Consider the following 72,089-nt stretch of genomic DNA (forward strand, 5'->3'; position numbering starts at 1 on the left):
GAAACACTGGCACACAAAGTCTGTCTAGACTTTGTCTATTTATGAAGGACTGTGTTGCCCTGTATGAAGGACTCGTCCTCCCAATGCCCTTCTTCCTTTAATGATTCTAATTCCCCATGCAAATACCATTCATTTGCCTCACTCAAATAATTCTGGCCTCAGTTTAACCTTGGGGCAGTAGTAACTAGGAGAAGACCTGCCACTGGGACCCCATTTTGTAAGTGTGCAGTACCTGAACGTTTCTAAGGCTGTCATTGTGTGGCACTGTCCATGCGTTAGACATATTTGGACTGATTAATTATGTGCTCATTAATGATGTGGTATGTGACATGCACTCATGCAGAATATGTAGCTGCACCTCCGTCTGTGTGTGTGTGTGTGTGTGTGTGTGTGTGTGTGTGTGTGTGTGTAAGGCAAACGCAACAGGGGTTACAATAATCTGACATTACCTATAGTCCCCTGTTGGCCTGGTGCAGTATGGCATGGGACGCTCTGATGGTGCATTCTTCCCAGGGGCAGATGGAGTGGAGTCAGTCATTCGATATATTAGCTCCCTGCTACTAGTCCAGAGCACTAGGGCAAAGCGCATTCATCACTGCAAAGATGTGCCTACTAAATCAGTGCAATGAGACCCATATTCGCCGCTCCTTGTTTGCATTCATCTATAACTCTGTCTAGTTAAAAGCCATGTCTGTTACACTAACATTATGGCATTAAAAATGTTTTTGACAGTGTGTGTTGAAGCTGATTAATTTACCAATGGATAATTCATTGTGTTGGTATCCACACTACCTTAAAGTAACAGTTCACCCAAAAATAAAAATTATTCATTTCATCATTTACTGCATAATTCACTGTAAATGTAAATTTTAACCACCAGACTGATCTCACCGTAAAATCGGAAACAATAGGTTGACTTTTCTTTAGCTAAAATTGGTCAGTGCTTACCGAAATGTAGGTGTTTGTTTCCCCTGTTAAAAACAATGTGCATTTACTTTTAAATTGTAAAATATGTAGATATAAGTTTAGCATGTTTTGTAAGATGACCCCCTACCTAGTTCAAGAAGAAGGTAACTTGTCCCAGCTGTCATCTGATTTTTATGAAATGTATAAAATACAATAAAAAAAAATGTTGCGACATCACCCGATTTTAGGGTTCCCCCACCTCTGAAATCTCAATTTAACCCCTGGAAATGCATATTTTAAAAACTGTACCCCCAGCCCCCAAACCTAAACCTGACCATCAGTGGAGCAAAAAATAAATAAATAAATAAATGTTAGAGGGGAAAATGCAACCTCCGAATTACATTTGTCACTGATTATGCAACTGTGATTACTTCCAAGTTTCAATGCAGGATCTGAACCCATGTCTCTCACACTGCTGACACAACATGCTTCCAGTCACGCCACAAAGAAAGGTAAACACGCTGGAGCCGATGCAAACATGTCTGATAGGAAATGGCACTTGTAAGTGAGTCAGTATAATGTGGCTGATCCAAGGGTACTAGAAGTGTCGGAAATAACTTACCGACCTCCTGTGTGATCATGTTGAAGATTTTCAAGTTAAGGTTATCAGTGAATAAAGACTTAAATTTCAATCTTTTCCTTACACAAAGCTATCATACTCCTTCTGAAGACTTGAAATATGGTGTAGAGGTCTGCATTCCCTCGGAACTCCCGCAGGGCCAGCGGGACCCGATTAGATTTCTTGCGGCGCGGGACAAAATTTCTGAGTTGAATGCAGGAACGGACAGTACTTCCAATGAGTTGTGTGTGGGAGCGGGCCAGAAAAGTGCCTGAAAATCCAATGTGGATATCTTTTTTATGTTATTCATTAATGAATGTAAAAAATACATATATATTATTTTATTTTACAATAATATTAAAACCATTTTTTGATAACAATAAACAAATGCAATACAATGTACAAATATGCACACAGCATATGCATCAAATTATCCAATATTTATAGCAGGATATGCAGTTAGTCAAAGGGGCTTTAGAAGAATGGCAGAGTAGGCGTGGACACACTGTGTCATCAAAAAATTTGAAACTTGGACTAGAAAATGGTCAATTTAGTGTTAAGGGAAGTAAGATCGGCATCATGTCATGTGTCATCCAATAAAAGCATTAAAAGAAAAAGAAAATGTTCTTTGTGTACACTTGTTGTCTATTTGTATGGCCTTTGCCCTTTGTGGAAAACAAATGCGGGGTTGCAGGAACTGGAGTGGTCGGGAAGAAAATAATTGCAGGCAGAGAGCGGGTGAACATAGAGTAAAATTCAGCTGTAGCATTTGGGTGCAAGATAGAAACTTGTGGGTGCGGGCAGTGTGGGATGGAAAAAAACAGTCCAGTGCAGTCCTCTTATATGGTGCACCAGTCATATGAACTACTTTTATTATGTTTTATAGTACTGTATTATCCTTTTTTGGTGCTTAACAGCTCCTGGTCACCAACCACTTTCATTGTATGGAAGAAAGCAGCTTGGACATTGTGCTAAAGTCTCCTTTTCTGTTCCACAGAAGGGAAATAAAGTCATACTGGTATGGAACAACATGAGGGTGAGTACAGAATTGACAGAATTTTCATTTTGGGGTGAACTATCTTAGATAGTTAGTAGATAAATATTTATATTGATAACACATTGCACTGTACTTTAAAGTAAAATGATAAGCAGTGAATTCTGGAACAGTGCATCTCCTCTAAACATTAACACAATAACAGACACAGTATCTAATTACACCGATGAGATATCTTATTTTATATTACTGTCTGGAAACATAGTTAGCACGTTAACATTAAACGTCTGCTAGCCTCAGGCATCTCCACGAACAGAGCAAGATAGATAAATGTTGCGGCGAATTCTCTGCGGGACTTCTCAGAATGCGCCGCCCCGGAACAGATTCTCTCTTATATGAAATGGAAATTTTAATATACTTTAAAGACACCCTCTATAGCAAATCAAATTGTAGTTTTGTCTCATTATTGCATGCTAGAATTGTTCTGTGCTCATGGAACAAGATTGATCACCAGTGGGGTTATTACCATTAGCACATTTAGTGCTAGTCCCTGTAGCCAATCTTGCTGATTGTAGGAAAACATCTCTCTAATAACCTTAACGAGAATAATGCCCCAGGATGCGCTGTGTCCTCCTTAGAGAGAGGGTATAATGTGCTTTGGGCGACACATGCGCTATCCCTTCCAAAGTCACCCGCACTCGTTGGCTCAGTCTTCTTTGCTTTGGGGCAGTAATCTCCTGCCCTCACTGTGTGTGCCTGCTCCACTTTACCATATGATGAGCATTACACCCACAAGGAACCAACTGAGCTACAAATTGTTCAGATGGATGGAGCGTAAAATTGATAAAAATATTACATTTTACCATAGACAATGATATGGCATCTACCCTGCAGTAAAGTCCACTGGAGTGATGGATATAGGAAATAAAAAGGCTTTGTTTATTTTGCAAGATGACAACAATTTTAGTGCTTTGGTATCCAATAAATTTGAGGGGGGAGAGAAAAGGTAGGCTATATTATATAAAAAAAAAGTGAAACCAAACTGTAAAATATTGAAATACAGTCAATATGTGGGTAGTTGATGTATAACATGTCAGCTTAATTTAACATCATGATTTTAGTGCGTATAATTTATGTATAATGGTTCTTCACCCTTTTTAACCACCTTTTTGCTAGATATAATCAATAGATCATTTAAAATGTTCTTTCGTGTGACAAAATAATTTGTAGAAAATCTTTAAAAGCTATATGTGTTTGGGTGAGAAATGGATACATTTTTAATTCCTTTTTTTAAAATTTTTTTTTACTATATCTCCACTTTCACTCATTCTTCTTCTTTTGTTTTTGGCGATTCGCATTCTTTGTGCATGTCACCACCTACTGGTAGGTACTTGTCAAAGGTGGAGATTTATAGTAAAAAAAGGACTTATATATTGATCAGTTTCTCATCCACATCTATCATATCGCTTCTTAAGATATGAATTTAACCACTGGAGTGGTATGGATTACTTTTGTGCTGCCTTTATGTGATTTTTGGAGCTTCAAATATCTGATCACCTTTCACTTGCACTGTATGGACCTACAGAGCTGAAATATTCTTCTAAAAATCTTCGTTTGTGTTCTGCAGAAGAAAGAAAGTCATACACATCTGGGATGGCATGAGGGTGAGTAAATGATTAGAGAAATTTCATTTTTGGGTGAACTATCCCTCAAAGTTTGCCTTGTTCAGAACATCTGCATTTTTAGAAGACACTGCCCCCTATAGGACGCAAGGAGAACTGCATTATAAATTGTGACGTCACGGCCTGCAAGACTCAATGGGATCATGCGCTGAAAAGTCAGTTGTGCTTACAAACAAGGAAATCTGAACCTTGGAGTGGATCGATAGTCTCTAGGTTTCCTGACAGGGAGGTTAGGCAGCGCTCAAATAAGGTAGTTTGATATTGAATCATAGAGTAAAACCAAGTATAAGTCATCATGACATCTCTGTTTAAGAAGAAGACAGTCGACGGTAAGTCACTTTTAATTACAATTGTTTTTGTTACAATTTTTTTCACTGCCTAATCTCTAATGTACACATGTCTGTCTGCTGCATTTTTTGAAACTGTATCTGCCTCTTACACCAGTTTTGCCGTTGTTTAAACAGCGAAGTCACAGCAAGTCTGTTAGGAAAAGCTTAGCCTGAGGGTTTGAAGTTTTGAATTAACAGTTCATCCTAAACGTATTATTATTATTATTATTTTTTAATCACGTTTGCTTGTGATCAAGGTTGGTGTCGCCTAACATTATGCATCGAAAAAATAAAGTAATAGCACCTAAATTATGTTTGCCAAAAAAAAAAAAAACTGCATTTTAATTATTTGTAAAACTCAATATTGCATGCAACCAAGATTAGTTAGTGACCTCATTGTGTGCGCTTTATTATGCAAAATGAAGACAGTAGGCTAGTATTGTTTTAGCGCGCGCCTCTTCATTATTAATGTTTATTTCATCCACAAATGAATTCCAGCACGCACTCAATGGGCAACACTGGACCAAATGAAATCAGAACATTTGACTTGGTTAGCTGGTCAGATTCAGTTGATTACACACCTGTCCTGCCTTCAGGCTCAATTGATCACTGCATCATTTAAAGTAACACCCTTACAGGTATTTGAACCTGTGCATAAGACTAAACATATCTACAATAAAAGCACTCATTCATGCAATAATATCAAGCTGTTTTTTTACCATACTGATATTTTTGGTTAGACTTTTATTTTTTTAAATTTTGTTTATTGTAGTCATTTTAATATGAGATTAATTAATTTATTTATTTTTGCCACAATTAGCCATTATAGGTCAAATACTGTATATAGACTCTGATAAATAACTCATTCATGATAGACTATAAAAAATGACAAATGATTATCAGGAAAAGTAGGTGGTAAACTGTGATCATAATCTTTACTTACGTTGTAATGCTTTTGCCCTGATTAAGAAGTCCCATCATTTCTGAGCCTTTGCCATCCTGGTGTCAAACCTTGGTGCCAAGGTGAGCGGAGAGTCAACGTGCCAAAGTATCCTCTCAGATGGCAGAGTTGCTTTAGCTCGTTGAGTTTTGTGGACGATAACCCTCCCTCAATAAGACGTTTTCGAACACGTCATCTTTTACGTAAGACTTGGCGTACACAAGTGTACACACACCATCCCATGAAGTTTTAGGGATGGGCAAGTAACACAATTATAATGATAATTATGTTAAAATATTCAGAAAACTCATTGTGACATTTCTTGTGAATTTTATCCAACTTTCTTCCTCTTCCATTTTTTCCCCAACATTAATGAACTTGTTTTCTCTCATGATTGCTGTATATTTAGAATGCTTTCGCAACTTCATTTGTTACTATTTTAACTTTACATTTATATTTAACTAACTTGCACTGGCTTTTCTGTTTCTTTTTCTTTCATTTTTTGTTTTGTTTTTTGTTTATTGTCTTCTAATAAACTTAATTTAACACAGTTACCAATTCTTTTGGTTTTTATTCATCCTTTTTGACATTCCTTTTTTTCATTTTTTTTATTCATTCATTCTTATTCTTTTGAAATTAAATGTCAATCTTTTTTAAATTAAATCTTTCCATTAGCTTATTAGAATCATAATTCTGTTGAATTAATCAGCACTTTTTACTATGGAGGAGCTGTCAAAATGACACAGGATTACCTCAACAAATACACATGAAACTTTAATTTTCATCTGAATGTTTGAATTTTTAGAGCATCCATTTGTCTGCTTAACTTTGTTTTTGAAAACCAGTGTCCTCCTAATGCAACCTCTGTGGCATCTAATATTGACCATTTAACCGCATGGTCTGTTCTAATATGATTGGCATTCATGAGGGCACAGGTGGGCTGATTGCTGTGTAAGAGAGCGTAACTTCCCTGTAGGCGCTGTAGCTGCCGCGCTCTTGGGCATCCTTAGAGAGCCTGTCCCTTCAATGTGTGAAAATGTGAGGGGCATGATCTTTCAGGCCTTACCCCCAAACAAACATCAGTGTTTTGGTTTTATGTTTGCCCAGTCCTTTAAAAGTACAGTTATTTACTCGAGGCAATATTCAGATCCAAAAGTGACTGTATTTTTATTGAATGTCTAATGAATTCAGAATTCTTTATCCATTGTCCATTGAAGTGCCTGTCTGTTTTTGACACAATCAGTTTAGGTCACCAAATGGACTTTGTCCTTTGAGATTTTCTTGACCAAAAATTCTGACCATTTACTAAAAAAAAGAAGCTGAAATATGGATAAAAATTAAGCAACGATATTTATTGCAAGCTCGATGTTTAAGGACCATTGTTGTTGAAGGTTAAAACTCTGATGCAATGCAAATCACAAACATTTTCACTCAAAGCTCAAGTGATGTAGGGGAACAGGTGTTGGTGGTTTGCAGAGGTTTTGGAAGAATATTTTCATGTACTTGACATGCTGGAGGAGTGTAATATGGTTACGTTTTTCCACTTGAGCAGCTGGTCAGTTGTTTCCCAGGAAAATGTTACTGTGGTGGGACTTACAGAACTGGCGTTATGCCGTGTAAATCCCATCAGAACCAGATTCCCAGGCTCTATTCAGCATCAACTACATATTAAATGTTGTATGTTGAGCACTTTGAATGCATACAGTACATGGAAGAGTTTTGTCCTACAGACATGAACGATACCTATGGATTTTTGAGAAGAGCTGTGCCAATAAGAAAGTTCTTAGGATAAAAGTTCTTAAGAATATTCCTAAATTCAATTCTTGTAAAATTCTAAAGAAGTTCTCAAGTATTTTCTTAAAGGGATAGTTCACCCAAAAATGAAAATTCTCTCATCATTTACTGACCCTCATGATATCCCAAGTGTGTATGACTTTCTTTCTTCAGCAGAACACATTTGAAGAAAAATAGAAAACATCTCGGCTCAGTAGGTCCTTAAAATGCAAGTGGATGAAGATTTCTCTTTTGAAGTTCCAAAAATCACAGTCAGTCAGCATAAAGGTCATCGATACAACACCAGCTGTTAAATTAATGTCTTCTAAAGTGACACGATCACTTTTGGTGCATCGTTTTGGTAAATGATGAGAGAATTTTCATTTTTGGGTGAACTATCCCTTTAAGAATAAAATGACAGTCTTTGACATTGTCTGATAATACTAGCACGCTCATGAACTTACCAGGCCTTGTCTAATACAACAAATTCAATATTTCAACACTGATAAATCCTAACGATAAATGTACAGTATTTTTTTTTTTTTTTTTTTTTTTTTTTTTTTTAAGCAGCATGCACCTTGCAATCATTTTTATTTTATGTTAAGTGCGGGAAATGTGTAAGTTTAACAACATTAACTGTCATATTCTATATACACTGGCGGCCAAAAGTTTGGAATAATATACAGATTTTGCTCTTATGGAAAGAAATTGGTAGTTTTATTCACCAAAGTGGCATTCAGCTGATCACAATGTTTAGTCAGGACATTCATACAATTTGAAAATAAATTTCAGATCTTCTTAAACTACTTCAAAGAGTTCTCATAAAAAAAATCCTCCACGTGCAGCAATGACAGCTTTGCAGATCCTTGACATTCTAGCTGTCAGTTTGTCCAGATACTCAGGTGACATTTCACCCCACGCTTCCTGTAGCACTTGCCATAGATGTGGAAGAAGACTGTAGTGTACACCTTTGTACGAAATCTTCATTTCGAAATCTTCATTCCTCAAAACAATGATTGACTGATGAGTTTCTAGAGAAAGCTGTTTCTTTTTTGCCATTTTTGACCTAATATTGACCTTAAGACATGCTAGTCTATTGCATACTGTGGCAACTCAAAAACAAACACAAAGACAATGTTAATGCATAATTGAATGAGTCACAATTGAAACAATCCCCAGTTTTCAATTCATTAAACATCTTAGCTTTTGGGCTTTAAGATAACTGTGAGGTTATCCAAACTTTAAAATGTAATTTATGATGATTTTTAAGAAACCTTTTCTTTTTTGTTGTTTTTTGAGAATTTCAAATCTTAAACTTTTTCTAAGAATAAACAATCCGAAGAAATAATTTTTTTTTTCAGGAACACAAAATATTTGTAACTTTTTAAGAATTTCTTAAGTTCAAAGTTAAGAAAAAAATGGTAGTTAAGAAGAATTTAGAACGTTTCGTGAATCTGGCCCCTGAAAATCATGAGACTTAGAGATGGCTTCTTTTAAGTTGGACCACTAAGCAGCCACCTAGCAACCACCCTGAACACCTTAGCATCAGGGCAAAACACTCAGATGTTTTTTTTTTATTTTTTATTTTTTTTTTTTTTAGAAAATGTAAAGATATAGTTTTGCAAATTGTAAACCATCAATAAAATTTCTGTCAGACGCAGAACTAAAGATTTGCTTAAGGTTTGGGTGGGATATACTAAGTTGGCCAAACCCATTTAATTTATTTTGTGGGAGAATAGGAGGGAAAGACTGGAGGAGGGAGAGAGAAAGGAGGACAAACATTTTTTCATAGTTTTGGATCAATGAACAGTATGAGGATTTTCCAGACGGTGTTATTGCATGTTCCTCCTCACCCCATCCTGTCACAGATATCATTAAAGAGCAGTCCAAAGAGCTGAGAGGCACCCAGAGACAAATCACCAGAGACCGAGCTGCCCTGGAGAGACAGGAGAGGCAAATGGTAAGTGGAGCAAAGCACTTTCATATCTGTTGACATATCTGTTGTGACAACACCTCTTCCCTTCCAGCAGCTCAAGTTTCGCTGCTTATTCGAGGTCGTCCCTCTTTGATATCATCTCATTGCATCAAATTCTGAAAGAATGAAGTTGGTTAATTAATTTAACTTATTTGTGATCATCCTGTTAATTGCTCTTAGAAACAAGTAGATTAGGTGGCCTTCATGGCTTTAAGAGAGAATGTTCAATACTTGTGGGGATGAGTTGAGAGCGTTCATGCAGGCGCACTGCAAAGCTTTGATTAATTCAACATTCTTCTCAATCGCCCCATTTCAATTTATTGTTTCTTATGTTCATAATTGCCTCCCATGAGGGGGTCATTTTTGTTAATCTTTATTGTAATTAGGCAAGATATTGCTTTATTTCATATTTTTTATATGACCTATATTGAAATATAGCTGCTGCGTGGTAATGTTGGTGCTGCACCACACATTCCTATTTGTCTTTTTTCTAATGATTATCTGTAAGGTTTCATGTCAAGAATATTCTAAAAAAAGAATGTATTTTCTTTGACACTTATACACTCCATGTTTTAAGCCCCTATATAGCCTCTGTTGCAATGCTACCAAATCTGTCTTAAAGGAATAGTTCACCCAAAAAATGAAAATTTCGTGATTGTTTATCATTCCAAACCCGTATGATTTAAAAAAAAAAAAAATTCATGGAACACAAGGAGATGTTAGGCAGATTACCTGAGCAACGATTTTCCATGTACAACAAAAGTGGATGGTGATATTCCAAGTCTTCTGAAGCTATATGAAAGCTTTTTTGAGGGAAAAGACAGAAATTTAAGTAATTATTCGTGGAAAATCTTTCTCTCTGCCATAGCGTCTACACACACCACGTGTAAATATACTTATACACAAATGAGAGCTACAGCGGAGGGGATTTTCAGTAGTTTTTCAGCGAATAACTACTTCAATTCAAAAGACTCTGAAAATTAATAGCCCATAAGTCATATGGACTATACTGATACGCTATTACGATACTTATTTGTCCTTTTTGAAGCTTGGTGTTAAACATTTACCATCCACTTTTCTTGTATGGAAAAAGAGCGGATAGAACATTGAAACATCTTCCGTGTTTCACTGAAGAAAGAAATAGGCCAAATATGTAACATGAGGGTGAGTAAATGATTTAAATTTTCAGGTAAACTATTCTTTGAATCTAATTTTAACCAATAAACTACTTCAAAATAATAATATATATTAGTTGCTTGATAATTATTAATCAGTTAAAGTGGGTCATCGCTGCAGTGTTATGTAGAACTAAAACAAAGTCCACGCCGTCGCTCTGGACGACATTCTGCATTTTCTTGAGGATACACTATTCTCTGGAGCAGATTGTTTTTTGTCACTTTTATTCTAGTTTTGCAATCTAAAGTGCTGCCTAGTGGCTGACGTGACCATAAAATATCTTTAATAGGCCTGATTCTACAACTCCATCTTACACAGCTCTCTATCTATACATGAATATTTATAATCATGGCACATAATTTTTATCATGGTGTTACAGTAAAAAGTACCCTATTCCAGTCATATTTTGTTCATGACAGGCAAACATGTTCTCAGTGTTCTCAGTACTTGAAGCTGTCACAGTGAAATGCGGTTGTATGTTAAATTAGGACAGTGCTGTGCGAGTGTGTGTTTATGTCAGTGCAGCTAATGTGGCTGCTTGCATTTTGCTTAGCAGGCATCATGTGAGGTGGAGCGCAGCACCTGTTCTAATGTATGTCATGTATGTCATTAGAGTATGTTCTGGTTAATGTGCCTGTTTAGCTGCTCAGCACAAGTCTACCTGAGAGACTAACATTAGGAGCACACTGGAGGAAACAAGATCTGCTGAGTTAAATGTTAAAAAGAAAAAGTCTGGGATTTAGATTATAAATTTAATTATGACTGTCTTAAAGGGATAGTTCACCAAAAATGAAAGTTCTGTCATTTACTCACCCTCATGTTGTTACTGTATTACTTTCTTTCTTCTGCAGGAAACAAAAGGAGATAATTTAATGATAATGTAATCCAGTCTTGCTGGCTGAATTCAGTACAGTGGCAGTTTATTGGGACTTCATTAATAAAGCACTCCAAAGTATCATAAATATACTCCATGCAACTCATGCATCATATTCCAAGTCATATGATCACTTTTTATGATGATGTCATATGTCAGTCATGACAACTCTTGCAAATATTTAGCATGTTAATGTGGGTATGACATATTGATAGGATATTTGTCTTGGCGGACTAGATCTGCTAGGCTGCTTCTGCTGCAGGTCAAGTACGGAGACTTGCTATTGCTACAAAATACACAAATATACTGAGTTAGCAGGTGAACATGCTGCTCCTGCACAATCAGAAAAATGCAAGACATGCTACATTGAGCATGTGTGAACATGCTGCTGCACAAATAGACATTACAAACAATCCCCCAACAAAGCAGGGAAGCTGCTCGAAACTAACAACACATAAACACAAAACACAACCCCCAACCAAGCAGACCTATCGCCAAGACTTGTGTACTGCTGCTGCTCAGAAGAGCCATATGCACCAAGTGTATGTTAGCTAGGTGTGCCTTGGCCACTGGCAAAATGGCATTACGCTAATGAACTAAATTTCTATGTGTGCCACGGCTGTTTGGCCGTATAACTTAAACAACTTGTGACCTAACTCATAATGTGTACCTGAACCAGGAAAGCCCAGAGTTTATTTTACTAGTGACTTATACAAGTAATTTATGAATTTATTTAATCTAATGACCTTAGATAACAATATGTTCCAGACAGATTTGGCTAAGGCTTACCTTGTTAAAGATGCGCTTCTATGTGTCTTGGACAAAAACAGACCTTACCGTGCAAGCTGGTAGAAGAACAGCACCAGCAACCACCTGAGCAAATAGTATTTTCAGAGAAAAAACTCAAGCAGCGTGCTTCAGTGAAACCGGCTTGTCTGCAAAACTAAGCCATTTGAATGATAAAAAATAGAGAGATGCAAAATGATTGGCTACTCGATTACATGTCAAAGAACCAATCAGCTTACACCAAGCTAGTCAGTTGGCTTAACATGTCACATGTGAGTGAGCCGATTGGCTAACAGATAACAAGCTCAAAGAACGTATCAGTAATTTATTTATTTTTCACTTTAAAATCAAATAATTGGTAAACTATGTTAACAGCACTGAATCCAATATGGCAGCGACATCAATAACATATTGTGTTCCCCTTTTGTGTTACTGGGCCGCAATTAGGTGATCATCATGTTGATTTCTGTAAATGAGTTTGAGTCTCAAATAAGCTGACATTTTCAGTCACACCAGATGCTAAGAGTTAGAAAAGAATATTTATCTGACATATTTGTCTAGTCTTCCAATGTTTTTCAGTGACAAGAAACAACACACGGTGTACAGAGAGAGCTGTATCATAATTATATACCAGTTGAAACACACTGCACATGGAGTTTTATGAAAGGCTTTCTAAGTCCAGGGAGTGTTAGGCTTTAATGCTGATGGGCTGCCATGACTATATCACAGTCCCTGGAGAGAATTCTGCATACACAAACATACACTCACACACTGCATCAGAAAAACACTAATTGTTCCAAGTCCCTCAGGGCATAGAGCTGTTTTCAGACTTTTACTATTGTAAAGAAAGACAGACCTTTGGGTCTAAACACATGACAAAATATTCAGCTATTTTGGTACAGTGCTGACCATCTCTGCTATTGCACTGTTTTTTTCCAGTAGTGAAACAATCAATTTTGTTCCTATTAGCTAGCGATTCACCAATTTTTTGTAATTTTTTTTGTAATCAGATCACTGTTTTCCTTTTCAGTTATGTTTTTCAATGAACACAGTAACACCCCTACAAAGAGGTACAAAAATGGTTTTATTGTTGTAGAATCATTTTATCATTTCCACTGTATATTATTAGTTTTGATCTGTTAGTTGTCTAACAGGCCTGCATGGCAAGACTGGCACAATGAAAGAAAAAATTAATAATTAAAAACATTATTTATTTATTTGAAATATACTAATGCGACCATTATAATCAGTAAAAACAACTTCCTACCAATTGTTAGAACAGTACAAACTCAGAAACAACTCCAGTTACATTGTATGACAAGGTTTGCAGCTTTGCCAGACAAAAAACGGCAGAAAGAAACTTTTTTTGCTTTTTATATTTTTGTTAAAAAATTTTTTTTTTTTTGTCCCTTTTACAATGGAATTCAGCAGGGTTTTTTTTATTGTATATTTGTAGTGAGCTTCACGGATTGTTGCGTCTAGTATGGTTATATTACAAGCAGAAAGAAGCTGATTGTTGACCCTATACAACACAATAACTGTACCTAAATTAGTGTTAATAAACCATCTGTTTTTAAAAGAACTTACTTATTCACGCTAGTGCCATAATTTTTAATGGGAATGACAATGAGGCTGTGAAGGAAAGACCTAGTCTCTTCAATGGGCTGTACTGCAGTTTAAAGTGTTTTTGGATCGTGGACAAAACATTGATAAAATATCTGTCCAAGAACATTCAGTATACAAAGAACTCCAGACAACATGAGTTGTGTAAAATCAGATGTGATTTAGGAGCCTTAAACAGCTTTATACCTTTCGTGCCATTGAAGAGACTTTAAGTCTATCCCTCAAAGCCACATTGTCATTCCCATTTAAAATCAAAGGTGGCGCTAGCGTGAATAAGGTCTATAATGGTCTTTTTATGCTTCTGTCGATATGTGAATGGTATCAGTTTGATAAAAAATTGGCCAGTAAATACCAGTGTTGATACATCAGTGCATCCTGCACACATTGTTCATTGTAAACGGAGCGTGTTTGTTTATTCTTAACAGGAAATGGAAATCAAGAAAATGGCCAAGACTGGAAACAGCGAAGCCTGCAAGATATTAGCCAAACAACTTGTACAGCTTAGAAAACAGAAGAACCGAACCTACGCCGTAAGCTCTAAGGTCACCTCCATGTCCACACAGACCAAGGTCATGAATTCTCAGATGAAGATGGCTGGAGCCATGTCTACCACAGCGAAGGTAAGACCCCCATACCTCCTAATGGATCTGCCTGACTACCGCTTTCCATTATTTCCATTTAGTCTGATGTGTTGCCGGGAAGCACTGCAAAAGCAGAAACTCTTATGCAGCAAATTACATCAAAAGAATTCTTAAACAGCCATTAATTACCATGTTGAGAAGCTTCTTAGTTCAGTGGTATTATTTGACCCAGTTTTATAATTTCTGCTCTGCTCTGAGAAAGAGACCATAACATGGCATTTTCAATGTTTTAACTCACACTGTACTCATTATCACTCATTTAGAGTTTTTCCATGATAGCTTGAACTGAATTTGAAAAATGAGCCACTTTGACTTTTTTGGAGCTTGGAGCATTTGAATAAATTAGAATACAGTATTTATTTTTTTGCAGTGCTACAGTGTAATGCTAATCAATCAGCAAAGCATTTAAATGTAAAGTAAGTCATTTTCCTTTGTCTTAATTTTCCTTATTAGTGAAACCCGAGGCAGGATCTTTACCTGCACTCTTTTATTAACCATATTTTGTTGACTCTTGAGAATCTTCTTTTGCTGAAAATTGAGAAATGGGGTGTAGTTTTTCCTTACCCTTTTACATTCAAAGGCTATTCTGAAACTCACACAACAGATTTGGGGCAAATTTCAATTGCCGTTTTTGTGTCACTGAAGGGATACTATGGGAGGGGGTGCTTCTTATAAGGTAGTTTTAACCCTTGTGCGTCAATAAAAAAAGGTTACTCGGAGGTCCTTCGAGGACAAAAATGTCCACATCAAAAAAAAACTCCATAATAATATTATATATTAATATTATTTTCCACTTTCAATGAGTTATTTTTTTTAACCAACATCAGTCCTGATCATAACTACTAAATATTCATTTTCAGGATTTTAACCCTTTAAATGCCAGTTTGTTTACATAATGCCACTGTTGTTTTTTTACACACACACACACACACACACAAAACACACTCTGACATCCATATCAACACACTCACACAATTTTAGCTGCATAATTTATTTAATTGGCCTGCAGTGCTCTATAATACAGCAAACAGAAAATAGGAAAAAAGCATGTATTTGCTCCATAGGCTAAACATGAGGAAAAATGGCACCATCTGGTGTCATTTTTATTATTATTTTGAGGCCAGGGCTCCGGAATGAAAACATAATATCATAGAATTCATGATTTTATGCTTTACTGGCACTGGGATCAAATATTGCTGTTTTAAGGGGTTTCGATGGGAAAATTTTTGGAACTGAGATTGAAATATCAAAATTCCCCCAAAAATACACACCTTTGGAAAAATATATGCCATTGGCATTAACACAGCCAAAATGATTGAAAATACAAAAGTTAAAAAGACAAAAATGTCCTGAAGGTCGCACAAGGGTTAAAACAAAAGTGAGTGACCATATGCCTTCACATAGGCCCCTTCCACAAGGCTGTTAGCAAAGTTTACATACACTTTAAGAAAGTAATTTTTTCAGTGTAGGATCATGTGATCCTGGGTTGTGTATCCTTACGATTCAAACCTGAAGTAATTTATTTAAGATCTTACCTGGGATTTTAAAACCCTCAATTGCTCTCATGTACCAAAGGACTATAAGTAGAAAATATACCATACATATTTACTTATTTTCATGTTTGTTTTAACACAGGGGTTGGGAACCGTTTCCATTTTTATTTGGTTATTTTTTTAAATACTGAAACTGTATGATTTTCATGACTATCAGTTCCATTAACAGTTATTGAAAGTGCATTTTTTTGCCTATGTGGACGGAACACTGTACTAAAATACACTTCCTGCAGCGCAAATTAGCACTGTACTGAATCTACAGTGCAAAACACACAGTGCATCCATTGTAGAAGGATTCGCTAATGCAACTGTATAGGAATCGGTATCATTAAGAGGAATCAGCACTGTTTAGCACAACTTTGCGAGACAGTTCGCATTTGACCAAAACAATACAAGTTTTATTTGCCACAAAACAATTTAAATCTAAATTTAGAAACATGAATTTAAATGCTAGATTTCCAAGGAAACATTCAGATGAAAAATGAAGTGGCAGTAATGTATAGATTCATGTAGGATGTATCTGCTGTGCACATAGTAGACTGTAATCAATTCAAGTAATCTGCACTTCAGAGTGATTAGGGCATAGTAATGCTGACTTTCGAATGGAATTCGCCCTCATTCTGTCTGCACCCAATTTACACTGTATGAAGAATTAAACTATTAATATTCCCTCACCTGATTGTTAATGTATCCTGGGATTTGTAGTCAATCAAAGGGCGGTATCGAGTGTAATAGATATGGCATGGGTGATAATGAGGCTGTCATAGACCGTGTGCGTAAATAATTCTCTCTAATCAGATAAAACTCTTCCTGTTTTGTCTGCCCTGCCACATTGGTAGAAACCCAAAGGGACAATGAAACAACCTTCTCTCAACATGACCTATTTTTATGTTCTGTGTCATCTACTTATCGTAACCCCCTCCCGACCAAATGATGCGATGTCAAGATTTATGTTGAGCTGCATTCAAAATGTATTTGTCCATGGTGGATTTTTTGTCAGCGCTTGTATTTTTTGATCACCGTTTTGTGCACCATTTTGCTGCGCCATTTCTTCTTAATGTGATGGATGTCTTTAACTGTTTCTGTCTCTCAGACTATGCAGGCTGTCAATAAAAGGATGGACCCCAAGAAGACGCTAGAAACGATGCAGGACTTCCAAAAGGAAAACTTAAAAATGGGAATGACAGAAGACATGAGTGAGTTTGATTTTATTTTTCTTCTCAAAATGCCTGTGTCTAATTGGTGTTTAGCAGTGATTCTTACCTGGTGGATCTGTTCTGATAGGGTCACGGACAGGAAAAAAAAGTAGTTCATAGTAAGGATTGCAAAAATAAATAAACTAATCAGATTTTAACTGAAAGGGAAAAACACTTCCCTTATCTTTTGTTGTTAAGGCCCAAAGACTGTGCGTCCAATCAAACTGTACTTTGGAGCTATTTTTTTACAATTAAACAAAAAAAAAAAATATCTGTGTCCTGAAACAAAACCAGTTGCGACCACTGGTGTAGAGATTAGGTTATTTAATCAACTTTTACAAACTTGTACAACTGTTTGTGTGCCCACAGTCAACGATACACTGGATGAGATCTTCGATGAATCTGGTGATGAGGAGGAATGTCAGGACATTGTAAACCAGGTGCTGGATGAAATCAGCATTGAGATCTCAGGAAAGGTGAGATATTTTCTCACTCGCTCCCTTTTTGTTCTAATCACTTTCATAAGTGGTACATTTTCAAACCTCTTAGAACTGATCTCACAACAAGATCATCAAAAATAAAGTTTTTAATAAGAGCGAGAATTTTTAATACTAAATATATTGGTAACACTTTACAATAAGGTTCCATTTGTTAACATTAGTAAATGCATTAGATATCATGAACTAACAATGAACAATATATTTTTTACAGCATTTATTTATCTTTGTTAAAGGGATAGTTCACCCAGAAATGAAACTTCTCTCATCATTTACTCACCCTCATGCCATCCCAGATGTGTATAACTTTCTTTCTTCTTCAGAACACAAATGAAGATTTTTAGAAGAATATTTCAGCTCTGTAGGTCCATACAATGTAAGTGAATGGTGGCCAAAATTTTGAAGGTCCTAAAATCACATAAGTCAGCATAAAAGTAATCCACAAAACTCCAGTGGTTAAATCCATATTTTCAGAAGTGATATGCTAGGTGCTGGTGAGAAACAGATCAATATTTAATTGCATTTTTACTATAAATTCTCCTCCCTGCTCAGTCAATCTCTACTATAACTTTCATATTCTTCTTCTTTTGTTTTTGATTCACATTCCACATGCATATCGCCCCCTACTGGGCAGGGAGAAGAATTTCTAGCAAAAAATGACTTAAATATTGATCTGTTTCTCACCCACACCTATCATATCATTTCTGAAAATATGGATTAAAACACTGGAGTCAAAATTTTGTCACCTATTGTATGGACCTACAGAGCTGAAATATTCTTCTAAAAATCATAATTTGAGTTCTGCAGAAGAAAGTCACACATCTGGCATGAGGGTGTGTAAATGTTGAGAGAATTGTCCTATTTAGGTGAACTATACCTTTTATGTTAGCTAATTAAAATAAAATTGTTCATTGTTAGTTCATAGTGCATTTACTGTTGTTAAAATAGATTAGTTTATGTTGAAATTAACTTAGAGTAATAAATGCTGTAAATGTGTTATTCACTGTTAGTTTGTGTTAACTAATGTTGTTAACTAATGTTAACAAATGGAACCTTATTGTAAAGTGTTACCAATGTATTTATTATACTAAATGTTTTAGTTGTATATTTTAGAAATGTTGAACTCCCTTGCATTTGCATGCCAAACTACCTTTTCATTTAGCATAGTGATGAGTAAGAAAAATTAAAAAGGTGCTTCATGTCAAAAGAGTTGCCAACCCCAGATCTAGACCTACCTTTCAAGTAAACCTATTGCCTTTCGTGATGACATGACGTGACATAAACCTAAATAACATGAAACATTTCATCTGTTATTTCAAGTGACTGCCATTTAATCCAACTGATCTTAATCAGTACTCAACAGAGTACTTGGTATGCCTGTAGATTTTGAAGTTTGATTATTATATGTGTTTGTTAATTATAAACATCTAAATTATGAATTTAATGTCTGAAACAGGATAACCAAACATAATGATTTCTCATTACTCAATTGCCAATTTTCTCAATGTGCTGTATGTCAACCATGATTGTTTACATTTAAAGTGTGCGTGCGTGCGTGCGTGCGTGTGAGTGTGTGTGTGTGTGTGAGTCTTTGCAGTTTGTCAGTGTAGAGCAGAATAGACTTAAACGAATAGGAACCAGTCGATGACTTTGTGTGCAAGAGGCCCATCAGAGAGGTCAAAGATATGGCCACGAGAGCAAGGCAGAGAACTGTTGTGTCAAATGAAGTAGGGTGTCGATTTGATTTATACAGAGGCCTTACCATAGCTACAAAATTATATCTTCCTCAACTGAAATGATGAACGTTCAAACTGGTCATACTGTAAGAACTTTTTGTCAAGAAAACCTGCAGCTCTGCTGGATATGCAGAATATGCAGTATATTATATACTATGTTCAACTCTCAGAATGTATACTCTTACATTGGATAGATGGTACAGATATTATGGATTTTGTCAGTTTGGTTATGTAATGCACAAGTGTACATACAGGTACAGTACCTACTGAGGACAATTTTAAAATTGTACTGTATCTTACATTGATTGTTATTGAATCAAATGATCGTTAAATTGCTAAATTGAAACATGATCATTGTGTTGGTGTTTTGGTGATTAAACCAAATATCCTCATAACAGATAATGTGCAGGCAGACGGTCATTATCGCAAAACAAACCCCGACAGGGTGATCAGGACACCAATGAGAAGCGGAGGCATGTTGTATCATCCCGAAGAGGTTTATTTTGCGATAATGACTGTCTGACTGTACATTATCCCCATTACTTCATGGCTACTTACCAAATAATTGTGCATGAAATGTTCATTTTAGTTGTTTAGTTTTTATATAATCTTTGCTTCTGCAAAGAAAACAGTCTATTCGCTAACTTATATTTAGCTACAGCGTAACAAGTGTTCATATGTTTTATGGTGTCTCTAGCGTAACAAGTCTTCATATCTTTATGGTGTCTCTCTAATTTCAGCTCTTTGTGTCTCTGGTTCCTTGTTCTTCCGTGAACAGCTTTCATTTTCTTGCATTAACTGTGAACTCCTGAGCATTTAGCCATCTCTAAAAGGTTTTATAAAATGAATACAGAAGTTCTCCAAGGCCATTTTCAGTACAGTCAGTATCAAACCATTTGGAGATACAAAGAGGGCGCCAATGAGCTATTGTATTCTTACTTGAGTTGGTTAGAATACAGTAAGAGAGAGTCTGCCTGATACAAGAGACTTGAATGTAGTACCAGTATGTTGTCATTGGAAAATAGTCATATTAAATCGCAGCAGTGAGCGGTGAAATATTTCTGAATAAAGACCATTGTCCATGGCATCACTGTATGAGTGACTGCTATTCTGGGAAACCAATGTTTTCTACATAGCTGTGATATGTGTTCTGACTCTCCGTGGTCTCTACAGGTAAGCTAATAAAATAATATCAACTCAAATCAATATTTTATGTCCATGTATTTACTATTTATTTATGTAGCTGTGTAATAACAGACTGATCACACTGTGAACTTGGCAACAGTAGGTCGAAAGTTCTTCAGCTGAAATCGTTCTGTGCTTACTGAAATTCTAATCACTGCCCCCAGTGGCTGAAGCTGGAAGTGTTGTTCAATGGATGGGCACATACGAGCTCCAGTTTCTGGGTGAAATGTCCACTGAGTGGTGCCATGAATGAGTTGTACAATATTTTTATTTGTAAATTATGTAATACTGTCAACAGGAATGGATATTTGATTAACCATACACCCTAAATAATCTCAGAGGGAAAGTGCAACCTCCAAATCACGCTCACCATTGTACATGTAAATACTTCCTGGTTTCCACATGACCAGAACCAGAGGTGGAAAGTAATGAATTACAACTACTCTCATTACAGTACTTAAGTACATGTTTCTACTTTAAGTATAAATAAAAAAATAGTACTTTTACTTGAGTTTATTAAATATGAAGTATTCATCTTCGGTACAGTTATTTTTCACCACAATTACAAAAAATACATAATATTTCTGAATTTTTGGAAAGAAGAACGTTATAAGTGCTAAATCTGTTTATAAACTAAAATGTGCTGTGCACGGCACGGTGGAAGCCCGCAAGGCACAGCATCATGAGCACAGCAGCTTACATTGGGATACATTTTCTCCTCTATGAAATTACATTATATTAGTTTTGTACAGTATGTTCACTTAATAGCCAGAATACTTGGACATATGTGAATGAGAATAAACCTGAAATAGGAATGTGTTTCAGTCACAATGCACATTAAGTAGTTTAGAGATGATTTAGAGACATTAAGAATGTTGTGGAATATCAGCTTTATACCGTTCGTGTCATTAAAGAGACTGGAAGTCTACCCCTCACAGCCTTGTTGTCATTTCCATTAAAAATCAAAGATGGCGCTAGCGTGAATAAGGTCTATAATGGTCTTTGGCATTTAGAAGCTGCTAGTTTAGGACCTGTGAGGATTCTGTTTCTCAAACTAGAGACTGTGATTTACTTGTCTTTTTGTTGTGCATCTGGCCATCCACTTCCCTCTATCCTGGTTAGAGATTATTTTTTCAAAACAGTAATGCATGGAATAACCTTCATCTCTCTAAAACAAAAGACTTTAGGAGAAAATAGAATTTCAGGAGAAATGTGTTTCTTTTTGCCTAGTTTTAAAACCACAATTTGACTTGCAAGTGTAAAGCAACTTGTAAGAACTCAATACCTCAGAAAATGGGGAAAAACCCCACTTTATTGTGATTTCAACCAATTATTAATTGTTCTAATAATAAGAACATTTTCTTGAGTACCAAATTAGCACTTTAGAATGCTTTTGTAAGGAATAGGTGACACAGTATATGTTTGCCATCATGGGTAAAGAAAAAAATGGAATAAATATCACTTAAAACAAATATTTCAAACCGTAATAATAATTTACACTTAATGATTTTGGAAGTATTTTTGATCAATTAAATGCATCCTTGGTGAAAGGAAGCATCAGTTTCCTTCAAGAACAAAAATATCTTTGTGTTCTAAAAATGGAAGCATATATACTATATATATATACACACTGTAAAAAAATTTTTTTTTAAAAATCCTGTTAAATTTACAGTAAAAAACTGGAAGCTGTGGTTGCCAGAAATTCACCGTAAAAAATATGGTAACCACGTTTCAGGCTTTATGGGATGTAATTTTGATGCCTGTATATTTTATGGTGCATTACCATCGTTTATATTATTAAATAATAAACTTGATATATTAACCTTCTGAAACTGTAAAAATCTGCTTTTCACTTTATAATGTATTGCTAATCACCGTAGTAATTACAGAAGGGCACATGATGACATGAAGTTCATCAGTAGTGGCTCTTCCAGGAGCAATGACCAATAAACATGTAGAGACAGTGCTCAGTGTCACTCACACAAACACTAAACACCATCAGGGTAACACGTGAAATTTAAATAATGCAATAAACATTAACTTAACTACATCAGATATAATACAAAACTACCCAAAGTACATAACTGATATTAAAAATAAGAAGAAACATAACTATTCCCATAAAATATAATGAAATGTAATGGGTCACTCAGGGAATTCTGGGAATGCCCGAGTATTGTTTTTTACCATAATTTTAACAAAAATCTACTGTAAAAAGTACATGTACTCTCTTGTTAAACATAATTTTTCAAAAAAAACTTTACTGTTAATTGCTTACAGAAAATAATACTTTTTACATGAAAAAAATCTATATTTTTACGAAATTTTGCCGTAAAACTACATGTATTGTCTTTTTAAATATATATATAAAAAAATCTAATGTATAAGGTAACTACCCATTAAAAAAATTAATGTTTTTGTTACTGTAGCATTTTTACAGTCTTTTACTGTTAAAATTATTAAACATTTTTAAAGTGTAATATAATTTTCATAAAGTAACTTGTAACATAATTTTTAACTTGGCATGTTACATGTAAAGTAACTTGTAACATAGTTTTTCGGTAAACTACTTATTTAGTCTTACTTGAGTCATAATATTTCTTAATACCTCTACTTGTACTCAAGTGAATAATTTCTTTAGTAGCAGTACTTTTACTTGAGTAAAAAAAAAACCTCAGTACTCTTTCCACCACTGACTAGAATCCATGTCTCAGTAGCGCCACAGGAAAAAATGTGAATTGATGCAAAAATGTCTAATGGTTGATGACACTTGTCAGTAACTCGGCAGAATTGGATGGATTTTAGGGTACATTAACTTTCGTTAAGTTAATTTCCTGTGTGATTATGTTGGTAATAAGTGGGATAATGGACAATCAGATGGTTTTTATCACGATTCACAAAATAAAGTTCAGTGTCCCTGGACACTCCAGTTCACTTTGTTCTCACAAAATAAAATATTTCTCAAATTAACATTGCATGTTCACTTATTTGGTAAGTAGCCATGTAATAAGTGTGTAATAAACTAGATTATGCAGTATGTTTTTGACCTCTCAATGCTGCAGTTGACCAATCAGAATCAAGTATTCCAGAGATCACTGTGTAGTGTCAGAGTAATCTTAGGTTTTGAGACAGTTCTGTGAAAGGAAACATGTGCAACCCTTATAAAGGCACAATAGCTGCTTTTGAATGAAAGACTAGCTGCGTGAGTTTAGAGTTTTAAATGAAAAGTTTTTAAAATAGAACCAAAGCTATTTAAAATCTCTGTAATGCGTCTCATACAGACAGCCCCAGCGGCTACTGTTAGCAGATGGCTGGAATCTGGCTGTGCCTGTTATTACTGTAGGCATTTCTTTAGATTCATGAGATGCACAATCATTGTTTCCGATTCCACCAGATGTGTATTCCCCTAGGCCAAAATGTAATACTCGTATTACTATGTACCGCAGCTTCTTTTTCATGTTTCTACCCAAATAAAGTGCTTTGACTCTGTTTTGTAGAACACTTGGGTGAAGCAATGATCATATTTGATTAGTGCCTTTTTTTAAATGTGGCCCCTGATGTGACAATTTAACTCTGAGGCTTATGCTGATAGAGTTTTAGCTCCAGGTGAGCTGTGAAATGTAAAGTCTTACTGCTCTAATAAATGACTCTTTTTCTAATTGCACAGATGGTAAGAGCCCCCTCAGCAGGCAAGAGCCTCCCCGGCACCTCCCCAGCGAAATCGAAAGCAGCCACCATCTCAGATGCAGAGATCGAGAGACAGCTAAAGGCTCTGGGAGTGGACTAAACTTCATCACACTCCACAACAGTCTGCCACCAAGGACTGAGTTCATACAGTGGGATCAGGGAGGTCTATGGGGATGGTCAAGTTATAAATGAAGGACAAATTATCTTATTATAGGCATGTAGAGAATGCAATTGGCCACTGGTCTATAATTGGATTAAATGGTCTGATGTATAGAGCAAATCATGAACTAAAAGTAAAGAAGGTTCTGACCAATTTAAAACACTCATATATGACATACTAGTTCTCTGGCTTTTTGGCATTTAAAAAAATCGGAGGCGTATATTGTAGGGGTTTAAAGGTAGTGTCCAGTTGCTGTACCATTAGAGGCATCAAACAGAATTGCAGTCTGTTTGAATGAGCCACGGTGTCCTATAATACCTGGAGAAAGCTATACATTAGCATTCCCATTCATCTTAATGACAGTTGTTCGGACTACAGGACTACCTGCTTGTGGTCGAAGGGGAAGTATTTGAAAACAGTCTTTTTTTTTTTTGCAAATCTGTTTAGTGCAGCTAGTGGCACAGACTTTACACACTTCACCTTTAAATTAAAGGGTGCTATCTGTTGCACTTGTGGCAATGAATTGTCCTCTAAATTCTTTAAATGTATGTAGCTGAACATTTGGAAGATTTTGATATACTGCATGGGATTCTTCCCATGTGTAATAGGGCTAATCATCTCAAATATGTGTCATATAACTCATAAGATGATCATTATGTGTACATTTATGTCTCTTTAGGTTTTGTATGGCTTTAGGAAGTAAGTTATGGAAACCACTTTGCTTCACAATGCGGTTTGATATGCATTCATTAAGAATGTTTCTCCAAAACTGACCAGAAATTATCTTGCATGAGAATCTTTGTTGATATGATAATGATAATGTAAAGAAGTCTTTACTTATCAACCTTGAAACAGTGCAACCATTGAGACTGTTCAACAACATTGTGGATGTAAACTTTGGTAGGTAACAAAACAAAATTGTAGGTTCAGAATGGTCACATTTAAATTTGAATGATACACAGCTGGCCACATCAGTATTGTGAATGAAAAGAATAGTCATTGTTGTGGTGTTGCAGAGAGATGCTCAAGCTTTCCTACTGTTTGCAATGTTTCTGATATCATTAGGGTCTTACTCTACACATGTGCTGGACTGCCAATAGTGGGGACCCAGGTTCTGTGATGGAGGCCAACTATGATCCTCTATGAAGTTTACAAAAATGAGGGGCTGAATGGAAAATGGAAATTTAATAGGAACTGTACATTCAGGCAGTTTTGTACAAACTTTACTAAACTGCCTTTTGTATGGTTTCATATCCTCAAAAATTTAGGAACTCGTTAAAAACCCATGAATGTAAAGTAGTTGTTCTGTGAGCTCTGTAAGACCTCACAAAGCAAGTGAATGGTGAACAGAACATTGAAGCTCCAAAAAGCACATAAAGGCAGCAAAAAAGTAATCCATACGACAGTGGTTTAATCCATGTCTTCAGAAGAGATATGATAGGTGTGAGTGAGAAACGGATCAATATTTAAGTCCTTTTTTAATATAAATTTCCACTTTTGACCATCCCCAACCAGTAGGTGGCGAAAAACAAAAGAAGAACGTGAAAGTGGAGATTTACATTAAAAAGACTTGAATATTGATCTGGTTCTCACCCACAGCTATCATATCGCTTCAGAATACATGGATTAAACCACTGGAGTCGTACAGATTATTTTATGCTGCCTTTGATGTGCTTTTTGGAGCCTCAAAGTTCTGGTCATCATTCATTTGCATTGTGAGGACCTACAGAGCTGAATTATTCTTCAGGGATATTCACATCTGGGATGGCATGAGAGTGAGTAAATGATGAGAATGTTTGGGTGAACAATCCCTTTAGGTGATGAACATGCATATTTGTTCCCTAATTACTGTTACAAATAATTTTAAAACTAGTTGATGAGAATTCTTATTTGCATAAAGTCACACATTTGTTGTCATATTGTGGTCAAGAGATGTAAAGCAGTGTAAATGAAAGCAGGGTTACTGGCAACTACAGTATGTTTATCAGCATTTCTGTTTAACTTCATCTTCTCAACATGTTAAGAGGTTTGCAGCCCAAACCGGGCCCGAGAACCCGATGGGTTTCGTGCCGGGTTCGGGTCAGTTTTTCCAAGTAGGACTTAGGGTTCGGGTTTGTAATGACTGAAAAAATAAACAGGCTTACCGAACTTGTTTCGTGCATGCACTCTCACTCACAGACATGCACGAATGGACGAGTTATGGGCCGAACACCGAACGTGTTTGTTTTCCTATGTAAACACATGCTGGACAAATGTCTTTGATATTTGCACCATATCTCGCTTTTTCTTCAGCGTCCCGTGTAGGACCGGCACATTTTAAACACCATGCCAAGTTAAAAAGAACTTCAAATTTTCAAAAATGCATGTTGAGACCAGGGGTGGTTCTAGAGGCGGGGCCACAAAGATTCAACATTCTAAACAAGTTCAGGCTGCATAGAGGGGACTGTTGCATTGTTTCATTTTATTCTAGGAGAAGAAATTAGATAGTAAGCGATTTCGGGGTCAGGTTTGGGCTTAAAATCTGACGGCATCGTTCGGGCCGGGTAGGGTCGGGCCACACGGTCTTGGGTACGGGTTTCATTTTAAGGCCCGTGCAGACCTCTAACATGTTTTTAAAAAGGTTCCTCACCAATACAATGTGTATATGAATGTACAGTTTATGCTTTGATTTGCTTTTCTAATGAATAAAGTACCTTCATATTTGCAAATAACTCCTGTTTAACATGTTTCTGCATTTGACCATGTTAATAATGGAAAACTAATTTGTACAGTCATTAATAGCATAGAGGCTATAGGAAGATGCCCTGTTTGAAACTTTTGAATGATGAGATCCTTTAAGCTCTTTGCTTAAGTATAAGTGTTAGACCTCTACATCTGTTCTAAAGGCCTATTAGACCATTTCACATTCCATTAAATTAGACCTCATTATTCATAATCATAACCAAACATGATTTTTAAATAAGGTCTTAATGAGTTTGTAGAGTGACCTTTCCTAAATTAAGTGAACCACGATGGAGTCCATTAATTCTGAACTAACTTAATGAAGTATGAATGTGTAACTGCTCCAAGGCCTTTCTCCCGGACTGAAAACCCCAGCTCTGCAAAATCTGTGCTGGAATGCATGCTGACAAATGCATCATTTTATTGTTTTCTAAGAAATCATGTGATATATACCTGCCAACATTATTCCAGACTGTACTGTATTTATTGCATTATTAGATCACATAGGGTGTTAAGGGATGTATGCTGACACAGTCAATGGCAGGATGTTGATGATATTGTAGATCATCACCCTTATCTCTGCCGAGAGAGGTTGCATGCAGGTGAGAGGCATTGCTACCTCATAATAACACTGTCAGGAGCAATATAATACAGTAAATATTCCCTCAATAAAAGCCAAAAGGGACAGGGTTCTGGTGATACCACTATATGCAGTAGAAACCAGGTGCACTAAATTAACAAGTACCAAATACTGTACACAGAGGACAGGTGCTTAATTCTCTACCAATGGAATGATGTTAGATTACAGACACTTTCCATCTTTGCTACAATTCATGCAAACCATGTAATTCACATTATAATACCCAACAGATTGTTGTGGTGTGGCTAAAGGCTTTGTGGGATCTTATTATAATATAGGAAACCAAGCGTGACCATACTATTAATAATTTATTTTGACAAATTCATCATTTCTAGACAAGTGACATCACAAAAAATGTTGGCTTCTCTTACAAAACTCTACAGTGCAAAGATACTGTTTTCTGCTATTTTTAGAATATTTGCATATTAATATTTAGCCAATACATTAAACTTTAATTGAAATGTACTTTACATATATTTATAAAGAATAAATAATAAACTACATTTACTCAAGTATCGAAAAGCTATTTTGCCTTTACAAGCATGTTGAAATGTTCTCAATGAGTAGAACCAGAGACTTTTTAGCAGATATGGGCCACTTCTTTTAAAATGAATGGGAGAAATTGGAACGCCCAACCAAGGAGCTCGCACCCAATGGTCAACGGATGTAGAAGGGAAGTCCCACCTTACAGTTAAAAGAGTCAATTACCTTTTAGATACAGACATCGCCTGTCAATCATCTCAAGAATGCGCATGTGCATTAAGTGTATGTGTAATATGAGGTAAAGAACCATAATTTATGATACCAGCATTGTCAGATTTCACTGCTGATTTAAAATATGTTCTTTGATCGTAATCTTGACCAACCATTTTTGAGATTTCGGTTCAAGTAGATAGGAGCTGCACTGTCATGACTGGAAATAGCCTCCCGAGAGCATTCCAAAGATGGCCGACAGTGGACTGACTTGCTAGAAAGACTCTGATAGAACCTTTCATAAACATTTCATTTGGCTCAGAATGTCTGGTAAAAAAATAAAATAAATAAATAAATAAATTAAAAAAACATTGTTTTGATGTCTTTTGACAAGTTTAAAAAATGATTTGGGGGGTTGCAATGCAATCTTTAATAACCCATAAAAAGTAAAAAAATTAAAATAAAAAATACTTTTTTTTAAAAAAAAGGTTGAAAGATAGAGTGGCCCTAAAAAGTATTTGGAGATTTTAGCTACACTTAAAAATATTGCATGCCATTGCATTTGATAGCAAAATATCAAATCATTTGGCATTTTTTAAGACATAAAGAGTACAGTTTTTCAAGCAAAACATTTTACAAAAGAAGCTTGTTGGTTTTTAAAATGATAAAACTAGATATACTTTTACAAATTAAGATAAAAATTATTTGGACACTTCCTGGTTGACAAATCTTAGAGTAACATGACCGTAGTTAATGTGAAGAACTACATGTTTGGTTGAACACCTGTGTGAACATGAGGGGAACTGATTTCAAACCTGTATATCAACTATAATTAAATTGAGACCAGTTAAAAATAATCAGAAAGTTAGTTTAGAGAAACGGTCTAGCATCATTTATTTGCAGATGCCACTTGGTTTGATATTTTATATTAAATACAGTGCATTCATATACAGTATATTTAACTGTGTCCAAATAGTTTTTGGGGCCACTTAATACCCTTTCACACTTCAGCTGGTGAATCAGTACGGTAAACCCACTGACTGCTAAAGGTCTGTGTTGTATGTCCCAGAGTAACTGTTTTGCCCATGGATAATCACACAGTACACAGACTCTAGATCTTCAGAGTCTACAGACTACAGTCTCTTTGGTCATGAATGAGCTGTGGTGTAGGCTGGTTTTGACTCTTTTCTCCCGCTGCCTGCGGTTACAGAACCACACACGGACCACCTCCTTCTCCAGATGAAGACCCTCTGCCATCCGCACAATCTCCTGAGATGAGGGCTTGCTCTTCTCCACAAAATTTCTTTCTAAGGCTTCCTTAGACCCAAGACTAAGAGAGTGGATTAAGAATTAATTAGACGTAGATGCTGATATAATGGGTTTTGTTTTCCTTTTTTTAGCTCAAATTCCCAGTTTACCTGATGGTTGTTCTCCGTTTCCGTTTACGCTCCTGCATGCCCATCTTGTCATTAAAAAGAGCTGAGCAGGGTCACAAATTAAAGATAAGTGTAAGATGATAATTTTATAATGATACTGTATTGTGGTGGATATAACTAAAAAGAAAAAAAAAACATAAGTAGGGGCGTCATGCACCCATCTTTTTAAAAGGAACCAGATGCAGTCCTGGCTAGTGGTGTGGTTTTCATTTAGTGTGAATTTGGAACCTGGATTTAAATCCCAAACGAACATAGTGTTTTTTAAACAGCCGGATCTCATTAAAATTCTGTGACTGTGGCAACATTTTTGCAAAATTTTAATATTACAATTAGGGCTGTCGATTTAATGTGTTCATTCAGTGCCATTAATTATATATAAAAAATAACGCATTATAAAAATGAACACAATCATATGCCTGGACCGGAATAAGTAATATTCCTAACATCATTAAGCTTGAAGTACCACCTGTTTTCTCCAGGGGGCAGTAAGTGAAACTCCAGCTGTTAAAGGGACTCAGAAATTCATCAAAAAATTAATTTACTCACTCTCATGCCATCCCAGATGTGTCTGACTTTCTTTCTTCTGCAGAACACAAACGAAGATTTTTAGAAGAATATCTCAGCTCTGTAGGTCCATTCAATGCAACTGGTTGTTGGCCAGGCCATGATGCTCCAAAAAGGAGATTAAGGCAGCATAAAAGTAATCTATGCAACTCCAGTGGTTTACTCAATGTCATCTGAAGTGATCCAGTTGGTTTTGGGTGAGAACAAACCAAAATATAACTCCTTTTTCACTGTTTACACCATTGCAGTCTCTAGGCACGATCATGATTTCAAGCTCGATTACACTTCCTAGTGCTTATCACATGTCCTGAAAGCTAGATGGAGCTATAGGAAGTGTATCGATCTTGACATCACGATCGCCAAGGAGACTGCTGATGTCTACATCTATCTATCTATCTATCTATCTATCTATATATATATATATATATATATTAATTATAATTATTTAATCATTATATATTGAATTATTGTTATTTGAGGGGCTTTCACAGCACATATTTATATATGCAATTAATTGCAATTAATTCTATTAAATAATCGGCATAATGTAATTAATTCAATTATACATTTTAATCGATTGACAGCCCTAATTACAATATATACTACAGGGCTCCTTACATGTACCATGGCAGTTCCGAGTTGAAATGTCCACTGTGCAGCACTTAAAGCGAGTTAATTGTTCTCCCAAACAGAATTTAAATCAACAAAACCTACTTCCCTACCCTAAACCTAACCGATAGTGTCATAAAAAAGCAAATGTGACAAGAAAAACGCAATTGCTGAAGAAACCACGTCATTTTGTGGTGGTTCTATGACACTTTCGGCTCAAGTGTCGACTTGCAAACGTTAAAATGTATAGTTTCATAAGTCATGCACTATAGTAAGTGTTTAAATGTCATAAGATAGCATTGTCTGAGGAACAGGGTGAAAAGTAAGTGTTTATGAACTGCTAATCTGCCCTTTCACTTGTGATCTGTGTAAAAGTAAATAAAAGTCGTTGTTGTAGCGCCTCTAGAGTTCATTTCACCAGGAAGATGCGATACATACAACAAGCCATGCAAAAATCATTTTGCAAAAATGTGATTCTATGGAACCAGGTCGGATTTTTAATAAATGAAGCAAAATTTCTGTTGCCAGTGATCACTGTGTGTTTTCGTTTTCATTGTCTATGACTTTTGAGCAACTTGAGGGTGGGTAGATGATGACAGAATTTTCAGTTTAAAGCAAATGATCTGCGTAATGTGCGACTCAACTGGAAAGAACAAATTTAGACATGTGAATGGATTATTTTTGCCACCATGTTCAACCCCTTTTTACCTGCAATAATCGTGCAACTTATCAAATGTCAGTGGGGACTCATGCATGATGCATCTGCTAATAACACTCTGTTGGCTGCTGACTCACCTCCGGCTTGCTCAGCCTCCTCCAGCCACTTGGCCAGGATGGATTTGAGCTTGCAGGCATTTTTGAAGCTGAGTTGTAGGTTTTCAAAGCGGCAGATGGTGGTTTGGCTGAATTCAGAGCCGTGCACAGCCGCCAGTGCTTCACCCACATTGGTCTGAGTATAACCTGTCAAACAAAGCTAAAAGTTAGAGACTGGAGTTTTACAAGCTAAGCATCTCCTCTTCTGTATTTTCAAAAATATTTATGACATCTGATGCATGGAGATTTTTGACTTGTGGCATAAAGTCTGGTCTACTTTGCAGTTTATTCTGTCTAAGAACCGGCCACTTAGACAGGCCATCTAGGAGTGAGAACGGGTTGTCATGTACTGTAAAGCGACCAACGAAGGTTCATTTTGTTTTTATGTGCCGTTTAGGGGCAGGTAAAATTGAATTAGATGATACCACAATAATAAACCTGTCTGGAAAAAACTTTATAACATTTTTGCCATGGCACTCTCGATGAACAGTTGTACAGAAAACAACAAACCAATTAGTGGAAATGTGTGTCGATTCTGTATTCAGAATTTCAGAATTTTTATTTACCCAAAAATTAACCCTCATGCCATCCCAGATGTGTATGACTTACTTTCATCTATAGAACACAAACAAAGATTTTTTGAAGAATATTTCAGCTCTGTAGGTCCATACAATGCAAGTGAATATTGACCAGAACTGTGAAGCTCAAAAAAGCACATACATTCAGCATAAATGTAATCCATAAGACTCCAGTGTTTCCATCCATGTCTTCAGAAGCAATATGATAAGCGTGGGTGTGAAACAGATCAATATTTAAGTCCTTTTATACTATCAATCTCCATTCACTTCAACATTCTTCTTCTTTTCATGCATAAGGGCAGGGATGAGAATTTATAGTAAAAAAAAAAAAAGTACTTACATTTTGATATGTTTCTCACCCACACCTATCATATCCCTTCAGAAGACTTGATACTGGAGTCGTATGGTTTACTTTTATGCTGCCTTAATGTCCTTTTTGGAGCTTCAAAGTTCTGGCCAGCATTCACTTGCATTGTATGGACCTACAGAGCTGAGATATTCTTCTAAAAATCTTCATTTGTGTTCTGCAGAAGAAAGAAAGTCATACACATCTGGGATTGCATGAGGGTGAGTAAATGATTAAATGAATGAGTATTTTAATTTTTGGGTGGACAATCCCTTTAAGTAGCAACTGATCATTTCACACACAAAAAAGAAAAGAAAAAAGAAAAAAAGGCAAGATATACAGTTCTGTTCATGAAAATCTAGTTTGCTTGCTATTAAATACTCACCAGCTTATGTTTTGGGTGCTGGTCCCCCAGCATAGTGTGCTGGTGTCCCCACTAAGCTTTTAAACTAGCTTAACCAGCTTAATCAGAAAGACCCTGCTAGGATCTGCTGGCAAAAAAGCATGGCGATGCTGTTCCACCAGTCAGACCAGCACCGAATCAGCCCTAGCCAGCATGGGAATTGTATGCTGGTTAAGTCTATTCACCAGGGTTTCAAGACACACTGGCCTTCTAACATTATAAACAACAAAACCCATAAGGTCCGACTCAAAAGACAAACCCAGTTTGATCCTCCTCAGCTTGAAGTCATTAGCAAATTTCTCCAGTTCACGGATCTGTGGCGAGTCCATATCTGGGGGCTCTTCCAGTGGCCGGCTTTTCCTGCGCAGCTCCTGCTTGAAGTCACCTAGAGTGGGTTCATCTGTAAGCAGGGCCTGGGGAAGCGGGGGGAAGCTGTGGGTCAGAGCACAAGAGCCTCCGCCCAAGCTGTGCTCAGGGAACTTATACAGGCGTGGAGCCAGAGCTCCTTTGGGACCAAAGAGGACAGAAATAAAGACTGAATTTAGAAGGAATAACAACTGGAGCAAGTGCAAAGTGATCAAAGTGAAGAGCATGGAAGTATGCAATTCTGAAGTCAGTAAGAGACAGGTGTGATTTCTCAAGACATCTATTTTCAGTGATATCTGTCAGGTAGTAGCAGGGTCATTCCTGTTAATACTTTTTGAACTCTAGGTTTTCAAAAAATGAATATGCTTGTGTTGTAATTTATGGAAGTATTTCTCTGAAAGTGACAATAACAGACTATACCCGACTTTCAGAACTATGCTCAGGGCAAGCTCTGGTACTTAAACTTTGAGAGTTCTTGACTACATGAGTGTGTTAACTTGACATTATCATATCTGTTTCTGAAATTTTAGGATGGATGGAATGATTTAACATCATATATATATACACACACACTCACTACCGTTTAGAAGTTTGGGGTCACTTGCCTGAAATGTTTCTCATGATCTTTTGATCTGAAGGTGTATGCTTAAATGTTTGAAATTAGTTTTGCAGACAAAATATAATTGTGCCACCATATTAATTTATTTCATTATAAAACTAAAATTTAATAAAATAAAAAAAAAAAAAACAGTTTTTGAAATGGATGACTTGGACCAAATAAAGAAAAGCAGCCAATAAGTGCCCAACATAGATGGGAACTCCTTCAATACTGTTTAAAAAGCATCCCAGGGTGATACCTCAAGAAGTTGGTTGAGAAAATGTCAAGAGTTCATGTCTGCAAATTCTAGACAAAGGGTGACTACTCTGAAGATGCTAAAATATAACACAGTTTTGATTTATTTTGAATTTATTTAGTCACAACATAATTCCCATAGTTCCATTTATGTTATTCCATAGTTTTGATGACTTTACTATTATTCTAAAATGTGAAAAAAAAAAATTATAATAAAGAATGAGTAAGTGTTTCAAAACTTTTGACCGGTTGTGTGTATATATATATATATATATATATTGTGTTTGCACAGTTGTTTTCCCACCAAAATGATGTCACTTCCTGGAGGATTATTATTTTTTTACCATTTTAAATTATAGGCCTGTTTCCAAGAAAACATATTTTATTTGCAACTTTTCGATTACAAAAAAAAACACAAAAAAAAAAAACAAAAAAAAATGTGAAAATGAAAATGAAAAAACAAGGAATATTTCTTAATAAATTGTTGTTCATATTAAAAATGTGTAAATAGCACTTAGAAATGACAATGTCTGCTAAACTAAAGTAGTAAAAATACAATTTACATGTGTTCACTTAATTGTAATATTTTAATAAAAGAAAACAGCAGTAACTAATGTGAGCTTTATATTTTATCCCATATATTAAGACATCATGGGGGCTTGAAAATGTACTGCACAACAGGAATTCCCCATGCGACATTTATGCATGGTATTCCAAATAAATAAATAGATAAATAAATAAAAGAATTTGAAAAAATTGCTTAAAACACCTTCTGTACGTTTGCTGTTTTCAATAAATTGATCTGCATCTCCCCCTTGTGGCTGTGTATTTTCAATGCATATTGTCCCCTCACATTGAATTGTCTATTTTGGTTCTGTTTGAAAGGTGGTTTTATTTTCTTTTTCTCTTATTCTGAATGGGAAATTAATTCTGAATTCAGTTCCATTAGATGACTAATACAGTGTCATGCATGTAACATAGAAACTAATATTAGTGACTAATATGACAATAATATGAGTTATAATTAGCCAGCAGCCTACATTATATGCAGTTAAATGTGAAAGATGACTCACAAAGCTCATTTTGATAGATTTTATTTTATTTATTTTTTTAAAGATTAAGAGTTTGGTAACACTTTTATAATAAGGTTCCGTTCGATAACATAAGTTAATGCATTTTTTTAATCTTGGTTAATGTTTGTTAATATAAATACAATTGTTCATTGTTAGTTCATGTTAGTTTGTAGTGCATTAATTAATGTTACCAAATACAACTTGTGATTTTAAAAATGTATTAGTATATGTTGAAATTTACATTAAATAATTTTAATAAATGCTGCAAGAGTATTTGTCATTGTTATTCATGTTAACTAATATTAACAAATGGACTGTAACAATTGTCATTGTTAAGTGTTAACAAGAGTTCTTTACTGCAAAAAGCAGCACTTCAGAGAAAACAATCACTTGTTATTTATATCCGCAGACACCAGGTGGAACCACAAACACATCGAATTTACGTGGTAAACGCATGCATTCCGTTTATTTAGTTTAAGTCAACTGAAGCAGGATCACACAAAGAGCAGGCACCACAAACAGTGGCCCCAAAAATATTTGCACTTTTAAAAATTTATAAATGTCATTGCATAAAAATAAAAAAAATAATAATAATAAAAAAAAAATCAAAGCAAGAGTCGTCTGCAAAAAAATGTTGCTAGACCTTATCTCAGAAGTAACTCAACTTTTTCTAGGCATTTTTTTTTTTTTTTCAATGATTTTGAATCAACTGGCTAAAGATAATTTTCACACAAGTGTCCTCACAGAGTAACTGCAAGTGTAGTTCATAACATTAACTATGGACATGTTCCAGTAACAGTTGATGACCAGAAAAGTGCAAATATGTTTTTTTCTTAATTTTGAATAGTTTTTTGTTTTGTAATTTAATCCTACTAACTTCTTTTTGTTTAATGTTTAACTTGAAAAGTGTACTTGTGCTACATTCTATGAAATTAATGCCACTTGGTTTGATATTTTGCTATGTAATGTAATGACATATACAAAGTGTGCCTTAAAGGGGCACTCGGTAACTTTTGTCTTTGTGTCATCTTGGATTTACACTAGCTGGGTTTCCATCAAAATGTTTCGCATTTTTAATGCGCACTTCTGATAATTTGACTAAAGAAAATGCAAAACATTGCGCATTTCCACGAACTGTAAATGTGCATTATCTTGAAGGAGCCCGCCTTTTTGTCCTGGAGCAGCTGAATGACCTCTTTGCTTCGGGGAGAGTTGTATTTGCTGTAATAAAGCAACTGTACATTATGATATTAATTGCTGCCAGGAGACGTCACAAAATAAGTGCAATAGCTCACATAATGAAGGCTCAAATGGATATTCCCATACGCCGACAGCCTCCATATACCTGGGAATGCTTGCATTCAAAAAAGATCTGGTGGATTGTGAGGACCCACTTTAACGACGATCTGTGAGTGAAGCACTTTCGACTAACCAGGGCTACGTTTGAAGAATTGTGTGCCATGGTCGGGCCTTTCGTTGAGCCAGTCACGTCAAGCTCTCGCACACCTATCTGATGAGGGCATTGCCATCACGCTATTCAAATAGTCATCGTTCATACGAATAAGCCGTTTCCATCATTTTAATGTGCATTTAAACTAATGCAAAACTCTAGAAAATCCACCTCCTCCTAGCGCATTAATTAATTTATTCGCATGTCAAGCGTTTCCATTCAGGAAAATAGTTGGATGGAAATTCAGCTACTGACACCTAGTGGCTTGGATGCAGCATAATTTAAAATCAACAGTTTTCAGTTTCAGATGCCATTGTAGAAATTCACTATTCACAGTCAGCCATCATTACTTTGATCAATGAGTGAAAGTGTCAAATAACAGGACGGTAACTGAGATTAAGGGAGTAATATTTAGCTGGTCATGTGATTCTAACATGGCAGCCCCCATGTACGGATCCCCTCCATGTAGAATAAAACAGCTTTTATAAGATTACTGATATGAATGGAGTCTTCATTTTAATGTGAGTGCTCATGATTTCCTACATATGTTGCAAAATTGCAATTCATGTCTTAAGAAGTTAAACTTTTTTAATGAGGAAAAAATTACTGAGTGCACCTTTAAGTGTCAAAATATTTTTGGGGGTCACTGTACTCTGCATGTATTTTTCTGGTTCTATTGTAACAAGTTTTTTTGCTGTCAATGAATTGACTGACTTTGAACTTGTTCGGTCTTTGTGTATGAGTTTGGCTATTCTGTTTGTGAGGACTTGACACAAGTGAGAAATACTATATAACTTGTGCGTCATGGGGTAGCACTCAGGCTTAGATTTTAGCACAGGTTGTACCTTGCAATGAGTTGGTTCCGTTGACCATGTTGGCATGAGGTACACTGCAAGTCTGCAGGATGCGAGTCTGTGAGATGCTGGCAGAGAGCATTTCCTGTGCTGGAGACATCAACATTGCACTGTCATCACACATCATAACCACACACACACAACCTAAATCATATGTTATTTTGTATGGCGACATTATGTATGCACATTGGAACAATATTTGACGCACCTGCCATCATGCCGTAGGTGGTCTGCTGGTTGCTGTAGTGACATGGGGGCATTGGGTAGTGCAGGCTGGCTGACGCATTGCCCAGAGCAGAAGTGGACAGGTGCATGTGAGAGCGTTTGGATGACTGGACCAATGGGAGACCTGAAGGGACTAAACCAGAAAGCAACAGAATAATATCAGTGCCACATCCAAGATTTTTCTGTTTATTTATTCATGAGGATGTCTTTTTTTGACCTGTCCCCACCCCTCTGTCCAACACCTACTTGCTATAGCAAAATGCACATTTTGATGAAAACAAAATATTAAAAACATTTTGCTCAAAAGCTAAAAATTAGTTTTTATTCTCTCTCTCTCTCTCTCTCTCTCTCTCTCAGTATATACTGTATATGTATATATTATTTACTATGCATACTGTACTGTAGGCTGTCGATTTGATGTGTTAGTTTAGTGCAGTTAATTGTATAAAAAAGCACATTTTAAAGGCTTTCAATAATATGGAAATTATACAAACAATATTTTGTTTTCTAAAGCCACTTTTCTATTGTCTAATCGATGCATTACACATCTGCCACAATGATGTAATGTCTTTGAATAATCAGAATTATTATAGCCTATTTATTATGTACATTATACTATTTTTAGAATGATTTTGATTGTTATATATTGAATTACATTTATTTAAGGGCCTTTTCTCAGCTAATATTAATATGAAATTCTTTATGATTAATCTGATTAAATAATCAACATACCATGTAATTAATTTGATTATATATTAGGGCTGTCAATTGATAAAAAAAAAAAAAATGTATACTGAATATATACAGTATATACTGAAAGTTGTGTCCCCAGGTTACTGTATGTGCCAACCAGATTATTTGCCAAGCCTGTCACCATCACAATTAGCCGATCCCTTAATAAAATGAGTTAATACGTAAATAATTATAATTAAAACTTTATTATTTCAGCAAATGATTATATACACTTTTTATCTCTTTTTAATATGTTTAGGTTGTATCCCAACATATGATGGATGGATGGATGGATGGATAGACAGATAGATAGATAGATTTTGTGATTTTAGCTCTATGTTGCATTTAAGTTGTCCTTACTTTTGCAGTTGAGTTTTGAATTAAAGTCAAAATTTTAGAAGAAAAGAAAGTATGTAAATACAGATATTAATTCTTAATCTGCACAGTGACCTCAGGTTGGGAGAGCTGCACAACAGCTAACATTCTATTGAATTTCATTCAGATCAAAGTACCTGTGGGAGGTAATCCAACCAAAATGACCATTATGCAAGTCTCAATAAGAAGTGCTACATCTTTTTGAGAACAGCCACATCTAGTACTTATGTCAAGACAATCTCCTTATATAGACTGGCTTTGACCACTAGAGCAAGAACAAGCCTGACACTGAAATGATGCATTCAACCTTTATAGATCCCTCATAAAAAATAATTGGTTTATTCCATCAGTATACTGGAGCCAGCCATTAATTGTTCAGATACAATCTGAACAATAATGTTACAATAATGTCGATCACATTAAATAGCTCTTCAAACTTTCCAATTTGTTGTATACTCTGACATTCCAAAGACAGGGATTCAGAGGACATATGTGTATGAATAGAAATGACAAAACATTTCATTTAAATGAACAGAGTTTTGCATCTTCTGGCTCAGAAACAGAGCGAAATTGCATGGCTCAGTAATTATGCATAAGAACTGTGATTTATATGGTGAACAATAGCCAGGAGTTGAGACTCAATTCAGTGAGTTTCTGACAAGACTTTCACTAACGCTCTCACACATGTAAGACAAAACTGGGGTAAAATGATCACATGCATGATAATTTAGCTTTCAACACATCAAAGTAATAATATGTCTGCTTCAATAATTATCTGTGGCGACAAAACAACTGTGTAAATTGAGCTGATTAGCCATGTCTACATAATTCTCACTTATTTCAGTAAATTACTGTTTGTCTTGCCAAACTCTTCTCTGCTCCCTGATGCGGTGAGTGGTGTCACCCAAATCAAATGTGTCACCCAATGGGAAAATGTGAGTACCTAATGATCAAGGTAAGTTAAACTGAGTGCTGTCATATATAATGCAAATTACTCACTTAACTGATTTAAATTGCCGTAAAATGAGTTTCATTACTAATGTATCTGATATAAAATGACACTGGCCAGTGCATTACATTTTAGATTTAGTGCTCTTTTTCCAAGCACATTTCCTCTGGGGGAAAAGATATGTGATCTTTGGAAAGGTTATTTGCTCAGAATGAGAGTCAGACAGATTGGGAGTGATGACAGCAGTGTGGACTGGAGATAATAAAAAATAATATCTGAACTTTAGGTGCACATAGACTAGGTCGAAAGGACATACACTCATAGTCGAGTCTCTCTCTCTTTCATCTCTTTTCTCCTTTTCTTTGTTTTTCTCTCTCTTTCTTATAAATAACTCTATGGGAAATGGTCTCAATGGATAAATGCTATTATTCCAGAGATTTATCTATGGAAGTCCAGTTGGGCTTTTCTAGTGTTTTTATTTCTTAACTTCTACGTTGAACTTTTCCAACTTAGAATTATAATGTTGGCAATTTCTTTCATTTCTATAAGATGGGATGCTCCAACTTAGAAATGTTCCAGATGATAATAAATGCAGTTTCATTCATTTCTATGATAAGAAACAGGTCGGAACAAGCAATCTACGACCATAAAGAGATAAAAGTGAAAACGAAATATACGCTTTCATAGACTTCATAGTCTAGTTCAAATGAAACATGTTTAACTATATATTAAAACAGCAGCCAAATGCAAGTGAAGCACTATTGTAATTATTACCCCATGACTCAACATCGCTCAATTCATTGTTCAATTCTGGGACAACTAGGCCGTCTCAGCTGGTTGTGCTTCAGGATCCAGATTCTACACTGGACATCAATTGCTGACCCAACACAACAAAATTTAACAAAATAGGCCCAACTACTGTACATGCAAAATTATTTACATTACAAAATAGACTGAATATGAAACTTGAAAATTTTGTAAATGCATAAACAACAGCAGAAGTGTGACTGTACTAGACCAACACATCTAACAAATACTTGGCCAAATGTTAGATTAATATTTGCCATATTATAAAGTTACAGATAAATTGGTACACAACCTCTGATGTCAACAACAAAAGATTTAAGCAGTGTTTTTCTCCTACCTTTACACATTTGATAAGTTTATTTATTTAGCAATCTTAACTCTGTGCAATTACACTGTATGGTTACTCTAATTCTTTTTTTTTTAAAAATCCCTAAACAAAGACCAAAATTATTCATTTTAACTTCTCCTAGAGTTTTCAAGCTACATCCACAAACTCAGCACAGACCTTCAGACTGTTCTGACTTAATGTGCTATGACTTTTCTAACTGATCGGGAATTAGGTTTTCCGCAGAGTGGATGAACAAATCCTGGAAAAATTCCATAGACTTACATTGACGGAATGTTTAGATGAGCCGATTCTATTCCAATTCCAATTCTCTAAACATTCAAATTTAAACAAACACACACAACGCATTTAATCAGCTATAAGTTACTCTCTAATTAGCTAGCTAGCTGACCGTTTGTCTTTCTTTAATGTCTATATAACCATCAAACTTTTTTGAGCATCAGATTTACCTGCAGGCACCATACTGCTAGTGTAGCTGGTGACGGGCAAGCAGTCAGAGGCTCCAGTATGGTGCATGAGCAGAGGCAGAGCAGCTGAGTCTCCGCTCAGAGCAGTGAAAGAATCAGTGGTGCTGAAGGCCTGACAGGTCATGACTCTAAGATATTCACCTACACAGATACTGCCTCCTACATGCACGGCAACGGCCCACCTGTGTGACAGGAGCGGGGCTTGTGCAGGTATTTATACTGAGCCACCTCGGACCCCCTCATGTATGTTAATGCTCTCTTGCTGTTACCACACTATGGCAGCCCACAGCAGCTTTCTGACATAAAGCTGTGGTAATTAGGGCAAAGAGGCGCAATTTGATACTGTCCATTTCCACTGTGTTTGGCTTTCAACAAACACCAATGACTGCCAAACCAAGGCTTATGTGACTTAAGTTGGAGTTTCCAAACTGATCTGCATTAATTAGCCATCTCAGAATGTGTTTACATTTACTTTTCAATGCATTAAGGGAGATGTTGTTGAATGAGGGAAATACTTAGGATTTGCATAATATAATATAATGTAATATAATCGTTATATAATTCGGCCCATTTCGTAGCCATCCCACCAGGAAAAGTCCCAGTTCTCCCTATGGTCAGTCCGCCCCTGTTTGCCATTACACATCTGGCCATCTGGTCACTTGACAATTCGTTTTTGTATGGCATTTTAGTTGTTTGTTAAAAATATAAGCTCCAAAGCCCTAGTCCTAGATGCTTTAACTTGCTCTATGTGATCTAAATCACTATGCTTAGCTGAGCAGGTGACCATCTGCAGGGGTCTCTGAGACTCAGGTAAAGCACAATAGTTCATTTTAAGACTACATTGTGACTCTTTATTGTTTGTGTTTCTGTTTGCCTGCATGACAAAGTAATTGCCTGAAGACTTTCTCATTGCAATCCTGCGGAAGATTTGGTGAATATTTTTCATCAGAATCGTAAATTGCTTTATGTCTAGGTGACAGCATGTGATTTCACTGTTTACTCTCTTCAGGCATCTCACTACAATGCCTGATCCATTAAAAGTGCTGGTATTAAGCCATCTTTACACTGCAAAGGTGGCACAGAAGCTGCATCTAAAGTGGCATATAGGTGCATTTACACAGACCATTTAATGCTGCTCAGATCAGTCATAAATGCATTTACACAGCATTACAACTCCATAAATCATGTTAATGAGATGAATGTTTTAAACATCAAATTGTGAAAACAGAAACATGAAATGACTGAAAATATGAAGTTATTATTTCAAATATGAAACCAAATTATGAAATATATGCTGTCATAACAACAAAAAAGTTTAACCCTCTTGGGTCTGAGGGTGTTTTGGGCCGTGGAGAAGTTTTGACATGCCTTGACATTTTTTCAGTTGCTTAAAAACATATTAATGGCTAAAGTCTGATAACACTGTATTCAGCACAAACGGGGCTACAATAATATGTGAACAACATGTATATACATGTTTGTATTTTTGAGAAAATAACGTTTATGCGTGGTTTTTGAAAAAACAAAAATTTGAAGTCACTGAAATAAGGCCATATATCACATACTGAACATTTGTTCACAAGACTTTTGAGAACTGGATCTTGTAGCCTAGAGTTTTTGCTACAAAATGATGTGAAAACCATCCTGATCACTCATTCATAAAAAACAATATTGTCATTTAACTTTTGTAAGACACTTTTAGTGTTAGAAAAGTCATATGCGAGGAGGCATGAATAATCATGAATACTGATGTGATTCACACCTGAGGAGACAAAGACCCCTCCCCTGGGAACAGAATAAAATATAATATCTGATATAGGGCATATACACAATGAATAAAAACATTTTCAGGATTCTTTGATGAATAGAAAGTTCAAAATAACAGCATTTATCTGAAATAGAAAGCTTTTGTAAAATTATAAATGTCTGTACTGTCACTTTTGATCTATATAATGCATCCTTGCTGAATAAAAGTTTTAATTTCTTCAACAAAAAAACAAAACAAAAAAAAAACAAAAAACAATTCTTACTGACCCCAAACTTTTGAACGGTAGTGTATAATGTTACAAAACCTTTCTATTTCAGATAAATGCTGTTATTTTTAACTTTCTATTCATCAAAGAATCCTGAAAAAAATTGTACACAACTGTTTTCAACATTGATAAAAATAATAAATGTTTCTTGAGCAGCAAATCAGCATATTAGAATGATTTCTGAAGGATCATGTGACACTGAAAACTGGAGTAATGATGCTGAAAATTCAGCTTTACATTACAGGAATAAATTGCATTTTAAAATATTATAAAACTTGCCTCTGGGGCGTTTACCATTTGCATTGATCGCCTCAGCACATTACCGTATGAATAGCGCCCTCTGCTGGTGGGTGTGATCACATTAGGGATAATTAGCTGAGCCAGGAGAAACTGTACATCGCTTTGTTTCATACAGATTACATTGCAGAAGAATATTTGTTTTAAATTTGAATTGTTTTATTTAAAAGTAGACATTTTAAGCTTTCTTTAGACATATGTTTCATGTTTGTGTGATAAGAAAAGAGTTTCAGTTCATTTTTGTGACGTGACAGAGACGGCTGAAAGCGCACCCTGTTTATTTTCTTTATTTTACAAAAGTACAAGGTTTTGTTGTTATTGTGAGTGTACACAAATAAAAGTAGACACTTTATAGTCTCTAATGATGTCTTACACTTATCTGTATGCCCAAAAATGATGGAGTATTTTAAGTCGTTTCCGCTGTTATGAGGAAAAAATCCAGCAGGAAGCACCGGCACGTCCATCAACCCCTGAGGGTTAAGGCTGCTCTGATGTTGCATGTCATTTACACAGAATTTCAGCAGCCTCAGAACTGCCTTTGATTTTAGGGGCTGAGGTGGGTCAGAGCAGGCTTAATTTAGTCTGGCTTTTGCATCTTTACACAAAATTTTGTGCAGGCTCAGAGCAGGCTTAACTCTGCTGTGTACAGACGTCTTTAGTCTCCCTGTCTGGTCTGTTAGCTGGTTTTAGAGGGATTTTAGGTTTTCACTTTCCAGCTGACCTTCCAGCTAAACCAGCTGAGTACCAGCTTGACAAAGCTGGGAGACCAGTTTAAACCAGTTAAGACTAGCAAACCATCTCAAGCTACTTTAACCCTCTGATTGTCTTAGGGTCATTTCTGACCCAGGGCAGGTAAAGAATACTTTATAAATAATGGCTAGTTTTTGGTACTGGAACCAAATTTTATGACTTTGTCAAAACTTAAAAACAAACTTAATTAAGTATTTTAACTTTATTAAAAAAAAAATAATAATAATAAAAAAGAGACAGAGAGAGAACAGGACAGACAGGCCTGGTGTAGCTAACTATCCCTGAAAACCAAAGGGGACCCTTCGGAACTATTTTGAATTATTTTTATATATAAACATGCACAAGACAGACATCTTTGACCATTGTCATGTATCTCTCGCCACTTTTAAAAGACACAGTGTCAAGTTACAACTCTGAAAAGGAGATTCATTCAGCTGCTCTGCCTCTTACTGTTTTGAGTACAAACGGGTCCTGGACGCATTCTTGTGCCCATCTGCACTATTTTTAATTGTTGGTGTATATTATCATGCACTAAATGGACGTCGTTGACTGTTTTGATGTGTTTTCCGGCGATATGCACCTCAATGCGCCTATGTGTGTGCTTCTTATTTCATCGTGCTTTGGACTATGTATGTGCACTTTTTTGGCTCATATCATTGTGGATTGCTTGTGAACTAGTCGTAATATGATTCAAGGTTTGCAAAGAAACTGTTATTGAAGGATGGGGCAGTTAAAAACAATTGGACCAGATTGCACAATCATAAGTAAAGAGTTTCATTCATTAATAGTTCAATTGTCATGACTGTTTGATTGTTATACTGCTGCTGTGCTGAGTGAACAGATCAATATATTCAGATGCAATGTGTTGAATATGTGTTATGTATAAATCCTGAAATGTATTTTTATAATGTTGTGGAGCTTGTTGTTTATTCTCTTCCAATTGAGTTTCAAATATGGCTGTATTTGAGGGGCTGCATGATGACATTCAAGTTTAAAAGAGACGCTGATGCCAAAACTGAGCATTTCAGACAGAGGGCCAGAGACAGTAAATTATCTATATATTACTATTATAAATTATTATATATTACTAAATTATGACTGTTTTGGTGAAAAAAAAAATACTTTACCAACATTATCAGTGGACCTCAGTGAAGATAATAAAATTATTTTAAAAAAACAAGTATTTCATGACCCCTTTAATGGGTCAATTTTTGTGACCTTTCACCTTAGGACTTTCTTACTTTTATACAGCTTTAAATAGTTTTTTTGCATCTATGAATCAAATCTGACCTAAAAATAGTTTTCTCAAATTTCACCCTTAGCCCCATCCTGTTCTCTAGATTCCCCACCTGCTTCACTGGGTTCCGCATCTTTCCCACAAATTACTTTCCTCTCAAACGGGGTGTCTCCACACACACAAGCACACACACACAGAGTATTTTTTTATTTATTTATTTATTTTTTTTACAGTTTTGAGCAGGTAATATGGTATTAAATATGTTTACTGACATGATTTTATATGATAGGGTACAATGAGGCTAAAGGCCCCCATTGGTCAAAGACCATTTTCTCTTAAAGCATTCGATGGCAGAAAGAACTATTACGGCATCTTCCTAAACCCCTGTAACAATGCAGCAAATTGTTTGACATTAGTAGGAAGGAGTGGATTTGTTGCATTGGATTTTCTACAAGCAGAATAAATCAGAAATTGTTGTAATATAGTTTCAATATTATAAATGCCAAAAGTGCTTGAAATAAACATAAATTGAGACATCCTTGGCCAAAGTTTATAAAATAGTTTTTATTTATTTTTTTAATCTTTAAAAAATGATGTTACTCCTTTAATATTCAGTATATATAAGTTCAGATTTTATAATGGCTTCAAAAGTGGCTCAACCAATCAGAATCGTTAATTAATTCTGAGAGTATTTATTTATTTTTTTATTAATGAAGAATTAAAATTGAAGAATTAATTGCTGAAGTTTTAAATGAACGCAGGTCTGTAAAAACAAATGTGTTCATTTGACTTAATTAAATTGTGCAAACTTGTTGCCTTAATTCAATTAAGTTTAACTAAATTGTATCTAGTTCAATAGAAGTCTCAGTTACTAAAATACTCAGTATTCCTTACTTATTCTGAGCTTGACTTACTTAAGGCAATTAAGTTCTATTATTTAAGTTTTATCTGTGATTCGAGGAACAGTGGCAGTACTGCACACTAACATGTTTTGTAAGGATTAGCCTACTTAAAAATATAAAACTAAAGTAATGTACATTATATGTTTTGTTTTGGCAAAATTAGAGTGCCTTGAATTGACAAATCCACAACAGTCTGAAGATGTAATTGCTGTTAAGTCCTGTTGTGTGTTACGCACCAGCCCTGAGAAAGAAGTTTAGCCCTTCTAATCCTCCAGGCTGTCAAAGGAAGTGAGCAATGGAGGTGAGTGCAATACAAGTCCCAAGTGAGTCAGTGTCTGCTCTTAAAATAACACCTATTGTACAAGTTTCTGTTGTGATGGAGGCTATACCAGAGAGATAGATGGAAAGAGAGAGAGAGAGAGGAAGGACTGGTAAAAACAGGCTTCAAACACCTGATTAAGGGGGCCGTGAAGAAGACTCTTTCCCATGAGAATGAACAAAGGACATGTGATTTGAAGAAATAAGACCATGTTCATTACATCTCTCAGGTAAATCCCTGCACATTAAGTTCTCGTAGCCTGCCAGAGTAACCAAGCACGGCGGCACAAAGCCCCTAAACTTAATTAGTACAGGGAGCATGAGCTGAGGACCAGCGCTCGGCGCCTGCACCTGCTCTATATGGTCCTCACCCAAGTCTGCAATACAGACACCTCAGGCCTTTATCCAGCTCTGCAGTGGGAACAAGACCATCACAGACATTCTCACAGGTATCACATCCATCTAATGCAAGACACACATGTACAGTACACACACCTAATTCTGTGAGCGCTGCACTGATTATACTCTAAATCAGCGGTTCTCAACTGGTGGGCTGTAACCCTAAATTGAGTTGCAGGTCTGTTCTGAAAGGGTCACGGATGGCAGGGAGATTCCAATGCTAAATATAAATAATAAAATGCAACTAACCATCTAATCATGCATAACAAAATACATTTTAAATATAAACTTTTAAAAGGGATGAGAAAATACCCATATCTTTAATTTAAAGTATTTTTGTGCAAATGTATCTATCTCTTGGAAATATGACTAATATTATTAAAATATTTGGCTCAGTGTTTGTTCCATTTGCTAAGCATTACCATGATTGTTTATGCATTTACAAAAATGTCAATTTTCTTTTCAGACTAAATGTTATGCCTAATAATGATGTCTTGTTCATATTTTTGCATAATGTTGGGCCTATGCAGTTCATGGATATATTAATACATTTCAGTGTTTGATTTTATGGACATTTTTGTTTATTTTGTACCAATTTTTGTACTGTGTCGGCTCACCACTTGATGGCCAATGTCAGCAGAGAACCACTGTGCTGCTATAGAATTTATTTATTCACAAATAGATCATACATTACATCACAGATATACTGTATATAAATATATATAAATAAACATATATATATATATTATATAAATACATTACTACCACATATTCTAAAATCGTTTTATCTAAAAGGCTTTTCTTAATAACAATAATAATAATTAATTATTAATTTATTAAATATTATTTCATTTACAATTTAAAAGGAATTGTACACATGCTTCAGATGCAAGTTATTCAGTACTAGAACCATTTTTATGCATTAGGAAACATCTATGAATTCAAATCCGGAGTCAGACAGCTCAAGAATGGATCCTGTGGTCAATAAAATATTAAGGAATAGATGGACCGTTGTTAATTACATTGCAGAAAAGTCATTACGTTTTCGCTCTCACAGTGTGATGAGAAATTATATATGAATCCTTCTACAGTGATTCTAAGGGAGAGCATCCCTTAAAGATTCTCTGTTTCTCTTGCTTGTGCTGGTTTCATGCACATTAAAGATCTGACTTTGGCTGTGATGAATGCAAGTAAACAGGCCACAGCAAAGCAAATGGCTGCTCCTGGCTTTAATTCCTTGATTCATTATGCAAACATGATCTATTGTGGAACCCAGTGTACTGATGAATATCAAGAAGACCTTATGTTTAAGTCCTGAAACATCTGCCGAGAGAGATCAGTCATTCAGACTTCAATGCATAAACTAAAGCAAAATGCAGGCAATGAAGATAATTTCATCAGTATATTCAACAATACCCTTATTCTAAAAGGTTAAAGCAGAAAGCCAGTGAGGGAGGGCTTGTGACTTGTTCCACATGATTTTATCAGTTATTTAGCAAACAGGATTTCCACTTGTTTGTTCTATACCACTTCAATAAGTTCCCATACAGCTTCTTAGCAGATCTTGCATGGATTATACACATGTTCATATTTTCCTGCTTTACAGTAAACACTGTTGTTGTAGTATAATTAGATATACAAGATGTAAATATACAAGACCTCTGCCTCATCAAATGAAGAAAATATGATGGTAAAACATTGGTACAAATAAATGACTGTTATTTTCTATAAAAATGTGTGATTTATTATAGCAATCTGCAATGTTTCTCAGGTTTGATGGTTATTTATAAATGTACAACATGGTATGGTACAGGGTTGGGCAAAATTCTAAATGTAAGAATTGTCTTCCTTTCAGTTCATGAGTTGAAATTGAATTTAACCAGTCCGTTTAAATTCTACTTAACTTCAAATTTGAATTATAATTCAACATGTTGTTTGATACCTCCATTCTAATTGAATTCAAGTTCAGGATTGGAATGGAATTTAAAAGACATTCTCAATTAAATTCCGAATGGCGCACAACCCTGGTATGTATATAATATATTGTAAGGTTAACAATACTAATGTATCAACAGTACCCGTGTTTTCAATTGGGCCTATGTTTTACTAAAATAAGAAAACACTTATGAATTAAAACAGAACAGAAAAAAATAAATCCTGAATAAATAGGCAAACCTACTCACTCACTAAATTGATTATTGTTTTGGTTTGGTTTTTTGTAACAAGAAAAAGTTGCTTACCTTTCATGTAGTAACTGTGGCATTTGACTTTTTGCTGTCCCAGTATATTATTCCTGTGGACTGAAAAGCATCCAAAACCAGCCATCGGTAAAACAGTTTACTCTTCTCAACAAAGTGAACTGTAACCTACTGCACTAGCATAGCTTTTTTTAATTTCTCTAAAAAACACAGTTATTGAAATAAATGTTTAAAGACAATTTTTACAGCTACTCCAGTCCGATTCTCTATCTGTGTCTGTCTCCCGCATTTTTCAAAAGTAAACATCAGCTTGTGATGTTTTAAATGTTAAATGTTTACTGCAACCGCCAAATGCCTCATTCATACCTTCTCCATTTTCATCATGTCTCAGTAGTTGTACAGTGATTTGTTGTAAATATTTATATTTCTGAGTTAATAGTAAGTGGTTACCTTGCATCTTAACCTCAAGGCCACTTAATATACACTGGCAGCCAAAAGTTTGGAATAATGAACAGATTGTGCTATTTCGGAAGGAAACTGGTACTTTAATTCACTAAAGTGACATTCAGCTGATCACAAAGTATAGTCAGGACATTACTGATGTAAAAAACAGCACCACCACTATTTGTAAAAAGTCATTTTTGATCAAATCTAGACAGGCCCCATTTCCAGCAGCCATCACTCCAACACCTTATCCATGAGAAATCATGCTAAATTGCTAATTTGGTACTAGAAAATCACTTGCCATTATATCAAACACAGTTGAAAGCTATTTGGTTCTTTAATTGAAGCTTAATATTGTCTTTGTGTTTGTTCTTGAGTTGCCACAGTATGCACAGCATGTCTTAAGGTCAATATTAGGTCAAAATGGCAAAAAAGAAACAGCTTTCTCTAGAAACTTGTCAGTCAATCATTGTTTTGAGGAATGAAGGCTATACAATGCTTGAAATTGCCCAAAAAAACTGAAGATTTCATACAAAGGTGTACACTACAGTCTTCAAAGACAAAGGACAACTGGCTCTAACAAGGACAGAAAGAGATGTGGAAGGCCAGATGTACAACTACACAAGAGGATAAGTACATCAGAGTCTCTAGTTTGAGAAATAGACACCTCACATGTCCTCAGCTGACAGCTTCATTGAATTCTACCTGCTCAACACCAGTTTCATGTACAACAGTAAAGAGAAGACTCAGGGGTGCAGGCCTTATGTGAAGAACTGAAAAGAATAAGCCACTTGTGAAGCAGAAAAACAAAAAGAAAAGGTTAGAGTGGGCAAAGAAACAGACATTGGACAACAGATAATTGGAAAAGAGTGTTATGGATCTTCACCCCATTGAGCTTTTGTGGGATCAGCTAGACAGTAAGGTGCATGAGAAGTGCCTGACAAGACAGCCAAAATATATGGCAAGTGCTACAGGAAGCGTGGGGTGAAATCAAATGTCACCTGAGTATCTGGACAAACTGACAGCTAGAATGCCAAGGATCTGCAAAGCTGTCATTGCTGCACGTGGAGGATTTTTTTGATGAGAACTCTTTGAAGTAGTTTAAGAAGTTCTGAAATTTTTTTTTCAAATTGTAATATTAATTTTTCACATTATTAATGTCCTGACTATACATTGTGATCAGTTGAATGCCACTTTGGTGAATAAAAGTACCAATATCTTTCCATAAGAACAGAATCTGTACATTATTCCAAACTTCTGGCCGCCAGTGTATATTTACTACCCTTTGAAGTTTTTACTGTATATGTGTCCTTGTAAAATTGTCACAGCATTATCCACCCATGTCTGTCTCTGTGTGAGCACGTGGCTTCTGTTGTATTCCCTGCTGTGCGCTCTTCTGTTTGTTGCTGACGTGGGTGCATTGCGCTTGTGTCATCTTGGCTGCATGCACTCGCATCAATAATCCTTGTCTATCTCTCACGTCCACGGATGCACGTTATGCTCGCTTTGCGCTGCGCGCCCGGGTCACAAGCTGTCTTCTTGTTCGTGCTGAGGTTCGGTCACTTCGGGTGTGTGTGTGGCCTAGCTCTCACACAAGTGTCTGCTCTCGTCTTGTTTGTCGATTAGCATGAGTTTATATCGCCTCACTGTCTTGGCGATGTGCGCTCATGCCAGTCAGATGTTTTGCCTGCATGTGAGAGCACGCGGCTTTGTTATTGTTTCTAGAGCGCCGTTTGCTTTTTGGTCTGATGTCACACCCCGCCTCCTTGTTTCCTCATTATTGTTTCATTGTTTACACCTGCCCTGGATTAACCCTCTGTATTCCTCTCCCTATTTTAGTCTCCTCATGTTTGTTGCCCAGTGCCAGTTCATCTTGTCTTGTTTTCTAGTCAGTTCTGCATGTGTGCTATAATCATGTTTACCCTGATCACCTTCCTGTTCCTGTGCAGTCCGGTTGATCCTGTTTCCCTCTGCCATTCCCTGGATTACTTTTCCCCTTAAGGGTAGTTTATGTTTTCCCCTTCATGGGATTTAGTTTAATTAATAAAGTGTTTTTGGTTTTTTGAACTCTGCATTTGGATCCTTCCTCTCCCCAAACCCGTGACATTACGAACTGGCCCTATTGGACCAAGCAGAGAATTTTTTTCTTTCAACTGGTCGCGCAGCGCACTGCGCTATTAAGCAGCTTGACGGGCTGTGTCACGAGGGCACTCCTCTCACAGAGATTAAATCACGCCACCCCTCAAACTCCATTTTGCCTGTTTATGCAGACTGGGCCCAGGCTCCAACAACCTCAGAAGATTTTCATGGGGGTCCAGACACATGCGAAAGGTTTTTGGCCTGGTTCAACCTGCTTTTTAAGGAGCCACCTTTTCTGTTCATGGCCGAGCATCAAAGGGTCACTTTCATCTCCCTTTACCTGACATGGTGGGCAAGATGTTGGGTCAAATCTCTGCAGAACCTCAACTCTCCTTGCCTCAGGAGTGTGGCGCTGTTTATGGAAAGCATCAGGGCTGTCATTGGCCATCCTTTTGTAGGCAGAATTGTCTCAGGGGGTCTCTTTCTGTCTGCTCCTGCTCCCTTGGGGCATCCACCTGGAGGTGGAGGCTGCGTCAGCAGCAGTGCCGCTCTCCACCCGGAAGAGGAGGAGAAGGGAACCTGCCCCTCAAGAGCCCACGTCTACCACGGCCAGCGAGCCAGCGACCCAAGCCTGCTACGGCCAGCGAGCCAGTGACCCACGCCTGTCACAGCCAACGAGCCTATTCCTGAAGCCTCGTCCCTCCCAGAGCCAGCGTCTGCAGCCTAGTCTGTCCCAGAACCAGTGCTTGAAGCCTCGTCCGGCCCAATGCCAGCGTCCCTGGTCTTGACAGCTGCTCCACAGCAGTGCTCCCGGCCGTCCAGAAGAGGAGGAGAAGGGCTCCTGCTTCTCAGTCGCTGTCAGCGCTCCTGGCCAAAGAGGCCGTTCCCCTGTCACTGCCAGTGTCCAGGACCATGGAGGTCCTTCCCCCATCCCTTCCAGTACTCACAGCCACAAAAGCTGTTCCCCCGTCACTGCCAGTGCCCACAACCACAGAGGTCATGCACCCATCACTGTCTGAGCTCTAGGCCACTGAGACTGCTCCCTTGTCACTGCCAGTGTTCATGACTAAGGAGACTGTTATCCTGCCACTACCTGCGCTCACAGCCACTAAGACTGTTCCCCTATCGCGGCCAGTGCCCGAGCCTCCCACAGCTCTGCCCTGTGAGCCGCTCCCTCCTGAACCCTGTCCAGCTGCTGCCTGCCAGGACTCCGTCCCCTCTGCCCTGTGGCCACCTCCCAGGCCTCTTGAACCCACCTCTGCCCTGTGGCCGCCTCCCAGGCCTCCTGAACCCACCTCTGCTCTGTGGCCGCCTCCTGTCCCTGCCCTGTAGCTGCCTCCCAGGCCACCTGTCCCTGACCTGCGGTACTCCCCAGGCCTCCAGACCTTGCCTCCATCCTTAGGTGTTCCCTCAGGCCCCCACCCCTTTCTTTATGTTCCCTTCCTGGTTTCCCTCCCTTCCCTTTCTCTCTGTGCTTTTTGTTCTGTGTTAGTATTTGTTCTGTGTGTTTGGTGTTCCTGTTTAGGGATGCCAGGTGGTGGTGGGGGGGGTGGTGTTACTGAGAGACAGGGCCGTGTTATTATCCGCCTGTGTCTGTCTCTGTGTGAGCTCTTCTGTTTGTTATTGACGTGGGTGTCTTCTTGGCTGCATGCACTCGCATCAATAATCCTTGTCTGTCTCTCGTGTCCACAGACGCACATTGCGCTTGCTTTGCGCCGCCCGCTTGTGTCACAAGCTGTCTTCTTGCGCTGAGGTTCGGTCACTTCGGTAAGGTGTCGGTGTGAGTGTGGCTGAACTCTTGATTGGCATGAGTGTATATCGCCTCATTGTCTTGGTGATGTGCACTCATGCCAATTGGATGTTTTGCCTGCTTGTGAGAGCATGTGGCTTTGTTAATGTTTCTAGAGTGCCGCATGCTTCTCGGCCTGACGCGACACCCCGCCTCCTTGTTTGCTCATTATTGTTTACACCTGCCCTGGATTAACCCTCTTGATTTATTTCCCTATTTTAGTCTCTTTGTTTTTGCTGTCCAGTGCCAGTTCGTCTTGTCTTGTTTCTGCATGTGTGCTAGAATCCAGTTTACCCTGATCACCTTCCTGTTCCTGTGTGGTCCAGTTGGTCCTGTTTCCCTCTGCCATTCCCTGGAATACTTTTTCTCCTTCGGGGTAGTTTACGTTTTCCCCCTTGTGGGATTTTGTTTCATTAATAAAGTGTTTTTGTTTTTTTGAACTCTGCATTTGGGTCCTTCCTCTCCCCAAACCTGTGACAAAAATGCCCTGTCAAATTACAAAAGCCAGTAATTTTTAATAATGTATGCTAATACAATCCACATTTTCATGATAATGAGCAAAAGCAGTGCAAATATAATGCAATTAATGGTGACAAGGACAAAATTCACAGCAAAATCGACCGACATAGGATGGAAATTGTTGGTAACTAAGCAACAGGCTGATTGAGGAATGTTTGCTGCTGTGGATGTAGGATATGTTCTCTCTATCATGCTGTCTATCAAAGGACAGATAGTAGCCAATTTTCACACAAAAAACACTTTATTATTGTTAGAATTTCCTTTTTGTTTCAGTTGTCTCTTTTGTGGACAATGCCTTCACATAGTAATAGAGGGTTTAAATTTCATTTTATTTTATTTTTTTATTTCATCCTTTGGTGAATGGGTCCACAAGTAAGCAGACCTTTGAAAGTCATTTTAACCATTCAGGGTGTGATTTTACCTACAAACCTCAATGTGTGTATACCTTGACACGTTACCATTATTCTACATGATTGTCCTCTTTATGTGCTATTGTGATTTTATTTTATGATAATGAGCATTTGTGGCATAATGTTGATTACCACAAAAATTCATTTTGACTTGTCCCTCCTTTTCTTTAAAAATAGCAAAAATCGAGTCACAGTGAGGCACTTACAATGGAAGTGAATGGGGCCAATATTTGGAGGGTTTTAAAGCATAAATGTGAAGCTTATAATTTTATAAAAGCACTTACATTCATTCTTCTTTTAAAACTCATGTATTATTTGAGCTGTAAAGTTGTTTAAATGGTCATTTTTACAGTCGTTTCAGGGTTTGTTAACATTGCATTGCATATTGTTTATGTCTTGTGGCTAAACTTTTGAAAAAGTGAGTATTTTAACATTCAGAAATTGGTCCCCATTCACTTCCATTATAAGTGCCTACCTGTAATCCAGATTTTCACTTTTTTTAAAGAAAAGGAGGGGCAAGTCAAAATTTATTTTTGTGGTAATCAACATTATGCCACAAATGCTGTCGATTGAGCTGAACTTGTATTGAACAAGGAATATTCCTTAAACTTCTATTGTAATAGGCAGATGTGTAACAGTAATAATTACTCACTAATAATTAATAATTGGGGGGACATTAAACTTTTTTTTATTTTGTGATATAAATATCTATATGTTATAATGTTGTCAGTCTGACACATCCTTATTTACAATTCATTGTGTAGCACTCACATTTACCTAGCATCTGTGTTTCCAGCCCAGATCAGCTTCACTTTTAATTTTATCTGACAATTGCTAATCTGCTGACTCTGAGACAAGAGGTAAAAGATTAAAAAAGCAAGGCTTAAATAATAATAATAAAACAATGGGAAATTAAATAAACGTCCTGGTTACTTGCGTAACCTCCGTTCCCTGATGGAGGGAACAAGACGTTGTGTCAATGTAGTGTTGGGTGTTGCCCAGCCCGCTGCTCTGCAAATGTCTGTTAGAGAGGCGACACTGGTCAAGGCCCAGGAGGCCGCCACACTCCTGGTAGAATGGGCTCGTAGCCCTGCCGGGGGTGGCATGTCCTGAGCATGATATGCCATTGCTATGGCATCAATGAGCCAGTGGGCGATCCTCTGCTTGGAGACAGCGCTTCCTTTCCGCTGTCCACCAAAGAATACAAAGAGCTGCTCAGAGACTCTAAAGCTCTGCGTGCGATCCAAATAGATGCGTAAAGCGCGCACCGGACACAGCAACATCAGGGCTGGGTCTGCCTCCTCCTGGGGCAGTGCTTGCAGGCTCACCACCTGATCCCTAAAAGGGGTCGTGGGAACCTCGTGCACATAGCCCGGTCGGGGTCTCAGGATCACATGAGAGTAGCCCGGACTGAACTCCAGGCACATTTCGCTGACAGAGAACGCTTGCAGGTCTCCTATCCTCTTGATGGAAGTGAGCATAGTCAGGAGGGCAGACTTCAAAGAGAGTTCCTTAAGCTCAGCTGACTACAGGGGTTCAAAGGGGGCTCCCTGTAGACCCTGAAGAACTACAGAGAGGTCCCATGAGGGAATGAGGTGCAGTCTGCAGGGATTCAACCTCCTGGGGCCTCTCAGGAACCTGATGATCAGGTCGTGCTTCCCTAAGGACTTACTGTCCACTGTGTTGTGGTGTGCCGCTATAGCGGCTACATATACCTTCAAGGTGGAGGGGGACTGCCGCCCTTCCAACCTCTCCTGCAGGAAGGAAAGCACCAATCCGACTGCGCATCTCTGGGGGTCTTCGCGTCAGGAAGAACACCACTTAGCGAACAGACGTCACTTCAAGGCATACAGGCGCCTCGTAGAGGGGGCCCTAGCCTGAGTGATAGTGTCCACAACTGCGGGTGGTAGGCCACTTAAGTCTTCCGCGTCCCGTCCAGGGGCCAGACATGGAGATTCCAGAGGTCCGGTCGCGGGTGCCAGATGGTGCCCCGCTTCTGAGAAAGAAGGTCCTTCCTCAGGGGAATTTGCCAGGGGGGGCAGTCGCGAGGAGCGTGAGGTCCGAGAACAATGTCTGGGTGGGCCAGTAGGGTGCTACCAGGACGACCTGCTCCTTGTCCTCCCTGACCTTGCACAGGGTCTGTGCAAGTAGGCTCACTGGGGGAAACGTGTATTTGTGTAGTCCAGGGGACCAGCTGTGTGCCAGTGCGTCTATACCGAGAGGTGCCTCGGTCAGGGCGTACCAGAGCGGGCAGTGGGAGGATTCTTGGGAAGCAAACAGGTCTACCTGTGCCTGCCCGAATCGACTCCAAATCAGCTGGACCACCTGAGGGTGGAGTCTCCTCTCTCCCCTGAGGGTAACCTGTTGTGACAGTGCATCCGCTGCTGTGTTGAGGTTGCCCGGGATTTGAGTGGCTCGCAGCGACCTGAGGTGCTGCTGACTCCAGAGGAGGAGACGGTGGGCGAGTTGTGACATACAACGGGAGCGTAAACCGCCTTGACTGTTGATGTATGCCACCGTTGCCGTGTTATCTGTCTGAACTAACACATGCTTGCCCTGGATTAACAGCCGAAACCTCCACAGGGCGAGCAGAATTGCCAACAACTCGAGGCAGTTGATGTGTCAACGCAGCCGCGGGCCCGTCCAGGAGCCGGCGGCTGCGTGCCCATTGTATACAACGCCCCAGTCCATTTTGGAGGCGTCTGTCGTAACCACAACGCACCTGGAGACCTGCTCTAGGGGAACGCCTGCCCGTAGAAATGTGAGGTCGGTCCAAGGGCTGAAAAGGTGGTGACAGACCAGCGTGATGGCCACGCGATGTGTCCCGCGGCGCCATGCCCATCTCGGGACTCGAGTCTGGAGCCGGTGCTGAAGCAGTCTCATATGCATCAACCCGAGCGGAGTGGCCACCACTGAGAATGCCATATGCCCCAGGAGCCTCTGAAACAGTTTCAGTGGAACCGCTGTCTTCTGTCTGAACGCCTTCAAACAGGTCAGCACTGACTGTGCGATCTTGTTTGTGAGGCACGCCGTCATCGAGACTGAGTCCAACTCCAAGCTGAGAAAAGAGATGCTCTGACTTGGGAGGAGCTTGCTCTTTCCCCAGTTGACCTGAAGCCCTAGTCGGCTGAGGTGCGAGAGCACCAGGTCCCTGTGTGCACACAACACATCCCGAGAGTGAGCTAGGATTAGCCAACTGCTGAGATAGTTGAGGATGCGAATGCCCACTTCCCCTAACATGGCAAGGGCTGCCTCTGCGACCTTCGAGAAGACACGAGGTGATAAGGACAGGCCGATCAGTACCTTGTACTGATATGCCCGACCCTCGAATGCAAACCGCAAAAAGGTTCTGTGTCAAGGTAGAATCAAGATGTGGAAGTACGCGTCCTTCAGGTCTACCGCCGCGAACCAATCTTGATGCCGGACGCTTGCTAGAATGCGTTTTTGCGTCAGCATCTTGAACGGGAGTCTGTGTATAGCCCAGTTCAGTACTTGCAGGTCCAAGATTGGCCGCAACCCACCGCCTTTCTTCGGTACAATGAAGTAGGGGCTGCAAAACCCCTTCTTCATCTCGGCCGGAGGGACAGGCTCTATTGCACCCTTCTGTAGGAGGGTAGTGATTTCCGCACGTAAGGTAGAGGTGTTCTCGCTGAGGTGAAGTGGACGCCGCTGAACCTGGGCGGACCCTAGCGAACTGAATCGCGTAGCCGAGTCAGACGGTCCGGACCAGCCATCGCGACGGGTTGGAAAGTGCAAGCCACGCGTCCAAGCTCCGGACGAGGGGGACCAAGGGGACAATCTCGTCGGACATACTGACGGGTAGGGCCACGCGGCGGGGCAGAGCCTGAGGTGCCACATTGTGTTGTGGCCATGCTGAGTTCCGGGACATCGAAGCACTTACCTGGCTCCTTGTGACCACCCCCGGAACAGCCTGGGACGGGGGAGGAAGAGGCCTGTCTTCGTGACCCATGGAGACCGTCACATCGGGGGCGGATTTGTGCCAGAGCTGGGCGCACAGGGACGGGGAGACCGCCGCTGGAGCGCCAAACCTGCCAAAATGGAATGGTGGACGGTGGTCATGATGACGGCCAAGGTGGCGCTCCTGGACCACCAAAGTGGACATCGCCCGCCCGAGAGACCGCGCTGTGACCTTCGTCGCCCGGAGAGCAAGGTCGGTCACCAAGCACAGCTCCTGCATCAATCCCGGGGCGGAACTACCCTTGTGAATTTCCTTTAGCGCCTTGGCTTGGTGGACTTGCAGGAGAGCGTGCAGGGCTGAGGCGGCTTGTCCAGCGGCACCATAGGCCTTGGCCGTAAGGGATGACGTAAACCTACAGGCCTTGGACGGGTGCTTTGGGTGCTCGCGCCAGGTGGCGGCCTTATCCACCAGGGGGATCGCCGAATAGCCCTTGGCCGCCCCACCATCGAGGGTAGTGAGGGCGGGGGAGCTGAAAGATCAGGACCGGGCAGTAAAAGGTGCCTCCCACAACCTTGTCAGCTCCTCGTACACTTCCGGGAAGAAAGGAACTGGGGTGGGGCTTGGCTGTGAGCAGCGCCATGAGCCCAGGAATCAATCATCGAGCCGCGAGGGTTCAGGGGAGAGCGGAGGGTTCCACTCTAGCCCGACGCTAGCGGATGCCCGGGAAAGCATGTCCATCATCTCCGCATCAGCCTGTGCAACTGGGCAACCGTACCCGAGGGGGGGAGCCCAGCTGAGGCTTCCGCGTCCAACTGGACGAGCCCACTCTCCGGTGCTGCGCTCGAGAGCTCATCACCTTCGCGGGCTCCAAACAAGAGGTCGAACTCACCATGAGACGAGCCGGCGGACTCATCCGGAAGCCCGATCGGGGCAGACGAGCATGCTGGGGAATGGGAGGTCCGTGGGGGGATACCCGGCGGAGGTGGTCCCATTGGGGTCCCCAAATCACCCCCAGTGCTAGCCGCGCTGGCCTCGTACCCGTAGATAGAAGGACCGAGGCGGAGAGCCGCTGGGGTGGCTTGCTTTCTTATGAAGGCAAGCCGCGACCGCAACGTTGCCATGGTCATGTTCTCGCAATGAGTACATGATCCATCCACGAACGCTGTCTCTGCATGGGTATTGCCCAGACACGAACGACAGCGAACGTAACCATCAGAAGGTGAGAGATAACGACCGCAACCAGGAATAACACACAAACGGTAGGGCATCTTTAAAAAGACGTTCCGTGTTTGCTGCTCTTTTAGAGAAATATACTCTTTTAGAACATACTCTTTTATTTCTGCCGAAGCACCCAGGGGCGTTCTCTGCAGTGCACCAGTGCAGAGGGGGGAGAAGCCGCTGAAATGCACCGTCAGATCCAGCAGAGGTGAATGAACAGTCGTGAGAATTCAGCTCAGTGAGCATCAACCGTTCGGCTCCGAAGAGAAAATCTGAATGAGTGGTTGCATACCAGCTCTTTTTATACCCGTATGTTCGGGGAAGTGGTATGCAAATACCACTCGCCAATTTTCATTGGCCTTTTTTCAAAGACCAGAGGTGTTTCGGGCTCCCAAGAGTGACCCCTAGTGTCACTACATCGACACAACGTCGAGTGAGTGACAGATAGGGAACCTTGGCCTCCCAAATATGACAAAGCTAATTTTCCTCCTTTAAATAGAACATTTAGAAAAACATTCTAATAAACAATAGGACCTTTAATGGTCTTGTACAGCTCAAAATGGTAACCAGATGGCATATCCATCATGATTCATGAATGGTATATTCTGATCAGTGGCTTTGATGTAGGCTTTACAGATAAAAGTGCCATGGCTAATGACAGACTATTGCTGGTCCATGTAGTCCTTTAATATGAGCCTGGAGGTTGAGATCAAACAGTCTGTGATGAAAGTTACTTGCCGCTCTCTGGGTCAGTTCATTGATATATCACTATACATAGTGCTACCAAAGGATAATGTGATGTGTCCTTGGACAAGAGCTGTAATTGTCCACTTAAGAGTTGATGTCGTTTTGACTATTCAAGCTTTAATATGACAGGACTAACACTATTGTCCTGCTCCTCAATTCTCATTCAAGCAGATAAACTGAAGTTTTTTTTAATATGAGTCTTGTCTGACCAATGACAGATGTAGGGAGTCTTTGGGAAAGCTGCTTAAAAGCAATGTTTATTTTTGCGAATGCATTTAGCGAAGCTAATGGCGCAGAAATCACACACTTCAGCTTTAAGTTAGAGTTCCAGTGGAAGTGATAGCCAAATAGAATGGCAGATAAATTATGGTAATAGATCCTCGAGAGAAAAAGGAACTGTTCCATTTGAAAGTCAGCATGTGTATGGCTCCAGTATTGACGTCAGTAAAGACCTCTAAAACAGCTCTAACAAAACAAATCGAATTAATGTATTATAATAGTTTAAACAGCATTTTGAGAACAAAATTTGGAGTGAATGTTATAAATTAAATTAAAAGAAAAGCTCTCAAGGAATTTTCTTCTATCTCAAGGACTATTTTATTTTACTTTATTCACTGCAATTTCTTTAGCAGAAAAGGAAATAGCTTGCTGACAATCAGATACTATTCTGTTAGCTGAGTCGTGTGAGTTACTGTAAGTCAAATGTATCTAGTAGAATAGAAGTCTGCCGCTACTATTGTATGTTCTGCTTTGAATTCAGCAATGCGGTTGGAACTCAGTCGATATTAATGTCAATATCTCAGCATTCATAGCAATCTAACCTCTATGATGGCCTAAACTGTGATGTCTCACAAGACTAATGACTGAGGGTAAAGTGGAAAGTCTTTGGTAACAGGCTGTTAGTGGGAGATAAAAGACAGATACAGACACTCAGGCAGCTACATCATTTCACGGCTCTTTAACCAACAGGACAAAAATCAGATGACTTCATAAAGGGCTCTGAGAAATGAAGGGACCGACTGTCAAAGAGACAAAACTAGACGAAGACAGAACCGGAAAGGCACAGACAGAGAAAGAGAGTAGAACAGATTGATTGGCAAACAGAGGGATGAGGGGAGTTTTTGGGCTATAATGAACCAAACTCAGCAGCTGCCTGGAAGCATGGACAGTAATGCTTTTCCCTCCATCTGTTTATCCTCTGCTTAAATCCAGTGCATTATGTTGTTTCACGGAGCCCACCTACAGTATTCAATGTGTTGCTCTTTCAACTAATTATTCAAGGATAGCAAAGTGTCATGTTGTATCTAGACTGAGCTTTACTTAAGCAATATCATGTAGTTTTGAATATTGATAATTAAGTTATTTAAATTTTTTTATTTTCAATTTAGTTCAATATTTGTTAGTTTTAAAACTACTATTGTACTCTAGCATAACTGTCTGATGCACACGGCGCACAAATTTGAAAAACATTTCCTCGTTCCATGGAAAAGGGTACATTTTGTGTACAACATTTTGTTGGCACAACCCCCTTTTGGAGTAACCCAGCCATCTTTTGGCGATTCCGCCCCAATTTGTAGGTCTCCGGCATGCAGTGCAAATCTGATTGGCTGGTTTGATGGAACTTTTGTGAGTTAAGGCACACAGAACATTTTTATCAGATACAATGTGTGATTTTGAGGATGAAGTAATCATTGGATTTGACCAAGTTTGCCAGGTGACATCAAATCCAAATGATATTCAGAGAGAGGCATGCAGCAGCAATTAAAGTGAAACTCCACTAGCAGAGCAACATATTTGCTTTTTGTTAGCTGTGTCTGTGAAATACTCTATATAGAGGTTTTCTGTGTTGTACTTATGCTTTCTACACATTTTCTCAACACTCTGCACTATTTTCCCATGTGTTTTTTGTGCAATCGCTCACAGTGACTGCATTATATAAATTATTTATTTTCCCATATCTGTCTTTTATTTTGGAACGATATATCTCTGTCACATCTATATGTGTTTTGTTCTTGTTTTCATATCTTTTTTTTTAGATTAGTTCCTGTTCAGGTCATGTGGTTCCATGTCATGTTATTTCCTGTTTCCCTGCCAGGTCATGTGATTCCCTGTTTCATGTCATGTGGTCCCCGGGTCATGTGATTTCATGTTTCCCTCCATGTTCATGTGTCTTGTTTTCATTGGTTTATTGTCTTGTTAATTCGTTATCAGTTCTAGTTTGTCATTGTTTTTTGCTTATTGGTCATGTTATCTTGTTTATAGTTCTGTCTCTTCATTGGTTGTCTTGTTACCCTTGTCCATGTATTTATACCCTCATGTTTGCCATGGTCCTGTGTCAGGTATTGTGTGTTGTAATGTTGTTTGGAAGTCAAGTCAAGTCAATGTTTTGTAGTCACGTTTTTGGTTTTCACGCTTCATGTAAATAATCTGCACCTGGGTTCTTCACTTTATCGTCATCGTCTGCCTGTCATTGCCAACACTGTTACAGAATACCTGACCACAAAATGAACCCAACAGTTCACCTTCTTCATTTACGTCAGGGGAATCGTCCCCTGGAGGAATATGTAGAGGACTTTTGTGCTCTGGCCAGCAGGGTCGATTTTAATGAGAGTGCCCTCAAGGACTGTTTTTGCTTTGGGCTGAATGAGCCAATTACTTGAAGATACTTGGAAGTTTTGTTCTACAACAGCCGTCATGTTTTTAAAAAATGTATGTTGCTTACAAGTTTCTAAATAAAGGCTACAACTACCACAGGCATGTGAGTGTATGTGCAGCACATTATATGATGTGCCTGATGAAATGGAAAAATTTTGTGGTCCTTATCTAGCAACTTGTTAGCAACATACTGTACTTAAAAAAAAAAAAACACATGCTTCAAAATTAACGTTTGGGGTATGAATAAAATGTCCATGTATCTTCAAGTAATGTTTACCAAAGACCTTATTTTACTTATAAATCCAAAACTGCCATTATATAAACCTTAAGAAAATCCTAAGGGAACCCATTGCTCGAAAATTCTGACTCTCTTCTGGGTTTTTGGACTACAACCTAAAAAGCTCTATACAGTCCAGACTTTTGCATTTAAAACCATGTCTACACCGGACGCAAGCATTGCGTTGTGTCAAAAGTAATAGAACTCCATTATAATCAATGATGTTGTCTGCACTGGAGGGAGGGAGTGAAGACCACAGGGAATCAGGTGGCACTGGAGGGTTACCAGGTAACCACAGAGGTCCTGGCAGGTGACAGGAGACCAGGGCAGTGCAGGCAGGCAGCCAGGGGACCAGAGTGGAGCCGGCAGGTGACCAGGAGACTAGGGCAGAGCCAGCAGGTGACCAGGGGACCAGAACGGAGCTGGCAGATCAGCTGGAGGCAACGGAGAATCCAGCAGATGACCAGGAGACCAGGGCGGAGCAGGCAGGCAACCAAGTGACCAAGGCAGACCAGGCAGATTGCCAGGGGACCAGGGTGGACCAGGCGGATGGCCAGGGGACAAGGATGGATCAGGTAGACGGCCAGTTGGCTAGGGCAGACGGCCAGGGTGGATAAGGGTAGAGCCACTGGGGACTTGGAGGGCAGAGCCACTGGTGACTCAGAGGGCAAAGCCAGTGTTAAAGGCAGCTTGGGACACTGAGGGATCAGTGGTCAAGTCATCTGGGGATGAAGAGGTCAAGGCAGCTGTAGATGCAGAGCATACAGAGGTCAGGGCAAAGGGAGACACAGAGAGCTCGGAGGTCAATGCAGCTGGGACCCAGTGGGCTCAGTGGTCAAGGCAGTTTGGGACACAGGAGTCAAGACTGCCGAGCATGCAGAGGGTGCAGTGGTCAAGACAGCTTGGGACACAGAGGTCAAGGTACAAGGAGACTCAGAGGTCAAGGCACTAGGGGACTCAAAGGTCAGGGAAACTGGAGACACAGAGTTCAGGGAAGCTGGAGATTTAGAAGTCAAGGCACAAGGGAGCTCAAAAGTCAGGGCAGCTGGGAGTGCAGAGGTAAGAGCAGCTGGTGAAGCAGAGTACAGCACAACAGGACACTCAGAAGTCAGGGCACTAAGGGACTCAGAGGTCAGAACATAGGTGGACTTAGAGGGCTCAGAGGTCAGGGCAGCTGGGCATTCAGAGGGCTCAAAGGCCAGGGCAGCTGTCAGGGCAGCTGGGGACTCATAGGGCTCAAAGGTCAGGGCAGCTGGGAATTCAGAGGGCCCAGAGGCCAGGGTAACTGGGGATTCAGAGTGCTCATAGGCCAGGGCAGCTGGGGACTCAAGGGCTTAGAAGCCTGGGCAGTTGTCAGAGCAGCTGGGGACTCATAGGACTGTGAGGTCAAAAGGCAGGCACTAAGGGACTCAAAAGTCAGGGCACTAGGGGACTCAAAAGTCAGGTCACTAGGGGACTCAAAAGTCAAGGCACTAAGGGACTCAGAGGAAAATAAACTTGGAGACTCAGGGGCAGAGCCACTGGAAACTCAGGGGCATGAGGCCACAGGAGGCGTGGCCACAGGATGCTGGCACGTTGTCCATGGGAGGCGTGGATGCTGGCTCATGGTCTGTGGTAGGCATGGACACTGGCTCGTGGTCTGTGGCAGGCATGGACGCTGGCTCATGGTCTGTGGCAAGCGTGGCCACTGGCCCGTGGTCCGTGGAAAACATGGATGCTAGGAGCGTGATAAGTGTAACTGGCGATGTATAGGGCATGGTCAGCTGGACCACAGAGGTGGGGACCAACGAGGTTGAAACCACTGAAGCTGGGACCACCAAGATTGAGACCACTGGGATCACCGGAGCAGGAACCACCTAGGTTGAGACCACCAGGACCACTGGAGCAGGGACCACCGTGGTTGAGACCACCGGGACCACCGAGGTAGGGACCACCGAATTTGAGACCACCGGAACCACAGACGAAGGAAACAGATGGACCTCTGATGTGGAGATCTCTGGAAGCACTGGAGAAAGTGGCTTCTTCCTCTTTCTCCTCCTGTTAGAACCCATTGTCTCCGATGAAAGAGCGCTGGGTGCCGCAGTGGGGGTACTGCCATACCCCGCTGTGTAGGAGAAAAGTGTGAGCCTCAAAACATAATCAATAAATTCCACCAAAGAGAACTCACACCTACCTCTCCGCAGACAGGATTTTATAGGTTAATTTAGCTCAAGCCTATATATATCCTTTAGATCAATGTCTCCCCAATTGAGTGCATGGGTGAGATCGCAGAACTGCTCTGTGTACTGCTCGATGGTCCTGTTTCCTTGTCTGAGAGACAACAGTTCTAGATCTGCTAGATACATTATGATGGTCGGTTCTTCTGTAATGATTGTAAGAGATGTGGCGAGAGAGGATCTTAATGCATCTTTAATAGAAATATACATAAACACAAAACAACACTGGAAACACTAGTAAAAAGAAAATAAACACTACATCCTGGGAAGAAACAAGAGATGAAAAAGAAAGAGGGTACATAAGGGCAATATATACACTGGAGCAAATAAGGTTAACAAGACACAGCTGGGGAACAAAAAGGGGGGGGAGAAACAGACACAAGGCAAGAAACCAAAACATGACTTCAAAATAATAGTCCAAGCAAAACCTTAAGAGTGTACACCTCCTAGTGATCTCTGTTGGCCACTAGGGGAAAATCCCATAAGTGTTACAGCGAAAGTTAAAGTGTTAACAGAAATCATTAAATATGTTTAAGGACATTACATTTCTCAAGGCCGTCTAGTGTTATCGCTACCTAATAATGTTTTCAAATGCATAAAAGGTACAGAATTTTATTCTGTGCATCAAAAACTAAAACTGCACTTAATTTGTGGTAATTTAATGTTATTTTGGTAAGTTTTGGAGTGAGTTTTTCCAATTATCTTATGCTATATTTTTATTCCTTAACTTTCAGAAAGATTTAGTATGATAATGTCAGTATATCATATTGATAGGATATTGGTCTTGATGGACTAGCTCTGTTAACACTGCTGCTGCTGCAAAGCAGGCACGGACACTTGCTACTGCTAGAATAAACAGACATTCTGAGTTAAGCATGAGAGCATACTGCTGCTGCAGCACAATTAGACAAAATGCTGGACATGCTGCGTAGAGCATGTATAACATGCTGTTGCACAAATAGACATTACAAACAATAGCCCAACAAATTAGGGAAGCTACACAAAACTCACAACACAAACACAAAACACAATCCCTCAACCAATCAGATTTATCACCAACACATGTGTACTGCTGCTGCTGCTTCAAAGACCCATATGCACCGAGTGCATGCTAGCTGTGCCTTGACCACTGGCCAATGGCGTAATGCTAATGAACTAAATTTCTATGTGTGCCTTAGCCTGCTTGGCTGAATGGCCAGAGATAATTTAACTAGTGACTTTGACTAAATATGAGTGGATTTATTTAATCTAATTACTTAAGATAATGATGTATGTCAGGCCGATTTGACTAAGACTTGCTTGTTAATGACACACTTTTATGTGTCATGAACAAAAGCAGACCTTACCGTGCACGCTGAAAGAAGAAAAGCCCCAGCAACCACCTGAACAAATAGCATATTCAGTGAAACCAGCTTGTCTGCAAAACTGAGCTATTTGAATGTTACACAAAGAGAGACTCAAGTTGATTGTCTACCCAGTTGCATGTCAAAGGACAAAACAGTTTTCACCAAGCGAGCAAATTTGCTTAACATGTCATATGTGAGTGAGTCAATTGGCTAACAGATAACAAGACAAAGAACCTATCAGCCACATGGAATTGCATAGCTGAACTTTGGTAAGTTTTCATTAACAATAATAACACTGCAACAAATCTGTAGGCAAGAAGTTAGACACAATATGGTTAGTCATTTGGGAAAGTTCCAAACAAATCAAAGCAGTGTTGTGCATTGACAAGCAGTGTTGAATACACTCAGTCCTGCAATTACAATTTTGATTGGAATTTGCCCCTTGAGTACAGTGTCTGTGTGATATTGCTTAAGTGTAATTACTTAATGTCCACCAGCAGTTTAAATGCAGGAATATACTGTATACTATGGTAATTGAGGCAGCTTCTAAATAACACAGCTCAGTTTTATGCATTGTAAAGTCTCTGCAAATACAATGCAAAATAATGCACTAACCAAAACACTTCTAAAATTGCAGCACATTGGCTGCAATCCTTTAATTACAGTAAATTCAGCACTATTGAGGTTTGGGACTGGATGGACAAAAACATGATGACTGGCTCAAGATACACACTACATGACTGTAGGCATGGCCAATTCAGACCCTGTTCCGGAAATCTTGAAATAGGGAAATGTTGTGTACCATATGTATAACATCCTCATTAGCAAAGCTCTGTGGAATTCTGCTCTAATCAAACGGTGCATAGAAAACTTCTGAGAAAAACATCACCGCATGGTGGCACCAAGGCATATTTTCAAGTATAATTAAGCATTGCTGTCACTTCACTTTCTTGTGATCTCAGTGGGGATAAAAAAAAAGGTGACTGAATCTTTCTTTTGGCTTCACAGAGATGCTCTGGAGACCAAAGCAAGAGCTCTCATGAAAAAATAAAATAAAATAGTGTAACCAAGGGGCAAGCAAATTCTGAAATTCATAATGGTTGATTATGTAATGGTATTTATGGTTATATTATGTTACATTAAATTTATTATCACAAGACCATTAAAAATGCTAGAATGTATGCTTCATCTATTTTTAAGATGCCAATGTTCATTTATAGCTGCTATCTTTTTCAGTCAGTAAAAAAATATATTTTATTAGGCCTAAATGAATTGATAAAATATTCTGAACACCAAATACTGTATGTCTTATCCTAATTTTTATATGAAAAATTGGATTGCATTGTCATGTAAGGATGTTTTTCTTTTAGGCTAATGTGCATTATAGCATATTCATATTACCTCTTATTTCTGTGTAAGAAAAAAGCAAAACCTAAAAAATATGAAATTCTGAATTCTAGTCTAAACAAGCCCTATTGTCAGTTTGGTCTCAAAGCAACTGAGAAAGGGAGCAGTGTCTCAAAGACTGCCACACCTTTGGCCACTGAGCTGAATGATTCATGATTTTAATATTTTCTCTTTTTTGAAAAAAAAAAAAAATTTGAGTTTCTTCTCAAAGACCTCCTAAAAAAGCTGTGATGTTTTAGACAAATGATTGCAGACACTGTGTTTCAGACAAATGTTAAAAAAAAACAAACTGATGTTTCAGACAACAAAACTGGCATGATGATAAGCAATTATTTTCAAGAAAGGAAAAGGTTAAAGCTTTAATTGAGATTTATACAGAATGAGGTTCCACTGCAAGCTCTGTTAATTTGCCACTGAAACGGAACATGAAGCACAAATTACCAACTGAGATTTTATTGTATTATTGTCAAATGGGGAGCCAGAATGGACTGCAATTTTGAGGGTGAAAATCTCACCTGATTTTAAATTATGCCAAGTTTTTGTTGTGGTCATTTTCCTGTCTACATTCACTTGCATACCTTATTAGTAATCATGGTGGTACTTACCATTTCACAATTCACAATTCACACAAATCGTTTCAAAGCAGCTTTTCAGAAAATTATAAATGTTTGATTAACAATTTTTTACTGATTCACATATTAAACACAGAAAAATAAAACATATATACACAGAACCAACAATTATTCCCCACTATTACCTCTCCCCCTCCCAATCCCCAACCTCCCAATCTCCAACCCCACCCTGGCCCCCAACAACATCCCAGTGGTCATACATGATTATAGACACACACACAAAATTATATATATATATATAATAATCACACATATTGACAACTACACCTCTCTCTCCACTGCCTCTCCCTGAGAGCCCTCCAATAACGCCAGATATCCGCCCCATTTCCCAACAAACGAGTCCAATTTTCCCAGTCTTCTAAATGACCCTTCTTCAAAAGCCGCCACCCTCCCCATCTCCTAGCACCACTCCTGAAATGAAGGTGCTCCAGCCGACCTCCATCCCCATAAAATTATCTGTCTAGTGATCATAACACTGTTTGGGATGCAGACACACTCACTCAGTTTAAGTCTACACTAAAGACTCATCTATTTAGCCAGGCATACACCTAATTTATCCATCAACTCACAATTAGGCTAGTTAGGTCTGCCGGAACCAGAAATAATTATCATGATCTATAACTCTGCAAAAAATTGAATGGCATCTATGCTAATATTTTTCTATTTGTTTCCCTGTCTCAACCTCAGGATTCATATTGTGAGGTTACCAGAGCCGGCCAGATCCAGCTCCGTTCCTGCTTCGTATTGGACTCCACTGCTACATGTCTCTGAGTGATGATGACTAATAGCAGCCGGTGCCAGCCAAACATCACTTCAGTCTATTATGATGGACTTCAGAGGATGAAATGATGCCAACTACAACCATAAGACATGGGATACTTCATATGCCACTGCCTGCACCTTGGATTCAGGATAGACTTCACCGAAATTACCTGCCGGTTGAACTGTGATGCACCTCACTGATCTCGGCCAGAATCACCTTGGTCTATTGATGGACTACACTCTTGAAATTGAATACATTGACTATCAATTAATTGCCAACAAATGTCTACATCAGCCAACTGACAAATGACAATGCATCTATGTGAACTTCTGCAGTTCATCCAGGATGAACTTCAAAGACATTAGTCATTATCTTACAGTTCATACAAAATCTTTGTTTAAACATTGGGCCTTAACACTTACTTAGTTCGCTAATTTTAAACCATGACTTGCACTGCACATAAAAACTAATATTGGCATTATCCTCACACTGTTTAGCCAGAGGGGAACTGGCTCCCACAGTGAGTCTGGTTTCTCCCTAGGTTATTTTTCTCCATTAACCAACATCTTCACAGTCGCTTTCAGCTTGCTCACTAGGGTTCTAAATACAATTATTATTTAATTATTTTTTTTTAATACACAATTTAAAATCATATTTAATCAAACTACACAATGATGACTCTAAGACTTTATAGATATTACAGTTTCATTTTCTGTCCCTCTCTTATTTCAAGCAATTTGATAGCATAGCGAAGTCCTTCATTTGGAATGGTAAACGTCCCAGATTACATTTCTGTAAGCTGCATAGGCTGACTGACAAAGGTGGGCTAGGCCTACCCAAGATTTTGTTTTATTATTATGCATTCGGTCTCAGACATTTCGCTTATTGGTCACTCCCACCTGAGAGAGCCCCTCCCTGGTTTTGTATTGAACAGGAAGTGGTTGCCCCTTTTTCGCCATTAAAAAGCCTTTCTATCAAACTAACCGGAGAAGTTAAATTACACTCGTTATCTCGCATTTGCACTCGGTATGGACAAAAGTGTCCAGAGTGTTTAATACTGACATTTATTTAAATGTTGCCTCGAGCATATGGCTGAACCCAACATTATGTATTAATAAGTCCCCTTTCTGCTGGTCAGAGTGGACTGTGAGGGAGGTTAATATGCTCTGTGACCTATATGAGAGCGGAGTGTTGAGATTCTCTGAAAATTTGGTTCAGCATTTTGGGATTCACAGATCTCAGTTCTTTAGATATTTACAGCTGCGCCACCTGCTCTGTACTATTTTTGGGAGCAGCATACACCCCCCTAAATTGGCAGATACTCTGGGAGGGGTGATTACTGCTTTTGGAAAAGGTCATGAGGCATCAGTGTATTACTTCCTGCTAATTCAGCATCTGGGGGACGAAGCTTTAACTTAAAGATTTAAATTTGGTATTGGAGGAGGGAGTGTGCGGTAGGATTAAAAAAATGTCAAGTCTGCATCTAGAGATGCAAAAGTGTGCCTTATGCAATTCAAGATTTGACATCGATTCTATTGGACCCCTCTAGATTGTATAGGCTTGGTCTTAAAGACACACCCACCTGCTGGCGATGCCAATCAGAGGATAGAGACACAGCCCATGACTTTTGGTGGTGTGTTAAGATCCAAGAATTTTGGTTGAAGGTTCAGAGTTTTGTGTGTGACATGTTGGGCACTCGGGTTTCATTTTGCCCCACACTCTCTATTTTGGGTGATGGGGCGGTCATCAATGTAGAGAAGTAGGGTCCTAACCAGTGTTAGGGAGACTATTCCATAGTTTATGAGCCAAATAGGAAAAGGATCTACCTCCTTTTGTGGATTTTGATATTCTAAGATCTATTAATATGCCAGAATTTTTCATAATGAACGTGATGGAATAGAG

General features: G+C 38.6%; 2 protein-coding genes across 3 annotated transcripts; one reads left to right on the forward strand and one right to left on the reverse strand.

Annotated features, from left to right (window-relative positions):
- The first annotated feature begins 4,357 nt into the window (after window positions 1-4,357).
- Window positions 4,358-25,684, forward strand: LOC127448568 (charged multivesicular body protein 2b). The gene is made up of 6 exons (XM_051711206.1): window positions 4,358-4,530; window positions 9,112-9,203; window positions 14,103-14,297; window positions 16,965-17,067; window positions 17,437-17,543; window positions 24,153-25,684. Exons 1-6 carry the CDS (start codon window positions 4,497-4,499, stop codon window positions 24,270-24,272), a joined length of 651 nt encoding a protein of 216 aa, XP_051567166.1. The 5' UTR covers window positions 4,358-4,496; the 3' UTR covers window positions 24,273-25,684.
- A 2,354-nt stretch (window positions 25,685-28,038) lies between these two features.
- On the reverse strand, window positions 28,039-41,756 carry LOC127448564 (pituitary-specific positive transcription factor 1-like). 2 transcript variants are annotated; one of them, XM_051711203.1, is made up of 6 exons: window positions 41,615-41,756; window positions 37,940-38,008; window positions 33,395-33,640; window positions 31,791-31,955; window positions 29,805-29,865; window positions 28,039-29,716 (listed from the first exon to the last, which is right to left on the reverse strand). In XM_051711203.1, exons 1-6 carry the CDS (start codon window positions 41,754-41,756, stop codon window positions 29,506-29,508), a joined length of 894 nt encoding a protein of 297 aa, XP_051567163.1. In that variant the 3' UTR covers window positions 28,039-29,505. The 2 variants fall into 2 exon arrangements, with proteins under 2 accessions (XP_051567163.1, XP_051567162.1); XM_051711202.1 differs by having other exon boundaries at window positions 37,940-38,089.
- Between the last annotated feature and the right edge of the window lie 30,333 nt (window positions 41,757-72,089).

Source organism: Myxocyprinus asiaticus, chromosome 11, assembly GCF_019703515.2.
Source record: "Myxocyprinus asiaticus isolate MX2 ecotype Aquarium Trade chromosome 11, UBuf_Myxa_2, whole genome shotgun sequence".
Lineage (NCBI taxonomy): Eukaryota > Metazoa > Chordata > Actinopteri > Cypriniformes > Catostomidae > Myxocyprinus > Myxocyprinus asiaticus.

Excerpts from the sequence above, each read along its gene's own strand:
- LOC127448568 (XM_051711206.1), top strand. The coding sequence starts at position 4,497 with ATGACATCTCTGTTTAAGAAGAAGACAGTCGACG. Across the intron at positions 14,298-16,964 it reads CCATGTCTACCACAGCGAAG|ACTATGCAGGCTGTCAATAA; the intron begins GTAAGACCCCCA and ends TCTGTCTCTCAG. Across the intron at positions 17,068-17,436 it reads GGGAATGACAGAAGACATGA|TCAACGATACACTGGATGAG; the intron begins GTGAGTTTGATT and ends GTGTGCCCACAG.
- LOC127448564 (XM_051711202.1), bottom strand. The coding sequence starts at position 41,756 with ATGACCTGTCAGGCCTTCAGCACCACTGATTCTTTCACTGCTCTGAGC. Across the intron at positions 33,641-37,939 it reads CACCTACGGCATGATGGCAG|GAGCTCTGGCTCCACGCCTG; the intron begins GTGCGTCAAATA and ends TTGGTCCCAAAG. Across the intron at positions 29,866-31,790 it reads GGAGGCTGAGCAAGCCGGAG|CTCTTTTTAATGACAAGATG; the intron begins GTGAGTCAGCAG and ends GACCCTGCTCAG.